The sequence below is a fragment of the Cornus florida genome, unplaced genomic scaffold, assembly GCF_030987335.1.
Source record: "Cornus florida cultivar Cherokee Brave unplaced genomic scaffold, ASM3098733v1 CherokeeBrave_3.0.0_Hap2_Chr11, whole genome shotgun sequence".
Taxonomy (NCBI): Eukaryota; Viridiplantae; Streptophyta; class Magnoliopsida; order Cornales; family Cornaceae; genus Cornus; species Cornus florida.
The window spans coordinates 130,248,690-130,320,778 of NW_026775581.1; the positions used below are offsets into that span (position 1 = coordinate 130,248,690).

Consider the following 72,089-nt stretch of genomic DNA (forward strand, 5'->3'; position numbering starts at 1 on the left):
GTAAAGTAAAATTACCATTTTAGACAAGAACACATGTCTTTCAACTCTGATTGGTTAGGTGGCCTAATAAAAAAATAAAAAAAAAAACATGTGTACAAAAATTTATGTAATATTAAAAAAAATTGGAGAAGACCCGTTTAACTAACCCAACTGATTAAAAAAGGCGGAATAGGAAGAGAAATGGGCAAGTTAGGGTTTTTAACTTTACTTTATCTCAATTTTGATCAAAAAGTGATTCTTATTTACATAATAATAAAAAATAAAAAAACATGTGTACAAAAATTTATGTAATACTAAAAAAAAATTGGAGAAGACCTATTTAACTAATCCAATTGATTAAAAAAGCGAAATAGGAAGAGAAAGGGGCAAGTTAGGGTTTTCAACTTTACTTTCTCTCAATTTTGATCAAAAAGTGATCACAATGACTTATTTACATTTTTTTTTTTAAATTTATGGATTGAAATATACATTTTGAAAAAAGATGAACTATTTGTACATAAAACCTATATTATAAGGGTTTTCTTTTGCTGTTAACCCTACTATGGGTCGACAATTAGATGATTTGGTGTATAATAATTATTTTCGGGGTGTATCATTGCTCAATTAAAAATTTATATGTTTTTTATTTTTTTTTATCAAAAATAATAATAAATAAATAAATAAGTTGAAGTGACTGCCACGCCACGTGCTAGCATATGCTGAAGACAATGTTGCTTAATAATAAATTTATTATGTATACAGCTATACATAATAATATATTTATATATATGTATATATATATATATATGATGTGTGCATATATCGGGATCACTCTCTAAAACTCCTCCACAAAGTCGCGCACTCTTTCATCTCTGTCTTGCTCTTGAGAGCAAATAATCAAATGGCGCATTCCAAAGCTCAGAGAAGCGTCCTCTTAATCTGCGGCGATTTCATGGAAGACTATGAGGCAATTTTCCAATCCCAATCCCTATCTGTAACCCTCTCTCTATATATCTCTATATCTATATCAATATTGATGTTATGAAGATGTTGTTTTATCATTGGGATGCAGGTAATGGTTCCGTTTCAAGCATTGCAGGCATACGGTGTGTCTGTTGATGCAGTTTGCCCTGGAAAGAAAGCCGGAGACATTTGTCGCACCGCTATTCATCAGGGTTCTCCTCATCAGGTGAGTCTCTCTCTACATCTACATCTATCTTTATATATAATTATATATACATACAAACATATGTGTGTGTTTATTTATGTGGATGTAAGTTGGCTTAGGTAAAATCACTTTGAAATTTAGTTAAAAGTATGCATACTCATATTCTGCAATTCCGATTACATCTATGTTGAGGATTATATATTGTTTCTTATCATTTTCTTGTTTGAAGGTCTTTTTGACTAATGAAATGAAATAAATTTTAAAACCCTTATCATGATAAATCCTACAACTTAAATTTAGAATATTGGTTTGAATTGATTTACTTTCTTGAGTCTCTTCTACTTTTGCAATTGAATTTTTGGACCTAAACACTGATCAGACTTCGATTTCAGTTGATTTTAGTTATTTGTTTATTTCAACTCTCAATTAGAAAATTTTATATCGTTATGAACATGGGCTTGTCATAAAAATAAATGTACCAGGTTTTTAATTTAGCTTCTGTTAGAATTTGAAGTTCTGGTCCTTCAAGGTTAGATAAACTCACATATATTTTCATAATTTGAAGTGAATGATGGTCTAGATGGCTTACCATTTTGCATTAGCTATGCGGGTATCACAGATGATACCAATGCTAGTTATTCTTCTATTTCCTAATGTTTTGTCATAGCCATCAGGTTTGCTGTCCGAATACCGGATTAGGAGAAGAGTGTTAACAAATTTTGAAGAGAAACCATATGGAGTTGAAAGCTACAGCTATCCAAGTAGACTAGATTTTAGCACAGAAGTATGTTGTAGTACTTGCTCATTATGTTTTCTCATTTTTTAATGGTTACAGACCTATTCTGAATCGCGGGGTCACAACTTCACACTCAATGCAACATTTGATGAGATTGAAGCTAGCAAATATGATGGGTTAGTAATACCCGGAGGACGAGCTCCAGAATATCTTGCCATGGACATTTCTGTTTTAGAATTGGTGAACAAATTTTCCAAATCTGGAAAGCCAATCGCCTCAATTTGCCATGGACAACTGATCCTGGCAGCTGCAGATTCAGTTAAAGGTAGGAAGTGCACGGCATACCCAACTTTGAAGCCTGTGCTCATTGCTGCAGGTGCGCATTGGGTAGAAGCAGAAACCATGGCAGCATGCACTGTTGATGGAAATCTCATAACTGGGGCTACGTACGAAGGACATCCTGAGTTTATTCGGCTTTTTATAAAAGCACTAGGAGGCAAAATAACTGGTTCAGATAAACGGATTCTATTTATCTGTGGGGTAAGTTATACTCTTCTTGGTTGGTTTCAATGAAGAAAGTGTAGTCTTAAGGAACAATAAGGTGAAAGTGAAACATCTGAATTTTGTGTCTCTTTCCTCTATATTTCTCAGAGAGTTAAATCATAACTCATAGATATGGTAGTATAGAATTCATATGAACAAACAATATGTGAGTAAATTTGGTTATTTAAATACTTTTGCAGTTCTGATTTAGGTTTGATATTATTTCTATCTAAGTTGAAAGTGAAACATCTGAATTTTGTGTCTCTTTCCTCTATGTTTCTCAGAGAGTTTAAACATAACTCATAGATATGGTAGTATAGAATTCATATGAACAAACAATATGTGAGTAAATTTGATTATATAAATACTTTTGTAGTTCTGATTTAGGTTTGATATTATTTCTTAGTTGAAATTCAAAATGAGTCCCTAAAAGTTTATACTTTCTCATGTTTATTACCAGTTATATTTTTTTTTTCAATTTTTTTCCCCAAAGGTATTACCAAAAAGTTCATTTGGTATTCAATTGTTTAAGTCAGGAAAGCTTACTAGTAACAACTAAAATCCTGAAAATTTTGACTTCAGAATGTTAAATTTTTCTAAATTAGTAAAAATAAATAAATAAATTCAAAATCCATTTAAAAAAATTTTATTTCTTCAAACAAAGTTTGCCTTTTCTATCCTCTAATGTCTAATGATGCATTTCTTTCTATGAAGTGATAAATATGTTGTCTTAAAACTTCTAGATAGTACTTACCCATAGAAGAAGGCATTATAATTAATTGTTGGTAGTGCAAGAAAATATATCAATATTTCTTATTTAAAGAGTCCAATATTTCTTATCAGATTATTCTGTTTACTGCTACTGTAGTATAAGATATACTGCCACTTTTACAATGTTTTCATTACTTCAAGCCGGGAGATTTTATCAAAATCAAAAAGCTACTTGGGTTGGGATAAATAGTTTTGTAAATGAGGATTCTGAAAAAATTTCAGAATCCCCCTTTAGTTATAGATTGGACAATTGGGACAATTTGGCTGTAGTCCATCTCTCTTGGCCAAGGAGCCAAAGTGGACAGGCTTATAACAATTGTTAGATAAAGAAGAGGCAAATGTGTTTTTTTATAACTGGAAATGGAGTTAGTCCATTTTACTCTGCAGTGAGGGTATACCCCCACTTATTATCTTGCAACTCTATTTCTTTTTCTTGATACAAGAACACCAGAAAAGGAAATTGTGTTTTGATGTCCATACATGGGCAGAGAATCTGCTAATTTGGCTGCTCTTATATATATGGCTTCCAAACTCTTGCTCAACCTCTCAGATTCAACTCTTGCCCGACTTATCAAATTGAATGGGGCTTGTTGGTGATTATTTGTATATGTAGGGATCTCTCTCTGCTCAAGTAGGTTATGGACACCTTAGTTGCTCCAAAAAAAAAAAAAAAAGAAGTTAATTATATAGGAAATTTTAAAACCTAATAGTATAGAAACTTGGTATGCTACAAGCTACTTCTCAATCTAATTTGAGAAGTTTGTCATTCATTCCACTCATATTCAATGGCAAGCTTGGTTTGCAATTTTTGCTCAACGTTATGAGGCACCATTGCTGCTTTTGTGTTTGTGTAGGATTACATGGAAGACTATGAGGTAATGGTTCCTTTTCAGTCCCTTCAAGCTCTTGAATGCCATGTTGATGCTGTTTGCCCCAAGAAGGGGGCAGGCGATAAGTGCGCAACAGCTGTCCATGATTTTGAAGGTGACCAGACTTACACTGAGAAACCAGGCCATGACTTCACCCTTACAGCAAATTTTGAAGGCTTAGATGCTTCAAGCTATGATGCTCTTGTGATACCCGGGGGCCGAGCTCCTGAATACCTGGCACTGGATGGAAAAGTCATTCAATTGGTGAAGGAATTCATGGATGCCCAAAAGCCTGTAGCATCCATCTGCCATGGACAACAGATTTTGTCTGCTGCTGGTGTTATCAAGGTAAATTATTAATATCCTGTTGTTAGTGCATGAAATTTTATTTTGGTATATTCTCTTATTGCAGGGTACATATATCTATTTTGATAACGACTACATATACACCTATGCTTCATTCGGGACTTGATAATGACGTTTGACTGAATATAATATGAAGTGGCAGTCAGTTGTCTTTTTGATGAATTTTGAGACACTCCTACGAGTTTACTTGCTACGTTGGAAGTCCAATGTAACTGGGACTTCTGTATATGTGCATTTTATATAATTTTAGTGAGGACTTGGCCTTGACCAAAGTTGGTGAGTTCTCTAAGGACTCTTGCAAGGAGAGTATGTAGATGAAAAACTCAATGGCCAATCTGTTCCACTACTTTTTGTATTCATGGAAGATAATATACTTAAAAATAAACACCTATTTTGTTGTTTTACTCCTCCTCGTATGCATTATATTATGTTACTTTTTGATCCCCTTCCACCCCCCACCCCCCCTCCTCCTCCTCCTCCTCCTCCTCCTCCTCCTCTCTTTCTTTCTTTCATTTTTATTTTTTTTACAGAAATGTTTGAAGGAATTTTATAAGTAATGTTCTTAAAATCATTTGGCTATGATATTTTGCATTAAAATCAATGATTTTGGACCCCATTTTGTGGTAGAATTCTACCATTTCATGTTCACGTTATCTACATTCATGTGTAGGAGGCCATGCATTTCGGCTGAAGCAAAATCTACTCTCTTCCTTTGAATAACATAAATATGGTGGATATCTACTTTTTAAAATATGGTTGGAGTCGCAAACATAAAAAGTGCTATAGCAATGGTGATGTGAAATCTTAATGTTGTACTAACATGATGTCAGTGCTGGTCCGTTGCGTAGCCAGTGTGCTGTTACCATGGTTCTAATTTTTATTTTTTGAATTATGTTATAGGGTAAGAAATGTACTGCCTACCCTGCTGTGAAACTCAATGTGATTTTATCTGGGGCAACGTGGATAGAACCTGAACCAATAAGTCGTTGCTTCACGGATGGGAATCTGGTGACTGGAGCAGCTTGGCCAGGTCACCCTGAGTTCATCTCTCAGTTTATGGGGCTGCTTGGTGTCCGGGTATCGTTCTAGTTGTTTATCATGTTTTTCAACTTGCATTGTACGTATCTGCTGAGTTACGTAGAGCACATGTTTAAATGGCTTTCTGTATGCGCACCTTTGAGAAAAATTATGGCAATCTATGTTGTGTTTTTTGTATGATGATTTCATGCTGTTGAAGGAATAATATTATCACACTGGGTTATGCAGCACTGATATAGTGCTTGTTTAGGAACTGGTCATGGTACTGATTAAGTTGGGTATGCGTGTGTAACTAATAATTATAGTATGGACAGCTTCCTTATATCATGGTTTTTCATGAAGCTTCTTTTTACGATGTTTTCTTATAATCAGTGTTTCAAGAGTTACGAATAAAAAAATAATTAAAAATTAAAAATGTGGAGAAATATGTTAGAATAAAAAAATAATTAAAAATTAGTATGGTTAAAACAGAATATAAGAAATGCAAATTTTAAAAAGGGTTATTGGTTATATTTAAAATTGAATAATTATTTAAAATAATTAATTTTGCTATTTAGTATCAATAAGATGTAGAGATACATAAATGATGTAACTTAGTAGAATTGGACCAGCTTTGACAAAATGAGCTTAAGGGGCATTTTATGCTATAAAAGACTACTAAATAAGTTAAAAGAAAAATTCTATAGAATTATTATTAAGTCAAACTATTTTATTTGGGTAAAGTGTTGGGTCTTGAGAAAAAAACAAGAACAATGTATTCCTGTAAGTTTGGACGGAGATATTAAGTTGATAGTCGGAGTGATGAGAAGAGATAGAGTTAGTAATGAACATATTTGAGAAAAAAAAAAAAAAAAAAAAAAAGACTTAAATAGCGTGAACATACTCATAATTTGCAATTATAGAAAGAGTGACCTAACTTGCAGTGGAATTGAAAAAAAAAAAAAAAAAAAAAAAAAAAATGATTTGAAAAAGTAAAATATAAGGAAAAAAAAAAAAAACCTGAGACTTAAATAGCGTGAACATTCTCATAATTTGCAATTATAGAAAGGGTGACCTAACTTGCAATGGAATTGAAAAAGTGAAATATAAGAAAAATAAATAAACAAGACTTAAATAGCGTGAACGTACTCATAATTTGCAATTATAGAAAGGGTGACTTAACTTGCAATGGAATTGAAAAGAAAATAATTTGAAAAAGTGAAAAGAAAATAATTTGAAATAGTGAAGTATAGTGACTTGTATATTTGTAATGGAAAGAATGAGAAAATACAAATTGATCTGACAAACATATTCATTTGAGATTGTAACAATAATGATAATGACGATGACATGCCCACCTAGTCTTATTTTATTTAAAAAGAAAAAAATCAATTTAGAAGTGTGTCATGAGTCATGACTCATGGGCACAAAGGCAAGTTTGAAATGGTAGTGAGGAAGTAACCATGGGGTTTCATTGCACATGTTAGTCATATTAATTTATGTATATAAAAATGAAAAATACACATCAAGACCAAACTTTCTTTGGCATGTAGTGTGGCTCACCAACCAATACTTAAAAGTGGAATTAATGTAGACAATCTCTTACAACTAAGGAGATTCCACATAGATTTTTCTTCACATTCCATGCAATATTTTTAATTTCAGTGGAATTCATAGGGTAAAACATTACCCTATGAATTCAAGGTCTAGTATTAAAATTTAAAACAGAGAAGGACATGCACTGGTGTCTTCTTTTGTTTCATTTATTTGTTTATTTAATTTGCATTTCATTCAAAAATTTGTGAAAAGAATGAATATGTTTCCATTGTTTAAATTAGTGCATAGGGAACACTATTTATTGTAGTCAACATTCTGTTTAAAAAGATAAAATAATTTTGTGTTTTTTTGAAAGGTTCAGAAGAGAAAATATTGCTTTAGTTAAGCCTTTGATATATATATATATATATATATATATATATATATATATATATATATATATATATATATATTTAAGAGTATTGCAATCAAGAGAGAACTCCCGTGCACTCTCCAAGTTTAATCATAGGATTGTAAGATCTATTAAATTATTTATTTGACTTTTTACAAATTATTTATTTAGCTTTTTATAATTATTTAAAAAAAAAAAAAAAAAAAAAAAAAAACTATCTCATTTTAATAGTTAAAATAGGGAGTAGTCCTTTTTAATGATGGTATAATAAACATATTTAATGGCTTTACTTTTTGGAAAGCTCCATTAACAACTTTAATTATATTTATGATCTTCATTCATTAACCTATTATTCGAAAACTATACCACACTCTAACAAAATATTACAAGCTACTTTTATTTTATTTTTTTGCTAATAATACTTCAACATTAATATTATATATAATATTTTTAAATATTAAAAATATAAAGTATAATATTATATTTGTTTTAGAATGTAAAAAGTATTTAAAGTATGGGAATAGTTCCTTTGACTTGTATATATATATATACTAGGAAAAGGCAACGTGCGATGCACGTAGTGAATATTTTGTAACTTATAAAATTTTTGTCTTCATATTGATTAATAAAAATTTATTTTATATTAATAAATAAATACTGAAATATTTTGAACTGGTGATAGAGTTTAAGTTTCGTAAATTAATAAATCCTTTTATGTTTTTATATTAATATTGAAATATGTATATTTTATTTTTTATTAAATAATAATTTTTTATTTTAATAGGAAAATAATTGAGTTTTGCAAAGTAACAAATTTTTTTAAGTAATTTGAATTTTATTAGATAATTTGAAATTTATAATAATTTTTAATTTACAATAGAAATTCAATTATATTAATTTTTAATTAAATTTTAAAATAGAAATTCAATTATACTAATTATACATTAGATTGAAATTGATATAAAAATTTATTATATGGAGTTTGTGGTTTTTGGAAGACCCTAGATTATATTTTATTTTCTTTAAATATGTAATTTGTGGTAGAATTTTATAGAAATTATTTTATTTTATTTAGATATATCTTTGTAAAATTAGATTTTCTTTTATTAAAAAAATCATAAAAAATAGATAAATACAAGGGTTAAATACTTATATGTGAAAGAGTTCTCTTTTTGTAATAATTAATAAATATTTTTTATATTAAAAAATAAATACTGAAATGTTCAAATTCTTTAACATTTATATTTTATTTATATGTATTATTATATTATTATATATTTTCTTTAAATATATCCTTGTCTAATGTGATAGAGTTATAGAAATTGTTTTATTTTCTTCAAATATATCCTTATTTAATTAGATTTTATTTTATTAGAAAACTCATAATAAATAGATAAATACAGCTTATATGTGATAAAGTTTTAAAGAAAATAAAATACTTAATTTGTGGTAAAGTTTTGATAATTTGTGTTAGAGTTGTATAAAAACTATTTAAATATATGTGGTAGAATTTTATATAAATTATTTATTTTCTTTAAATATATATATCCTTGTCTAATTAGATTTTTTTTTTAATTAAAAAAACTCATAATAAAAGATAATTTGTGGTAGAGTTTTAAAAAAATTATTTTATTTTTTATACCAATTATTAAATATTTTTTATATTAATAATTCTTGTCTAGTTATATTATATTTTATTAAAAAAATTCATAATAAATACATAAATAGGTAATTTTTATTAGAATTTTATATAAACTCTTTTAAAAAAATATTTTATTTTCTTTAAATATATCGTTGTCTAATTAAATTTCCTTCATAAAAAAACTCACAATAAATAAATAAAAACAAGTTATATGTCATTGAGTTTTAAAGAAAATAAAATAGATAATTTGTGGAAGAGTTTGATAGAAATTATTATATTTTCTGGAATTCTATTTATAATAAATAAATAAATAGGTAAGTTGTGTTGCAGTTTAATAGAAATTCTTTAAAAAACACTTTTTATATCAATTAATAAATATTTTTTTATATTAATAATTCTTGTCTAAATAGATTTCATTTTATTAAAAAACTTATAATAAATAGATAAATAGGTAATTTGTATTAGAGTTTTATAGAAACTCTTTTCAAACCTCTTTTTATATTAATTAATAAATATTTTTTTATCTTAACAATGCTTGTCTAATTAGATTTTCTTTTATTAAAAAAACTCATAATAAACAGATAAATAGGTAATTTGTGATATAGTTTTATAGAAACTCTTTTAAAAACTTTTTTTAGATCAATTAATAAATAATTATTTACATTAATAATACTTGTCTAATTAGATATCCTTTTATTAAAAAACAGTTGATAAATATATAAATAGAAAATTTGAGTTAAAATTTTATAGAAACTCTTTAAATATTACATCTTTGTCTATTGTGATAGAGTTTTTTTGAAAATAAAATTTGTGATTTGTGATAGAGTTTTATAAAAATTATTTTATTTTCTTTAAATATATCATTGTTTAATTAGATTTAATTTTATTAAGAAACTCATAATAAAAGTTAATTTGTGGTAGAGTTTTAGAAAAATTATTTTATTTTATATATCAATTAATAAATATTTTTTATATGAATAATTCTAGTCTAATTAGATTTTCTTTTATTAAAAAATTCATGATAATAAATAGATAAATAGACTAACTTAAATTTTATTAGATAGATTTTAGAGTTTGATTGACATTTTTTTTTTTTTCATAAAAACTCTTTATATATCAATTAATAAATATTTTTTTTATAAAAATAGATAGTTAAATACTGAAACTCTTTGCACATGTAATAATATTATAGATAAAAACTTTATTTATATCAATTAATAAATATTTTTTATATAAATAAATAAATACTTAAACACCTTGGCACAACTTCTGTATTTTACTCAAAAAATTAGGTTTTCTTTTTTAAAATAATTCATAATAATAAATAGGTTAATTTGAATTTTATTAGGTAGATTTTAGAGTTTAATAGAAGTTTTTTTCTATAAAAACTCCTTTCAAATCAATTAATAAATATTTTTTTTATATAAATAAATAAATACTGAAATACTGAAACTCTTTCCACATTTAATAAATATTTTTAAAATAAATAAATAAATACTGAAACTTTAGATTTACTTTTATTAAAAAATTCATAATAATAAATAGATAAATAGGTTAATTTGAATTTTATTAGGCAAATTTTAGAGTTTTATACAGTTTTTTTTTTCTTTTATTTATTTATTTTTTTTATAAAAATTCTTTTCATACCAGTTAATAAATATTTTTTATATAAATAAATAAATACTGAAACTCTTTGCACATTTAATATTTTATTTTATTTAAATATATCATTGTCTAATTAAATTTAATTTTATTAAGAAACTCATAATAAAAGTTCATTTGTAGTGGAGTTTTAGAAAAATTATTTTATTTTATATATCAATTAATAAGTATTTTTTATATTAATAATTCTTGTCTAATTCAATTTTCTTTTATTAAAAAATTCATAATAATAAATAGATAAATAGGTTAATTTAAATTTTATTAGATAGATTTTGGAGTTTGATAGATTTTTTTTTTTTTTAAATACTTTTCATATCAATTAATAAATATATTTTTTTATAAACAGATACTTAAATACTGAAACTCTTTGTACATTTAATAGTAGTATCGATAAAATCTTTTTTTATATTAATTAATAAATATTTTATTATATAATTAAATAAATACTGAAACACTTTGGTAGATCTTCTGTATTTCACTCTAAAAATTAGATTTTCTTTTATTAAAAAATTCTAATTTGTAATACGTGTTAAAGTATTATAGAAAATATTTTAAAACTCTTTTTACATGAATTAATAAATATTTTTATATTTTAATAATTCCTATCTAATTAGATTAGCTTTTATTAAAAAAAAAAAAACTCATAATAAAAGGTAATTTGTGGTAGAATTTTAGAAAGATTATTTTATTTTTTATATCACTTAAAGATATTTTTTATATTAATAATTTTTGTCTACTTAGATTTTATTTTATTAAAAAATTTATAATAAATAAATAGGTAGTTTGTGTTAGAGTTTAATATAAACTCTTTTATATCAATTAATAAATATTTTTTATTTTAATAATTATTGTCTAATTACATTTAGATTCATTAAAAAACTAATAATAAATAGATAAATAGGTAATTTGTGTTAGAATTTTTTAAAAACTCTTTCAGAACGTCTTTTTGTATCAGTTAATAAATAATTTTTTATATTAATAATATTTGTTTAATTAGGTTTCTTTTTATTAAAAAAATTCATAATAAATAGATAAACAGATAATTTGTGTTAGAGTTTTATAGAAACACTGTTGATAGAGTTTTATGGAAAATAAAATTGGCAATTTATAATAGAGTTTTATATAAATTATTATTATTTTTTTAAATATATACTTGTCTAATTAGATTTAATTTTATTAAGAAACTCATAGTAGAGTTATATAAAAATTATTTTCTTTTATATATCAATTAATAAATATTTTTTATTATTATGTAGATTTTAGTGTTTTATCATATTATTTAATAAATATTTTTTTACATAAATAAATAAATATTGAAACGCTTTACACATCTAATAATAGTATAGATAAGAACTCTTTTTATATCAATTTTACTCTGGAAATCAACTCTTTTTATATCAATTAATAAATATTTTTTTATATAAATAAATAAATACTGAAACTTTTTCGCAGAAGTTCTGTATTTTATTCTGGAATTCTAAATTTCTAGAATTCTCAATTTCTGTACCACTTCCTCCTTCCTTCATGCCTCTATTTATAGGCTTCTTCGATGAATAGGATAATGACATGTGTCCTTTTCTGATAATGACATAATCATAACTGGGCCGGGCCGGTTATATTGTGATAATTATTCATAAAAAATAACAAAAAATAAGAGTTTTATATAGGATATGATTGATTTTATTAGGTAATTTTTAGATTTTTATAAAAACTATAATTATTCATAAAAAAAAACTAAAAGTAAGAGTTTTATATAGAATATGATTGATTTTATTACGTAATTTTTGGATTTTTATAAAAACAATAATTATCCATAAAAAAAAAACTAAAAATAAGAGTTTTATATAGAGTGTGATTGGTTTTATTAGGTAAATTAGATTTTATTTTATTAAAAAACTTGTAATAAATAAATAAATAGGTAATTTGTGTTAAAGTTTAATATAAACTCTTTTAAAAACTCTTTTTATATTAATTAATAAATATTTTTTATTTTAATAATTTTTTTCTAATTATATTTACCTTTAGTAAAAAAACTAAAAAATAAATAGATAAATAAGTAATTTGTGTTTTAAAAACTCTTTAAAAAATCTCATTTTGTATCAGTTAATAAATAATTTTTTATATTAATAATACCTGTCTAATTAGGTTTCCTTTTATTAAAAAAACTCATGATAAATTGGTAATTTGTGTTAGAGTTTTATACAAATTATTTAAATATTTTTTTGTTGATAGCGTTTTATTGATAATAAAATAGGTAATTTGTAATAGAGTTTTATTAAAATTATTTTATTTTCTTTAAATATATACTTGTCTAATTAGTTTTAATTTTATTAAGATACTCATAATAAAAGCTGGTAGAGTTTTATAAAATTATTTTATTTTATATATCAATTAATAAATATTTTTTATCTTAATAAATCTTGTCTAATTAGATTTTCTTTTATTAAAAATGGATAATAATAAATAGATAAATAGGTTAATTTAAATTTTATTATGTAGATTTTTCTGTTTTATAATTTTGTTTTTTTTTTTTTTTTTTTTGTTTTAGTAAAAACTCTTTTCATATCATTTAATAAATATTTTTTTATATAAATAAAAAATGAAACTCTTTACACATCTAATAATAATATAGATAAAAACTCTTTTTATATCAATTAATAAATATTTTTTTATATAAATAAATAAATACTGAAAACTCTTGACAGTGCTTTTGTATTTTACTCTGAAATTCAACTCAATTAATAAATATTTTTTATATAAATAAATAAATACTGAAATACTGAAACTCTTTGGCAGAGCTTCTGTATTTTACTCTGAAATTCTGGATTTTTAGAATTCGCAATTTCTGTACCCCTTCCTCCTTCTTCCATGCATCTATTTATAGGCTTCTTGGATGAATAAGATGATGACATGTGTCCTTTTCTGATAATGACATAATCATAATTGGGCCGAGCAGGTTATATTGTGATAATTATCTATAAAAAATAACTAAAAATAAGCGTTTTATATAGAATGTGATTAATTTTATTATATAATTTTGAGAGTTTTATAGAAACTATAATTATCCATAAAAAATAACTAAAAATAAGAGTTTTATGTAGAATGTGATTGATTTTATTAGGTAATTTTTAAAGTCTTACAGAAACTATTTTTACAAAAACTATTTTTATATCAATTAATAAATATTTTCTTATGTAAATAAATATATACTAAAATACTGAAACACTAAAACACTTTGCACATTTAATAATAGTATATATATATATATATTTCTGATAATCAGGGTGTCCGGGCTTTGCCTCGACTAATCCACGAGACCCATGCAAGGTGTATTTATATTTTTTCTTCTAACACGTTATCTCATTCTTAAATCTATTAATACTAAAAATATATAATTACTAATTTTTATTTTTTTGGTAAAGGCACTGAATTACAATTTATAAATAAATTACTACTCATGTAAAATGTTCTTTAAAAATTCAACGAAAATAATTAAAATTCACTAAAATATCATCTTTATCAAATTATGCTATAAAAAAAATAAGTATGAATGTTTTGGGTTATATGTGCGAGTTAAAAATAATTAATTTTATTATATTACATCTATACAGATACGATTTCGTTACCCTATAACCCGCAATCACCGTGAAGGACAAAAATTAGCTCTAGTGCACCTCTCAATGGAGTCTGTCCAGTGACGATCCAACTGGTCAGATCAAATCCACATCATCTCACTTGCCTTGTCGCCAACTAAATGCCATCTCAACGCCTAGTCAACCACAACTAAATGCCATCTCAACGCCTAGTCAGCCACTTAAGTAACAAAGTTACTGACATACAATTTCTTTTACCGCATGTACAAATACTCCATATAATATATACTTATATGTTATATAATATATCATATACAAAATTATTTTATTACATTATACTTTACTTTTTCAGAAAAATCCGTCATACTTCACCTTTACCTTTTTCATAAAAACCTTTTGATTTCTTCTTCTTCTCCATCATTTTGCTTTGGTTCGTCTTTCTTCTTCTACCCCCCACCATCATTTTGCTCTAGTTCATCTTTTTTCTTCTACCCCCACTGTTATATATTTCCAATCTAAATCTTGTCAAAAGTTGTGAAGAGAAAGATTCACAAATTCTTTTAGTAGGGTATTATACATTTGAGAAACTTGAAATCTGAATGGCCACATCTTGTTTTCACTATATTGTTTGTATATATATATATATATATATATATATATGTATGTATGTATGTATGTATGTATATAATAATAATAAAAAAACAACTAATTTCTACCAGTGGCACAAGAGTAGAAAAAAACAATAAAGGAGGCATAATGAAGTTATATTATTTACTTGATATTCTTCATTTTATAACTTCAATTCCACTGTAAGTTGAAGTTATATCATTTTATTTATTATTAGTCACAAAATAATATATTTAGCAATGTAAAATTACATTAATATAATAATTGATATATAAATAGTAATAATATAAATGAAAAAATAATATTTTGAAATAGCTTCAATACAATTGAGAGTAAGAGATGTTTTTGTATAACTTAGCCTTTATATATATATATATACTAGGAAAAGGCACGTGCGATGCACATTATTAATATTTTGTAACTTATTTTATTATTTGATAAATTATTTTACTAAACAATTACCTATTTTACCTATTTTTTAGTTGTTTTAATAATGATTTGAAACTCTTTTATTTTAATTCTTTTATATTAATAAATAAATACTGAAATACTAAAAGAAAATAAAATAGTTAATTTGTGGTAGAGTTTTATAGACTATTATTATATTAATAATTCTTGTCTAATTAGATTTCCCTTTATTAAAAAAGTCATAATAAAAGGTAATTTGTGGTAAAGTTTTAGAAAAATTATTTAATTTTTTATATCAATTAATAAATATTTTTTATATTAATAATTATTATCTAATTAGAATTCATTTCATTAAAAACACATAATAAATAGATAAATAGGTAATTTGTGTTATAGTTTTATAAAAACTCTTTAAACACATCCTTATCTAATGTGGTATAGTTTTATTGAAAATAAAATAACTAATTTGTGTTTGAGTTTTATAAAAATTATTTTATTTTATTTAAATATATCTTTGTATTTTATTTTATTAAAAAACTCATAATAAAAGGTAATTTGAGGTACAGTTTTAGAGAAATTATTTTATTTTTTTTATCAATTTATAAATATTTTTTATATAAATAATTATTGTCTAATTAGATTTTCTTTTATTAAAAAACTAATAATAAAAAGATAAATAGGTAATTTGTGTTAGAGTTTTATAGAAATTATTTTAAAAAATTATTTTATTTTTTTTTAAATATATCCTTGTCAAATTATATTTTCTTTTATTAAAAAACTCATAATAAGTACATAAATACATGTTATATGTGATAAAGTTTTAAAGAAAATAAAATAGGTAATTTGTAGTAGAGTTTATAGAAATTAGTTTATTTTCTTTAAATGTGTTCATAATAAATAGGTTATTTCATAAATATTTTTTATATTTACTATGCTTGTCTAATTAGATTTTCTTTTATTAAAAAAATCATAATAGATGGATAAATAGGGAATTTGTGTTAGAGTTTTTTGGAAACTTGTTAAAAATTATTTTATTTTTTTAAAATATATATTGTTTGATTAGATTTTTTTTTTATAAAAAAACTCTTAATAATTAAATAAACACAGGTTACATATGATAGAGTTTTAAAGAAAATAAAATAGATAATTTGAGGTGAACTTTTGTAAAAATTATTATTTTTTCTTTAAATATATCCATAAGAAATATGTAAATACAGGTTATATGTGATAAAGTTTTATAGAAAATAACATACCTAATTTTTAGTAGAGTTTTATATAAATTATTATTATTTTTTAAATATGTTCTTGTTTAAGTAGATTTTATTTTATTAAAAAACTCGTAATAAATAGATAATGTCATAGAGTTTTATAGAAAATAATTTATGCATAATTTATAGAAATTTTTGTATTTTCTTTAAATATATTTTTGTCTAATTAGATTTTCTTTTACTAAAAAAACTCATAATAAATAGATAAATAGGTAAAATGTGATAGAGTTTTATTGAAACTATTTTTATATCAATTAATAAATATTTTTTATATTAATAATTATTTACTAGTTAGATTTTCTTTTATTAAAAACTCATAATAAAAGGTAATTTGTGTTAGAGTTTTAGTAAAATTATTTAATTTTGCATATTAAATAATAAATATTTTTTATATTATTATTTCTTGTCTAATTAGATTTTCTTTCATTAAAAAACAAATAATAAATAGATAATTTGTGTTAGAGTTTTATACAAACTCTTTAAATATATCATTGTATAATGTGATAGAGTTTATTGGAAATAAAATAGCTAATTTGTGGTACAGTTTTATACAAATTATTTTATTTCTTTAAATATATCCTAGTCTATTTAGATTTCCTTTTATTAAAAAATTTATAATAAAAGTTAATTTGTGGTAGAGTATTAGAGAAATTATATTATTTTTTATATCAATTAATAAATATTTTTTATATTAGTATTAGGGTTTTATAAAAAATAGGGTTTTATTTTATTTTTAATATCAATTAATAAATATTTTTTATATTAACAAATTAGATTTTCTTTTATTAAAACACTCATAATAAATAGATAAATAGGTAATTTGTTTTAAGAATTTTATGGAAACCCTTTTAAAAAATTATTTTATTTTCTTTAAATTTATCCTTGTCTAATTAGATTTTATTTTATTAAAAAAATCATAATAAATAGATAAATACAAGTCATATGTTATAAAGTTTTAAAGAAAATAAAATAGATAATTTGTGATGGAGGTTTATATAAATTATCTTATTTTCTTTAAATATATTCATAATAAATAGGTAAATACATGTCATATGTGATACCCTTCGATTCTAAAGCCACGGGTGATCAAGTCCGAGTACAGATCCGAGGGATATCAGACAATTAATATGTAAACAAGCAGGAATAAAAATTGAATTAAGATTAAAATAACAAAACGCTGAAAGAATTCTAAAATAAAAATCCTCAACTTAAAATAATAAAATTAATAACATTTAAATCCTTCAAATCTGTACAACTCGGGAATCCATCTAGTGGACCCCTAATAATTCCAACTGGTAAAACATTTATAGAATTAAAATCTAAAACCAAAATAAGAAAGAAAATCCTATGTAGTCGGAAGAGTGAGTGACTGTATCTGCATCACCATGATCAAACCCTAAGCCTGGTACTCACGAACACCTGAAAAATAAAGGTGGGTCAGGCCCACATGCAAGTTCCATCCTACTACAATCCGTACATAAACCCGATACGCAAATACATCCTATATAGCTCGGCAATAACTAAAATAGTCCATATATATATATAGACACACTATAGGATGCTCACTAGCCTATAACATAATTCAACTTGGGTAGAAGGTGACATAATAACACGCTTTCCAGCAGCCAAGTACCTAGACCTACCAGGGAACATCGGCTATATCCAGCTACCCAACCTTTGCGATATACGCACCCTAACCATGATCAGGAGACTCAAACTCGTATCACGGTACCATAAGTATATATATATAAATTCATTCCTAATGCAGAAAGATAAAACAGACATCCGTTATGTCATTCAACTGTTTTAATTGACAGGACATGTATCCATGTAGGAGTTAATTATTTTAGTTAATCCATTCCGTATGTATAAAAAGGGTAGGACTTAACTTTTTGATCTAATCCATCCCTGATATGTCACCGTCCCATACCGGTACATATAATGTAAATGATTCACAAATGATGCACATTCATTAGAACATCAAATATATCCAGAAACCAGCATAATAGAAATCAGATATTTTTAAGATCCTATCATGCATCCAGTATATGATTAGAATCATAAATCCTCCAAATAAACTGTTAAAGTACTGATAAACAATTTATATTATTCACATCCATACAGTTGATAAACAACAATTGAAATAGTTCATCAATTAACATCCATAGCACGGTATAATGATTGTCAGAAGTAAAACCTGAGCACATTATGCTAGCATTCCCAAACCATCCTTTTCCATACTAGTTCATTACTATAACAAAGGTTAGTAACTAACTTCTCCTTAATCCTTGACGGCGTGTAAATTAGTAACTACATCATACGACGTCTATTTAATCCTCCATCTTTAAACCTGTGCATGATATTATGACATGCAGAAGTCCAATCCGCACCGTAAATAAAACCCTAATGGTGTTTCATATTAGTCCATTTTAAATGGTTAAAGCACAACCGGCACGTAACACCTCCTCAACTTCTGATAGCATGTGACTTAGGATTTAAAGCTCAAGCTATCTATAACCAGATCCTAGACCAACCTTTCCGGCCTTCATTAAGTTGTATATATAATTGATACACCATCTCACACATAATTCCTTAGCAGTCCGTTTAAGTTCGCTAACATAAACTAGCAAATTAAACTCTCTTCCACAGCATGTTAATACAAAGTTTATATTTCATGAATCCTCCAAAGATTATTACACTATTATATATTAATTATTTTTAGAGGCTTATAGGTTAATTCTAATTATTTAGAACTCCCCTTCATTTTCCAGAAATTTCCTTTGGCCCCCTTAAGTCAGAAAGTCACTCGAAAACACCAGTAGGTGTTTTCCTTCAAGAGAGGCAGCTCCCCCATAATGGGAGTCGTATCTAAAGCACCTAGAGCCGGCTCTCTCTCCATGGGAGCCGGCTCCCTTCATTAGGGAGCCGGCTCTCTCCCTGAGAGCCTCCTCCCTCCTCCTCTGATCTTCCTCTCTGCTACCGGTGAACTCTAACCTTCAGTTCTGAATTTTTTTAAAGTTTCATGGTTCAATCAGAGTCTAAATAGCCCTAGGAACCCCTTATATTCAAGTGTAAACCAATTGACAAAAATCAAAACCAAACACAACATAGTTTATGCAAGAAACAGGTTTCAGTTTTTTAGACACAACAAAATTTACAGTCTGATAATCTGGTATCAAATTTCTGTTTTTAAGTTTCCAGTGTTAAATTATAGTCCAAACCATCCTAGAAACTCCTTGGATTCCTTACGAATTAATTTACAGAAGTTTAAAACCCTAATCAACATAGTTTTATACAAGAACCAATTTAAGTGTTTTAAACCATAAACAGATTACAGTCTGATACATTATGCGTCAACCATTAATTTTAAAAGTTGAATTAGTCCCTGGAGACTAAAAAAAATGCATAGAACACAAGTTTACAGGAAAGAGAGAATGAAACTTGCTTTTAGGTTTCGGTTTGAAACCTTACAACGCCGTCTATGGAGTTTTCGACGAACGTACGACTACCGGCAACCTTCATACTGCTCAGTTCTATCCCACAGTAACCCTACCTTCCTCCTTGACATGAACTTCAATCCATGGCTGGAAACCTCTCCCAATTTCCCTTCATATTTCCCTTCACCTCTCTGTTTCTCTATTTTCTACTATGTGAAAAAGATGTCTCACCAAAAAAACCCTTGCCGACCTATAATGTTCTATATATATATAGACCTATGGACAACCTTAATCCTAATCCAGTCTAACCATCTGTCGGCTAATCTAATTTCATAAATTAAAACCCTAAACTAAATAAGTCATACAAACATAATTTAACACACGACAGTTAACACCAATTAATCAGATAATTCAACAACTAAATTTAAAACAAATAAACAATTAAAAAAAATAATAATAATAAAACAATTACCTTAACACAAATAAACAATTAAAATAAACAATTAATTTAAAACACAAAAACAATTAATTTAAAACACAAAAACAATTAATTTAAATATTTAAAACAAACAACTCACACTTAATTAAAAAAAATGCAATTAAAATCAAAATTAAATTCTCATTTTATCCTTTTGAAAACTAGGGGTATTACATTACTCTATTTTCTTTAAATATATCCTTGTCTAATTAGATTTTCTTTTATTATAAAACTCATAATAAATAGATAATGTGATAGAGTTTTATAGAAAATAAAATTGCTAATTTGTGGTAAATTTTATAGAAATTATTTTATTTTCATTATAGAAATTTGTATTAAAAAATAAAAATAATAATAATTAATTATCACTGTCACAAACCAAAGTAAAGTTACCAAATCATCCACTTCTAAACATCAATTAGAAAGAGAAAAATAAAATAAAACAATTCATCTACTTCTAAACATCAATTAGAAAGAGAAAAATAAAAATAAAAATAAAATAAAAGAAAAAATAATAATAAAAATGCTTCTAAAAAAAAAAAGTAAAGAAAAAAATTAACAATTCAACCTTCTCAATACAACAAATTAAGAATAACAAATTTTGAACCATCCAAAGCATAATTACAAAGAGTAAAGTAAAAATAAAAACTAAAGAAAAAAGAAGAATGATACTTCTGGAAAAAAAAAAAAAAAAACAAAAATAATTAGAAAGAGAAAAATAAAATAAAACAATTCATGTACTTCTAAATGTCAATTAGAAAGAGAAAAATAAAAATAAAACAATAGAAAAAATAATAATAATGTTTCTAAAAAGAAAAAGTAAAGAAAAAAAATTAAGAATCCAACCTTCTCAATACAACAACTTCAGAATTACAAAATTTGAACCATCCAAAGTATAATTACAAAGAGTAAAATAAAAATAAAAACTAAAGAAAAAATAAGAATGATACTTCTGAAAAAGAAAAAAAAACAATAATAATTAGAAAGAGAAACATAAAATAAAACAATTCATCTACTTCTAAACACCAATTAGAAAGAGAAAAATAATAATAAAACAAAAGAAAAAAATAATAATAATGCTTCTAAAAAGAAAAAGTAAAGAAATAAATTAACAATCCAACCTTCTCAATACAACAAATTAAGAATAACAAATTTTGAACCATCCAAAGTATAATTACAAAGAGTAAAATAAAAATAAAAACTAAAGAAATAAGAAGAATGATACTTCTGAAAAAGAAAAAAAAAACAGTAATGACTCAATATAATAATAAATTAAGAATGAACCAAAAATAATAAAATAAAAAAATGAAGAAAAAAAATCAACCACTTCTAAACATCAATTAGAAAGAGAAAATAAAAATAAAACAAATCAACTACTTCTAAACATAAATATCAATTAGAAAGAGAAAAAAATAATAATAACATAATAATAATGTTTATAAAAAGAAAAAGTAAAGAAAAAACTTACGAGACCAATTATAAAGAGAAAAGAAAAAATATGCATGCCACAAGCCTGGTCTAATATATATATATATATATATATATATATATATATATATATATATAGGTTATATGTGATAGAGTTTTATAGAAAATAAAATAGGTAACTGAAATTTTATTAGGTAATTTGTGTTAGAGTTTTATTGAAACTCTTTTTATAAAAACACTTTTTATATTAGAGTTTTTATAGAAACTCCTTTTATAAAAACACTTTTTATATCAATTAATAAATATTTTTTTATATTAATAAATAAATACTGAAATACTAAAACACTTTACACATTTAATAATAGTATAGATATATATATAAATTGAAAGCAAATTATAAACAAATTTTTAAATAGTTTCAATATACAAAGTAATATTTTCTTTCTGGGTTGAATAATAGAATTCGAGTATTTTTTATGAGTGTGTGGATTAATTTCTTTCTTCCAAATATTTGCACTTACACAAATAAACATATTTTACAAATAACATCAGGAATTAAACGTAAATATGTTTCAAACCTAAATTATATGTAATATCTTAACTTACTTATAACATGTATCATATATTATTTTTATGTGAATTGTATCAATAAAAATATAAATTAAATTTAATATCAAACAAATATGTTTTAGAATGACATAACAATGTAAAATTTATGTGACTTGTTAAATTTATGGATTCTATGTCATTTTAAAACATATTTGTTTAATGTTGAATTTAATTTATATTTTTATTGATACAAGTCACATAAAAATTATATATGATACATGTTACAAGTAAGTTAAGATGCTACATATATTTTAGGTTTGAAACATATTATGTTAAATTAATGACGTTACTCATAAAATATGTTTATTTGCGTAGGTGCAAAGATTTGGAAGAAAGAAATTAATCAATAAACTTAACATATTTTACGTTATTATGTCATTCTAAAAGATATTTGTTTGATGTTGAATTCAATTCATGTTTTTACTGATACAAATTACATAAAAATAATATATGATACATGTTACCAGTAAGTTAAGATGTTAGATATAATTTAGGTTTGAAACATATTACGTTTAATTCCTGCTATTATTCGTCAAATATGTTTATTTGTGTAGGTACAAAAATTTAGAAAAAAGAAATTAATCCATAAACTTAACCTGTTTTACGTTGTTGTGTCATTCTAAAACATATTTGTTTGATGTTGAATTTAATTCCAGTTTTTATCGATACAAGTCGCATAAAAATAATATATGATACATGTTACAAATAAGTTGAGTTGTTACATATAATTTAGGTTTGAAATATATTATGTTAAATTAATGATGTTATTTGTAAAATATGTTTGTTTGTGTAAGTGCAAAAATTTGAAAGAAAAAAAAATTAATTCATAAATTTAATATGTTTTACATTGTTATATCATTCTAAAACATATTGGTTTGATCTTCAATTTAATTAATATTTTTATTGATACAAGTCACATAAAAATAATATATATAATGCATGCTATAAATAAGTTAAAATGTTACATATAATTTAGGTTTGAAACATATTATGTTTAATTTCTGATGTTATTCGTAGAATATGTTTATTTGTGTAGGTGCAAAGGTTGGGAAGAAAGAAATTAATCTATAAATTTAACATGTTTTACATTGTTATGTCATTCTAAAATATATTTGTTTGATATTGAATTTAATTCACGTTTTTATTGATACAAGTCACATAAAAATAATATATGATACATGTTACAAGTAAGCTAAGATGTTACTTATAATTTAAGTTTGAAACATATTACGTTAAATTAATGATGTTATTCATAAAATATATATTTTTGTATAGGTGCAAAGATTTGGAAGAAATAAATTAATTCATAAACTGACATTAAAAGAAAATGCCATTATTCATTTGAAATAGTAAAAATTCAAAAGGAAATGCCATTAAAAACTGATACAAATATAAAAAACATTAGCTTACAATATTGTAATCAATTAACACAAACAAAAAGACAACATTATATACAATATAATTGTATACTAATTATGTTTTTCGTTAGAGGAAAAGAGAAAGAAAAAAAAAAAGAACTTATGATGGTTGCTATGATGCATCAATCTTTCACTTATCAGGTTAATTATTGACCTTAATCTCCAAAACTCTCTCAACTGGTAGCCTGCAAATTGGGCAGCGTTTGGAAACTTAAAACCTCCTGCCTAATGACCCATGAAAATTTCAATATCACCATTTCTTATTATTCTCCTTGTGAAATTCTTTGACAAATACATAATTAAATAACACACATACAAAAAAAATAGAGGCGCAACTAGTATAAATCCATGTCTAATTTTTTGGAGTAATTTGAGTCTATTTTCAATGCAAACAAAATTTAAAGCTAAAAAATATTACAAATAATAAAATGAAATAAATGAGATAATGATGCAGGTATAAGAAAAAACATTAAATATTCAGCCAAAAAAAAAAAAAAAGCCTAACAAAATAGGCTCTACCAACAAGTTAAAAACAAGATATCAGTAATAGGTGGAATTAGTTTTGCAATATAAAAATAGATAAAAATTAATTTAAACATGCAACTTTGCCGAAAAATCTTCTTTGCTATGCTTATTTTCCGATTATTTATGTATTTTGCCGAAATGTTGCTCTATTTTTGCTTGTTTGAAACAATAGCTATCAACTTTTTTTTGGCTTGGATTTGAGAAATATTTGATTTTGAAAGTGACTTTCTAATTTGATGTTGAAGAAACAAATATATAACATACTTTTGGAGGGAAATGATTTTTTACTTTTGGGAAACTGAAATTTCAATCTTCTCTGTATATGGAGCCACTAAGTCAAATTACCTGGGATCCTCTGGACGAAGACATGGTCTCTGGATCCCATATGAATAAATTAATTAGTATATAGAAATAATGTACAAATAACATGTATATATAGTAAATACAATTTTATCAAAAGTGCCAAATCAGCACATTTACCCCTCACTGAAAGGATCCAGTGAGAAGTGCAAAGGAGGGGATTGTTTTCCCACCGTGAAAGCGATCCTTCAATATAATTATTGAGAATGTAGCCCCTACTAATTAAAGGTGCCCCTTAAAAGCTAAGAAAAGCTAGTGAATATCCCTTGGATCTTGATGCCGCCAAATACAAGCGGCCATATGGGTTGGCTGCATAACAAAAACAAGGGCCAATTATTGTTGACTGTTTCTCAGTAGTTGGGATATTCTGAAGCGATGAGTAGATATTTTCCATCACAAAAGTGTAGAGATGAGGTGGATTCCAACTCAATGCCCCAAGTAACTTTCCAAGAAAAAGTGTAGAGATTGAGATGGAATTCCAAGCCATCCCTAATCAGACTTTCCTTCAAAAAGGGTTGTCCAGTCATTTTCTTTTCTTCCCTACCATTTTTGTACAATTAGATTTGTTTACAACGCACCTTGTTTTTAATAGTTACAAGAAATTATGTTATGATATTATTTTTTAAATATTATTTTTTAAATTTGAATTCATATTATGTTTAATATTACTGAAAGTAGTTTGAAATAATTAATAATATATTAAATTTTTTTGGTCCAAATTTATATTACATTCGTGATATAGTGTATTTTGATATTAATTAAAAATATAACGATTAAAACATATCGCATGTTAAACTGTCCTAAAATATTAACATGAAAGTATTTCTAATTGTAAGTAAATTATATTGGGTATTACATAATTGATATTTCCAATGTAACTAATATTTTTCTTTATACAATGTTAGTTATTTAAAAATTAATACTCTCAAATTTTTATTATTTTTTATGATAATTTTCTTTAAACAGAATCAAAGCTCAAATACTCGTTAACTTAACAAGCTCTTTTATTTTCTTATAATATCTCTTGATGCAATTTGACTTTACTTTTGATACAATTTTAAATATAATATCTCTTTATTTCTTGTAAATATTCCATCTTAATAAAATTATCTTGCTTACAAAAAAAAAAAAAAAAAAAAAAAAAACACAATAGCACTTTTCTCATTATTTTTTATACAATTTTAACTATAATGTCTTTTTGTTTATTGTAAATATTCCATTTAAGAAAATTATATTGTTTATAAGAAAAAAAATAAATAAAAAGAAAATGTCAACTAAAAAAAATCAATATCTGTTCCGACCTATCACAAATTAGTTACCCGTTGGGAACTTGAGAGTTGAGACCGGCACGCCTCAAATTCATAAAAATTGTAAAAACCCAGTTATACCCCTGACCGAGAAATTCTACCTTTTAACGTCCCCAAATCGCCGCCTTTGGAATCGCCCTCTCATTAAAAACCACAGTTGGGTTGGGAAAAGGGTGATTCATATCTGGTTTAGATTTTTAGTGAGAGAGAGAGAGAGAGAGAGAGAAAAAAAAAAAAAAAAAAAAAAGGGAAGGAAAGAAGAGAGAGAAAGAGGGAGGACAGGAAGAATCGATCTATGCAATCGACGCACAACTCATCGATTGTTCTGAGTCGATTCATTGTTCACTACCACATTCCGCCAATTCATTACAAAATCATAAACATCACGGCTGATTATGAGCTGGTTTGATAAACTACGCTGCTCTTCAAATTTCAGCCGCTTCATTGCCGGCCTTCTCATCTTCCTTCTTTATCATTCTTTCCAATTAATTTCTAATTTCTTGATTCCTATACAACCGTAAACAATCAATCTTCGCTCTTTTCTCTTAAATTCAAACAATTTGTCCCAACTCATCATCATCGTCGTGAACTCATCATCATCATCGTGAATTCATCATCATCATTGTCGTCTTCGTTGATTCGTTTTTAAATGGAGATCAAAGATTCAATTTCCGATCATTTTCTTGATGGTTAGTGTGGATTCTTTTGCTATTAGATTGATACATGATTTTTACAGTGAATTGCTGTTTGCGTTTGAATTATAAATAGAATTGCTTATCTATTTGTTTTTGTTTATTAATTTATTATTTATTATTATTATTTCATTTTTTTTATGAATTAATTATTATTTTTTATGACATAAATATTATTGATTATCTATTTGTTGTTGTTATTATTGATTGATTAGTTTGTGACTAAATGACTTGAACGGTTTAATGCCGAATGATTTCTTGTAAGGTTGACCCCTGTGACACTGAGGATGGTAACTTAATTGAAAAAATACTAAGTATAAAACAGAGGTAAAGGTCAAGGGGTTTATACTTTCGAATTTGAATTGGGAACAATAATTTGCTGATCAAATCAAAATGAAAGCAATATCCATGCTTGCTGGGTGCATTTCTGAATTCTGGCTAAACACGTTGTAAACCTATGTGACACTGTCCTCGTGTTGTTGTTGTTTGTGTCAAGCACAGGTACTTCAAACGCATATAGAAGTGTTTATTTTCAAAAATCTCATTTTGTGATGTTAAGAAATAATTAATGTTGTTGGCCTTCATAGTAGGATGGCAGAAATTAATTATTGTTGTTATGAAGTCCTATCATTGTTCAGTTATTAAAATTATGTATAAACATGTAAAGTAGTTTTTATTGTTTTGGCTATTGTCTCATTGGTTTCTTCTGAAACTAATCCATCATTCATATGTATCGGTAAGTTTGAATGGTTAGTGTTTGTTTTTATATCATTTGTACTTTTTTAGTTTGTGTAATTTTTTCTTGAAGTGTAATCTGTCTGGTGCTTCTTATAATAAATTTATACCCATAAGAAAATTTGCTGCCCTTGCTGATTTGTATTTCTCTGATGACTAGGCACTTCTGCACCGCGCAGTAAAAAGAAACACAGCTCATCCCCTACTGTCATTGTGATTGGTGGTGGTATCTCGGGGATTGCTGCAGCACGTATTCTCCATAATGCATCTTTTAAGGTGCACATTTATCGGCATTTGACATCTTCCTTAAGCAATAACCTAAGCTTGTTTTTTGCTATTGGCGAAGGCTTACTGTTATAATTTTGTTCAGGTGATCTTGTTAGAGTCACGGGATAGAATTGGTGGTCGCATTCACACTGACTACTCGTTTGGTTGCCCAGTAGATATGGGAGCATCATGGTTAGTTCATACTTCTCCTGGATTTCTTTCTTATATGAGCAAGATTTGTATGCATTATTTGTTTTGGTGTATCGTGGAACTCTGTTTGCTTTACTTAACCAGTTACTCATCCATGTTAATTCTTGTTAATTACAATTTTGGGAATCATGCAATGTCTTTTATTCATGGTTTACTGGATAATCTAACTTGGACCTGAACTTAACCGTTCCATTTAATAGATGATATTGTTGTTGGAAGAACATTACCACTCTTCCTAAAATTTGTCATGTAATTTCTGGCTTCTTCCAACTCGGACTTGAACTTGAACTCCACGCTTTAATACATGATATTATTGTTGAAAGAACATTGTCACTTTTTTAGAATTTGGCATATAATTGCTGGCCTCCTGGAGAGTAGTATAGTCTCCCTATATTCCAAAGTTACATTATCCCCATTTCTGAAGTAGATTGTATTAGTATGATAGAAAGTAGAAATACCAAGTTGCATGTGTTAAGGGGAATTTCTTGGCAGGAGGTAAAAGTCCAGGCTGTCAAGTGTGATAATGCAGTTCGGCTATGAACGTATCCGCTTTACACAAATAATATTAAATGTTTGTTCTGTAACCCGTCTAAGAGTCTAACCTTCTCAGTCAGGCCTCGATTAACTAGTACCATACTAGTTAGTGTCATTTTAAGTTGCAGATATTGAATTTTATTTACTATTGAGCTGTATTATTATGATTTACTGCAAGGGTAAGTAATCTACTGATAAATCAATATACTAAGCTTGGATTTGGTGGATCCGTATTGTTGTCACTAATTTATTGCATTATACTAAAAGAGCAAATTGGCCTTTCAAATTCTGATGTGTTGAATTTTCTTCAGACTTCAACTGGTGGCATTGGAGTTACCTTCAATGCCTGTTCTGAAACTGGGTTATGGTCTGTTCAAAAGTTTATTTTTTAAACTCACATAATTGCAAAACTAATACCCTGTAAGATTTGTTCTTAATCCCAGCTGACTCCAGTCAGTTGGTGAGATTATCGGGACTCTATCAAGTAGTTAGTGGCTTGTTCATGAGTTACACCATGTTTAGTTACTCCCTGATTTTTTTTGTTTGTGTGGATGCATTTATGTATGTTATCATGGAAGCAGAACTTAAGTTATTCATTAATAAATACCTTATTAATTTCCATATTTGGACATTGTTCAGGTTGCATGGTGTTTGCAATGCGAATCCCTTGGCTCCGCTCATACGTTGTTTAGGTCTTTCATTATACCGTACTAGTGGTGACAACTCTGTGCTATATGACCACGACTTGGAAAGGTAATTACTAGCTCAACTTTTTTGTCTTTCTACAATGCATTTGGGCTCAAATACATTAAGAGGTTGGTTATGTACCAATTTGATTAATTAAACTCATGTTTTCAGTTCTAGAAAGAGATTGAGATCTCGTCATAGTTCCTTCTATATGGTGTCACTGCATTTGGCCGCTTTTTGGACCCTTTGACCTTAATCAGCTCGTTTCTTCTCCATGATGCAAGCCTTAAATTTTATTCTTGGACAGTTATTGGGTTGTACAGTGTTTCTCTGGCTTACCTGGATAAAATATGGTTGCACTGTACTAACTGCTGCAAATCAAGGCTAAATTTCTTCACATAAATTTTAAAGTATAATAGTTAATTTAAAAACATCTAAAAATAAAGCATTAGAATGGAATTTATATGATAAGGTTTGGGATATTATCTATCAATGTTCTAGCAGAACTATTCAGTGATCTGCATCAGTTTTCGTAAATCATAGCTGTTTTAGAATAGTACTCCAACGAAAATTTCCATATAATTACAGTTTCTTTTGTATTCAGTTAGAATTAATATCTTGATTATCTGGATTTGATCCTTTCAGTTATTCCCTTTTTGATATGGATGGCCGCCGAGTTCCTCAACAAATGGTTATTGAAGTTGGAGAAGCATTCGGGAGAATTCTCAAAGAGGTATGCTCTTTACTAGGGAAAAATCTTGCTAGAAATTTTTGTAATTATGCATTTTATGCAACACCGCTTGGCTGACTATTGATTTGTATATGGAAATCTATAGACGGAGAAAGTAAGGGATGAACATACAAACGACATGTCCATAATTCAGGCAATATCAATTGTGTTGGACAGACATCCAGAATTAAGGTATAAGAAATGAAGGAATTTTGGATAATGACTCTTTTTTCTTGCAATACACGATCTATACAAGTTATTAACAATTTTTTTAAGTTTATGTAGACAAGAAGGAATTGCCCAGGAAGTGCTACAATGGTACATCTGTAGAATGGAAGCTTGGTTTGCCGCAGATGCGGATATGATATCTCTGAAAAGTTGGGATCAGGCAAGTTAATATTTAATATTTTTTTTGTTATTGTTTAATTGTCTTAAACTGCTCCTCTTTTTTATGTGGGCTATAGCATCCGTTCATGTTTTCTGCCGTGTTAATATATTTCTTAGAGCACATTTTTATTATAGATTTTAAATAAATATGTCATCATATTTAAAATCTTAATTGCTACTGACCAGAAAGAAGCGTGAAATATATGAACTTAATATAAAAATTACTGTGAAATATAAAAGTTAAAGTTAATTTCTCTTTAAATATTTTATATTGGAAGGATACAATTTTCCTACTCGGTTCAAACTATCAAAATTGAAAAAAGAAAATTTCCTACTTGGTTCTGCCAAATTTATGTATATACACAATTGCCTCTTTCGGGAGATCATTGCTTGGTGCAATAGTAGAAGTTTTTGCTAGCAAGCCTAAAGTGCAAGTGTGAACCAAAAGTTAGTATCCCACTGCACGCACTCAACGTCCCACAAGTGTACTGGTTTTTTTTCATATATTTTCTTGTTACATATTCATATTTATTTATATGTTAACACAAATAACTTAAATGTGTTGGAATTTGAGGGAAGTTTATAAACTATTAGTTTGCTGGAAAGTGTGCATACATGTGAATAATTGGGGTTCTTGGGGTACATCAGATGGGGTGAAATTGATTTGTTTGTAATTATTTTCATCACATTAGTGCTTACGTGCTATGGGTTATTTTTTTGGTGTACAGGAGCATGTTCTTTCTGGTGGTCATGGACTTATGGTTGAAGGTTATTACCCTCTAATTAAGGCTCTTGCAGAAGATATTGATATACGCTTGAATCACCGGTATGGTTTCATAATTTCTGAACAACAGAAGTCGTGTGTCCCATTGTTTAATAATGCTACAAAAGCTACATGCTTGTGAATTTTTTTTGAGACAGGCGATTTCAGGATGTTGTAAGCAAGCAATACTGTATAGCATTGTGTGACCCAAAAAAATCAGTCGGATTTATATAAAGTAGCATGAAATTGAATAAAACGATATAATGGAAAGTTATTGAAAGAAGAATTCAGTAATCTACATCTGGCCTTTGATTTGGCTTTTAAAAGAAGAATTCAGCAAGGCACTAGGAAAACAACACTTATGGAGTTTTAAAGATATAATTACTTACAAAAGACATGTCAATTTATCTTTTCATTTTTTAATGTTGGTTAAAGAAAGCTTATAAATTATAGGTGGAGGATATTCTCTGATTGAAGCTATCTTCAACATACCCCAATTTCTGAATCTGTTTGTGGGGGTAAAAACCAATTCTAGGGGCTGTTTGGAAGTATCAAGAGGTGGTTCTGGTTTGGTCTTGCCCTATTTTATCATTTGATTTACAGAGGAGGCAAGAATTGCCAACATTGAGTCTAAGAACAGTGGTTATTATTATTATTTTGGCCTTATTTATGTGCAAATCAAGTGACTGTAAACACAAGCCATGTAAAACCAGTCCCTTGAGGCCCAAACAGACCTTAACATGTTGTAGTCATTGTTGTATCCTACCGGTCCTACCATTAGAGAGCCAACATAATGATGCTTTACAAGTGAAAGCTTTTGCAAAAGCTCTTGGTTTTTCCCCATTTCTAATTTCCTAGGGTATTTGATTTTCTGGTGTGGTCCTTGCACATACAAACACTGATTCGCTTGAGTTTGAATTTAATTAATGAAATGTAACTGTCTTGATGATTTCTTTCTACCCTCCATATTTGTAACTTGTTTTTTTCTACACTAAAATATAAACTTGACCAATGTAATTTTTTTTTATGCTGGAATGTTTTAGTTTTGTTCTTTTGTTGGACGAAAGTTAATTACTCTATTTATATGATTGAGGAAATTAAATTGTCTCATGGAGTTTGTTAGGTTTGATTTTAGTTTAATTCCTTCCCTTAATCTTTATTATTAGGGTTGCAAAGATATTTAACGGGTGTAATAAGGTGATGGTCAAGCTTGAGGATGGGAACCACTTTGTTGCAGATGCAGCCATTATTACTGTACCGCTTGGTGTTCTCAAAGCTAACTTAATTGAGTTTGAGCCGAAATTGCCGGAGTGGAAAAATACTGCAATTTCAGATATTGGTGTTGGCAATGAAAACAAGATTGCTTTACGATTTGATAATGTCTTTTGGCCAAATGTAGAACTATTAGGCATTGTCGGGCCCACGTCATATGCCTGTGGGTATTTTCTCAACCTCCACAAAGCAACAGGTCATCCTGTCCTTGTCTATATGGTTGCTGGAAGATTTGCTTATGACTATGAGAAGCTGTCTGATGAGGCTGCTGCAAATTTGGTAATGCTGCAACTCAAGAAAATGTTTCCTGATGCAACCGAGCCTGTAAGTTCATTAGCCTCATATATCTCTGACTTGAATCAATCTAATCAGCATTTGTTAATCTTTCCATGGTTGCTTCAAGTATGCAAAGATGCTTTGAACACCTGCATTATTGTTCATTCACTCACTCATTTATTCATTCATACAGGTACAGTATCTTGTATCACGTTGGGGAACAGACCCGAACTCCCTTGGATGTTATTCGTATGATGTGGTGGGAAAGTCCGAAGATCTGTATGATAGGCTTCGAGCCCCTCTGGGTAATCTCTTCTTCGGAGGTGAGGCTGTTAGTTTGGAGCACCAGGGTTCTGTACACGGGGCCTACTCAGCTGGAGTTATGGCTGCGGAAAATTGTAAGAGGCATCTCACGGAGAGAGTCGGTGGCTTGGAGAAGATCCAATTACTCTCTTTTAAAGGCGAAGCTCTTGACGCCACAGTTCCGCTCCAAATCTCAAGGATGTGAGATATCTCTACAAATGATGAAAGAAAGAAATACTAGTTGTGTGTTTCTATTCATTCAATCATACTGTTGATTTTTTCTTCCTTCATGGAAAATAAATTTATATTTGTCTGTTTAAAAACAAGAAAAACGTTATAAGAAAACAATTGTTTGTCAATGTTACTGAGGTAGTTTGTGTATTGTTGTTCTAAACGTTATATTGGTCGGTCCATAGGTTTAGAAGCCTAATCTGATCTTAGTTTGGTTTTTTAAAAGTTTTTGGTCAAATCAGTTCTCAAGAATTAAGAGAATACAAAATTTCGAAAGGAATACGAATGGACCCTTGTTTCAATCTCAGTGCTAATGTTTTGTTCTAATCATATGTATATCTATCTTATAATTGATTTTCTTTTTGGGCTTTAGTGCTCCCACTTCTTGAAAATGCGTATGGTTTTTTCGATTTAGCCCTATAAAACGCTCCGTCCCAAATATGGGCAATATACCCGTTTGATAACCTTTAGTGAACAAGGACTGATCTAGGAAAGTGTTCTCGATCATCATGCAATTGGGCTTATGTCAGAGAGCAAGAGACAAACTTCTTCAAGTCCAACAGCCCCAAACGAGTCGTTAATAACTTAATGTCTCTCTATGGCAAATGCCCACCTGATAAAAAAAAGAAAAAAAAAAAAAAAAAAAAATTATTTCCACACCAAAATAACTTTGGGATATGATTCTTTTAATTGTTTTTTTTTATAATTATTTTTTTACGTAACACTTAAATTATATTGTATCTAGGTAACATGTTTAGTGTGGAAAATAAATCATTACTCAATATATATGTTTCGAAATTTTAATCCAACATTTTATGGTAGTGAATTTTTAGTACTTCTCTTATTATATTGGTAGGAGTAAATTTTAAATTTATTCTTATTAAAAGATAAAAGAATATTCAGAAATTAGTGCACAAGTCAATGTCAAAATAATAGTTTTTAAATGTTATAAAAAATAGTACATATATATATATATATATATATATATATATATATATATTTCCTCTGCCCGAAATTCTTGGGGTGTTTGAGGAATCCAACTTTTTTTTTTTATATTGAATTTTTAATACTTTTTTAATTATATTAACAAGAGTAAATTTTTTTAAAAGATAAAGGAATACTCCGTAATTAATGCGCTTGCTTAATCAACTCAATGTCAAAAGAATAATTTGAAAATGTTATAGAAAAAATAGTTTATTCATTTTTGGAATTGGAATATATTTTGGAATATTCCACAGACATATATTTTGGACATCCCAAAATAAAAAGATAGACAAAAATTTTAAAGGGAGGAGTATATAGTATTGAGACTATGAAGTCTACCTCTTGACACTTACCATGAGCCCTCCAAATTAGCATATTTTGGCAAAAAAAAATATTAATAATGCACAAATTACATTGTTACACAACTAATATTAAAACGATCTCACTGCAAAACGTACCTCAAAATATTATAGAATAAAATTATATGGAGTGTTGGATCCACTAAGAGTTCAACGGGCCAGCTCCCTCACTAATTTTTTATTTATTTATAAAATTACTTATAAAATTTATAAAAATTTAAAAAATACTCCCACTCAATTCCTAACCATACTACTCGATTATATATTATTGTTGTTCGCCGCTCCTCCTTCTCTGAGTGGGTCACTGATTATATGAGATGGTGGGAAAGTTGATAGGTAATTTAGTAGAATAAAGTGTATAAAAATTTGGCTGTTTCGCTAAATGAATTTTAGTACCAAGTATGGAATTCGCACGCCTCAATATTTGTACATAATTACCACTAAAAGATGCAGTGACTAGTGTCCCGTGATTGTCCCTCATGTGTAAAATGTAAATATATATATATATGTATATATATATAGTGTGTATAATAAATAATAAATATATATATATATATATAGTGTGTGTATATTCACATGTATGTATTGACATTTGACGTCGGTGATAAAATCCAAAAGAAGCAGTTTCCGCAGCCTTCTTCGTTACTTTGAAGGCCTCGTAAGCGAAGTTTGCATTTACACAAAGCCAAAGACCCATTTGTCTTCTTCTTTCCCCCCCTTAATTACGTCTACACCCCTGGTAGTTGACAACTCTCTCTCTCGATCTTTGGGATAGCATTCCACAACGACGATAGCATTCCACGGCGACGATGGGTCACAACAATCTCAATGCAAAGCTCGTCAGTCCAATATACGATACATACATACATTCATTTATATATATATATATATATAATATATATACTCATGATTTTGATTATATTCTCTTTGAATTCCAATCCTTTTCTTTTTTTTCTTCAGGTTCTGCTCGGTGACATGGGAGCTGGTAAATCGAGCCTCGTCTTGCGTTTCGTCAAAGGCCAATTCCTCGAATTCCAGGTACTGATTGGTGTTGCAATTTCTTGTTCGACCATTTATTTTGACTTTTCTATTCTAGGGTTTGTTCATTACCTTTCTTGCTTTCTTCAATTTTTAATTTGTTTTTGTTGAATTAATTAATAATGATCATGAACGATGATGGTGATCATAGGAATCGACGATCGGAGCGGCGTTCTTTTCGCAGACGCTGGCGGTGAACGACGCCACCGTGAAGTTCGAGATCTGGGACACGGCTGGCCAAGAGAGGTACCATAGCTTGGCCCCCATGTACTACAGAGGCGCTGCTGCTGCTGTCATCGTCTATGACATTACTAGCACGGTTCGTTCAAACACTTCGCTTCTCATTATATCCACACACACACACACACACACACACACACATATATATATATGTTTGTATACATACATGTACATGTATTTGTGTATGTATATGTATAGTTAAGTGCCAAATAGTTAATGATAATGGTGATGGTTAAATAATTGGTTTATTTTTTATTCATGGTTTATTCAGTCTTATTCTGAACTGAAAGTAGAAGCAGTTTCTGATTTTCAGTGAACGCTTCAATGTTACAAACTATTGGTTATTTTGACTTGTATTATAATTTATATTTCCCGTCAGTGTATATTACTTGAAATGTGTAATATTCTTATTTTCCTTGGTTTTATTGATTGAATTTCTTTTCTTTTCTTTTTTATTTAGGATTCATTTACACGGGCTAAGAAGTGGGTGCAAGAACTTCAGAAGCAAGGTGTGTAGGGTTGATCACTCAAGCAAATTAGAAAATAGAATATGCATTTTTCTCCTTTCAATCTTTTGCTTCATCGCAAGATTTAGAGAAACAAAGAAATTGCTCTATAAATCCAAACAGAGGAATTTATTCTCGTAAAAAAAAAAAATTCTATCATACCGAGCCCAAGAACCATACAATTCATTATCTTATTTCTCTATGATGTTTCCTTTATTGAAGGATTTTTTCATTTTATGATGCATTCAACTTCTTCTATGTTTTTAACCGTATAGGAAAACTTCTGTGTGGATGAGTTTTTCTGAGTCACTTGTTCAATTTTGTGACCTTCTTGGGGTTGTTACAGGTAATCCTAACATGGTAGTAGCACTCGCTGGGAACAAAGCTGATTTGGAAGATAAGAGGAAAGTGACGGCTGAAGTAAGTCTGATGACATGATATTTTCTGTTATTTGGCATATGTGGAATTGGATGCATAGTTCAAGGATGATTAATATTGCTTTTCATATAAGACATATCTTCGCCATTGTTTCCTTTTAAAGATGTTCAGTGGCCACTGATTTTTGCCGTAAGCAGGTCCTGCCTCTATTGAGTATTGGAAGGACTTTCTTATTCACACCTTTATGAATTATTAAGATATTCTGTTACTTCTGATTGATATGTACATGATAACAATTTTTTAATCTGGAGGTTTGAATTAATTGGCTACAAAATGTTATATTGTTTGGAGTTGAGAGAATACCATGTTTCCAATCGCCATGTGATCCCTATTTGTTGTGTAAGCCACTCCAATTTCATCATTTTTGAGATTCTATTGAATCTTGAGGAGGAGTTGATGAACCGTCAAACCCCATTGGGTTTTTAGTCCGCCACGTTAAAAAAAGAGTATTACCCCGTGTATGGACTTATGTGGAGTGGTGGGAGGGGAGATTGGAGTTTAGACTAAGTGGGCCGACTCGAACCCATGTTCTCACGCTTGTTGGCTCGAGTTTTTACCATTGTGCCTAGCAATTATGCTTATTTGTTGGAAATTGTGGAGAAACACTCCTATTAGCGCTGATAAGGACAGCATTGTAAATTTAATAACAGGGCTTCCTACAATTGATTTTATGGTCGAGTTAGGTTAAGGAGAACTTGTTAAACTTCTAGATTTAGGACCAACTACATGTGGAGGAAAAATTGAAAGCTCCATATATCGAAAGGGGTTGAATTTGACTAGATTCTAATGCATTTTTATTGGAAATTCGGAGAAATTACTGGTGGAATTTTTAGACACAGGCTATTTAAGATTTGGTATTAGATAAATGGGATTTCTAAGAATATAGACTAGTTTTGAGGTTTTTCTAGGACTCTGAATGGTAACTCATGAATAGCCTGTTGGGCTGATTTTGGTTTTATGGGTGTTAGAGTTGGATGGTTTAGGCCGGTAATCTTGTGGACATTCTTAAGGGCAGTAACTGGTAAGGTAATAAATAGATCTGGTGTGTGTTTTTTTAAGGTTTAAAAGGTGTAGGTAACTAAAGGAGAATATAAAGAAGATTAAGAAGAATAAGCTCTAAAGACCACTCCTGCAATTTTGCTGGTATCACATTTATGGTTAAAAATGTGTCACACAATTCGTGAGGTGCACCATTTTTGTAACATTTCTGTAAAACTTGGTTTTCATGGGATTAAAAGCTTTTCAAGGATAGTATACATTTTTAGTTAAAACTAATTCTAAAAACATTCAAGTCCACTTAAAAATTTTGACTAATTGAACTTATATACTGAAGTCACAACACCTTGTCCCAACTATTTGGGGTCAACTATATAAATTTTGTTTGGCTATTTAGCTCTATCTAAAGCAAGAACTTTTAGTTAAACCCCACTTTATCACATCTTCCTTTACTATCTGAACTAATGTTAAAATTGGTCTTTCCTCTCTCTAGCATTATCCTTCATGTGGATCATGTCTCTCTTTCTCATTGATATAGTTAGGGCTGCAAATGAGCCTAGCCGAGCCGAGCCGAGCTTTAGGCTTTTTGGGCTCGGCTCGTTAAGGACAGAGAGATGCCCGGGCTCGGATGAGCTTAGCTAGGCCAAGCTTGAGCTCGGCTCGGTAATTTTTTGAGAAGCTCGAGCTCGTGACTATATATATATATAATGAATCAAGTATCCTATATAACATCAAATGGATTTCCTACAAAAAATATCGCCACCATCTCCGTCGCGTTCACCGATTAATTACCAATGTTTTGTAGTCATCATCATCTCCTTCCCCATATTCAAATTCCAGCCAGCAATCTCCCATCCATCAACAATATTATCAGCTTCAGATTGAGAGAGAGAGCTAACCTGGAGGTCACTGGTGGAGGCAAAGGACGGTGGGAGTTGCCGGTGGAGTTGAAGAACAGTGGGATTGGAAGGATTACCGAGGGCAGTGGCTCGTTGTTTGGCAAGCTTGCTTCTTGTGGCTGCGTGTTTTGGTTAGGGTTTTTTAAGTAACCCTTATCAAATTGATCCAAGGGCTGAGATGATGGACTACTTAAATAATTGGATTTTATTTTTTATTTGTAAGATGGGCTTCCCAAATACACGTACTAATTGTGCCAATAGATGTATAAATGAACTTGGGCTAAACTTATATATATATATATATATGGGCTAGGTTTTTACATATAATAATTTAAATATATTATATTTTATTTAAACGAGTCTGTTCACGAGCTCATGAGCTGAGCTTAGCATTGCACAAGCTCGGCTCGTTTACTATGTGAGCCTTAAAATTGAGCTCGAGCTCGGCTCGTATACTAAATGAACGAGCCCCGAGCCGAGTTTTTAAGGAGCCAAGCCCGAGCTGTTCATGAACAGCTCGGTTCATTTGTAGCCCTAGATATAGTAATCTTCACAAGGTTAAATCATTTCAGCTCGTTTCATTTGTAGCCCTAGGATATAGTTATCTTCACAAGGTTAAATCATTTTAGTTGATTTTTTCTCACTTTACCACCAGTGGATGCTACTTCATCCATTTCATGGATATAATCTAATTGAACTTTTCTCATCTTACCGCATCCATCTCAATATCAAGATTCCACAATGCTCACTTAATTTGAGATTTCCACAATGCTCGCTTAATGAACATGTTGTTTCTTAACCATCCAACATTTTATACCTTTTAAACTACTACAGTACTACTACATTACAGACCTACAAAAATTCTGATTTAACTATGACCATAGACAACTACTGCTTCGGTAATATAAAAATGAGCACAGACCAAAAAGTATACGACAACTGAACTATGAGAATGTAATTGCTGGTCAATTGGTATGACAATTTGATGGTCCATTTTAACATTTTTAAATGTATTAGAACTCTTTTTTAAATAGTTGTCTAACTCATTCAGCTTACTCAGTCGAGGTGTGTAGTATTTTTATGCAAAAATAGCAAAATACCTATATAAAACTTATTAGCAGCATAATAGGACATTCTTGTACTAAAACTCAACAAAGCAAGGCCCCCAAGTGGGCCTGGCGTTTAAAATTGAACCAACTTTCATTGCCTCTTAAAATTTTCTCTTTCTTGGGCTTCTTATAGATTGCAGTAGTGCTTTTGGAAAACATTGGCCTTAATCTTTAGGCTATGTTTGGATGGATGGAGTTGGAAGGAGAAGAAAGGGAAGGAGGTGGAGGAATAGACTATCTTGTGTTTGGTTTAAAAAATGGAGGGAGAGACTATCATGTTATTCTCTTTCGTTTTGTTCAATCTTACTAAACGGCTATTCCATGTGAGTAAAGAGCAGTAGTCTGCTATTGAATATGAACAATGAATGGTCCATGAATGATGCAAATATTGTGAATATTTAAGTATCGCTGCAATGGGTTTAATAGTAATTCATACTATTATCTCCTTTCTTTTCTCTCTTTCACCTTTTCCAAACATGAGTTGAGGTTATTGCTATCCTTTCCTTTTCCTCTTTAGTTTTTCCAGACACAATAAAGTATGAACTATCTTCTCCTCTCTTCTCTTCTCCTTTCTCTTATAACTAATGCTAACCTCTCCTTTCTTTTCCCTCCTACTTTTCCAAACACTGTTTAGGAAGGAGTGGGGATGTCCTTTCATGCACACTTTAATAGAGTAAAAAATTTTAAATCTGAGGGATAAGTGAATGTTTGACTGAACAATGGTCACTTTTGGGGTGGTTTTATAACTTTTGTTGCAGAAGCTTAAACACGCACCCCTCCAAGGAATTGAATATTAATTGTCTTTGCACAAAATGTAGAACCTTTTGGTGGTTTGTATTATGTTTAATATATGAAATGGAAATCAGAGTATTATTTCTATGAAACCAGAGGATATTGTGATATTGTTTTTTTGACTTTTAATAGTCATTGCTACCTGACTTGCTTTATATCTGAATGGTTATGTTGCAAATTTTATTCACTGCAATTTTTTTTTGAGAATCCTGTTAAGTGAATTTCTCCAAGTGGCAACAAACATCCATGTATGGTCATATATTCAATTTAATCCTCTTTCTAAGATTTGTCCTTTGTTTGAGATATATAATGAATGTTTGTATACTAAAACTTTTTGCAGGAGGCACGTTTATATGCTGAAGAAAATGGTCTTTTTTTCTTGGAGACGTCTGCCAAAACTGCTGTTAATGTCAATGATGTTTTCTATGAAATAGGTGAGTTTCTAAATTTTCTTTTTGCTGCGAAAACTGCTGTTAATTCAATGATACGTTTCATGAAAGGCTTCTGTGTTTTTTCATCTTATTTTATCCTTAATCTGCTTTTGTTGTTGCCATGATAGTGGAATTGACGTCATTTTTGTTTTTTTTGGTGCAAACAGCAAAGAGATTGCCCAGAGCTCAGCCTGCTCAAAATCCAGCCGGGATGGTTCTTGTGGACAGACCAGCGGAAGGAACCCGGGCTGCAACATGCTGTTCTTAAGTATTGTCTTTGTCCCAATCTGTGAATCAATCTCTTATCCATGGCTTTCTTAATGAATTTATTATTTTTTGCTTGCTTGTGGCGCTGTAATGTAAGTGACTTTGAAAATGATCAACTGGAAGTGTTGAATATATATATATATATATATATATACACGCACACGAAGAATAATAACCAAACTAATCGGAGAATGGTGTTGAGGGTCTCCATTAAAATTTGGCCTAAAAATTACAACTAGTAAAATAATAAGGTTGAAGAAAACATGATCCTTAAATTGAGATGAGAGTATTCAAATGTAAGTTGGTGATATATCTTCTCCCAATTACGAAGTCTTAGATGAAGCCTGTTAATGGGGTGGATACAGGTGTAACGAGTTTGATCTTTGCTGGTGGGCGACTGCCTTATCTTTCGGTGAAACACACTTTTGGTACTCTTATTATTAACTGAAATTCTTCTAATTTCAAATGTAAGGCAATGATTGGGTGCCTTCAAACGCAAACATCACTGGCTACATGGAAATCGGTCCAGCAGAGATGATATATATTATTATTGCACCTGAAATAATATCTACTAATGCACCTGGAACTATGTTATAGACTTAGTAAGCGCAACCCAACAAAAAAGCCCAAAATCTTAAGTTTTGATCCAATCCATGTTTTGTAGAAGCCCACCTACTGTGTGGGGACTTCCTGCCTCCTTTTGATCTTGACCAGTCCAGTTGAAGAGAGGACAGATGAAGGGCAGTCCCTACTGACTCCTCGAAACCAACTACTATAACAATCAGTCGCTAACATCAAACCGGTCACTCAATTCACTCTTCACAAGGCAATCCACATACCCAGTGGATGAAAATGAAACCTCCCGCCCTAGCGTCCACAACTTGAGCTCCATGTAAGCATACTAAATTTTTTGTGCACGAGTGTATTCATGTGTGCTGAAAGTATTGACAGTGATTTCATGTCTATGGATGTTTTAGGTGTTAAATGATTAAATCTATTAACATGAGTGTGTTCATGTATGCCGAAACTATTGACCTACTAGTACTACCACATTTTTCATCAAGAAAAGGTTAACATTGTTAAACATGGAGTAGTGGAGTTGTGAGGACTATCTTAGAAGAAAACAAAAGCTGGTAACTGAACCAACCAAAACCTCAAAATTGACCATCTACTCATTACGGTCCACAGAGAATTAAAAGCCCCAACTGCAAAACCGAGTAAGAATGGGTCAGTCACTGAGTCGTGTGATTCACGAGTTGGTCCAGTCATGGCATGGCATGGGTCACGTTGCCTTGGAGTCCATTCTCACGTTGTCTCTTTCCCACAACCTACTTTCATGTTTTATTTCAGCCTTAACTAATTTAATAATAATATTCACAAGGAATCAATTTCATCAATTAATTACTAATTTTATTTCTCAACAATTAATAATTTTATTCTCAATGTCACTCAACTAAACATATTAAATCTATATACAACTACAAATCCATGCTTCAGGTTTTAATGGATTATGGTGTTAATAAATTGACTTTTTTTCCCTTCTGTTTCAAATCAGATTAAACATAAAATTTATATATTAATTGTGAAAAATGTTGAAATTATTGTCGAAAAGATCTATTTTGTTTGTTTTTGTAATGCATTGTTAGTTTCTTAAGAGTATTGATTGTGGTTGTTATATTTGTGGACGACTAACCTTATGAGAAGTCAAGTCATGTCGTTAAAAACAGCGTAACTTTGAGTTTTTATATCGTCCATACATTACCTTTCAATATATATATATATATATATACACATCTATGTGTGAAAAACTATATATATATACATCTATGTGGTCAATACACAGTACATACACTAAAAAGTATAAACGTGTCAACTATGGTATAAATAGTATCAGGAAAAAAAGAAAAAAAGATTCTAGTATAGTATCATAGCCAAAAAAAAAGGGTCTTTCACTCGAATTCTTTAATCTTCTCTGAGATGAAAAAGAATATTATGTTATCACAAGCCTCTGTAATTCTTTTAATTTTTAAATCAATTAATTACTCTTTCCGTTCTATCGTATCTTAAAAAAAAAAAAAAAAAAACTTATTCCATTTGAAATGTGAAAGTTTTCAAAATTTTCCAAATTGATAATATATATATATATATATATATATATATATATAGTTAAACTGCAAAACTCCACTCAACTTTCAGGATCAAATATTACCCACCTCAACTTTCAGTATTGCACATAACCCCCTTTAAAGTATTAAGAAATACTTCTTCTTTTTTGCACGAAATACTATGTCAACGTTCGAATTTTCAAAATTAAATAATGCATTAAATGCATATTTTCTAAAATATTTAGGAAAACAGAGATGTCTAGTAATATGATAGGAAGTGGTATTTAACTGCTGTATATGGTATTAATTTGAGCAAATATATATATATATATATATGGTATTATTATATGAGTTGATTTAGTATTATTCTTTATTAAAGTAGACAACTGTAGGTAACTAGTATACGGTATTAAAATATAATATAAGTTAGAATGTTATTCTATGTTAAAGCAGACAAAAACAAAGAGAATTGTGAATGTGCAGCCTTTTCAAATCAGTTAATAATGGCCCCACTCCACTGCATGTGATTTATTTATGTGTCTTCCCCACATGATATACGTAGTATGTGTATATATATATATATATATATATATATTGCTATATCTATAGTCGGAACTAGTTTAAAGATATTGAAGGACATTGGTTAAGAATGAACCAAATTTCGGACCTAGTTTGTTGCATTTTCATCTTCTCGTGTTAATGGTTGTTTGGTGCAGAACTCAATTAAATTGACTAGAAAGACTTTCCTGCTTATTAATTAATTATATCTTAGGAAAAAAAAAACAAAAAAGGGGAAAAGTGATTTATTTAATGAATCGCATTTAATCAGTTGATAATAATAAGAGTATTAAAGTATTTTTTTAATTTAATTATTTAACAGCATTGCATACTTGGTTGTATATTTATGTTGAATGCTACACTGACTCCATCTAATTCATGCAGAGAGAGAGAAGGAGCGAGAACGAACTCAAATGCGGGAGTACGAAAACGATAAAATTCAAATTACACGAACTCACGAAAACAAAAGCAAATGAAATATAAGAACAACACTGGATCAAAAATAATTATGTAACTTAGCCCCCGTATATTCCATTCATGAGATGGCATCAAAAGAATACAAATACGTACTTCCAATTAGTTAGTAGGGATTTTCTTTTTCCTTTTCTCTTGTTTTCAACATGGCTCACCAACTTGGGTATGTTTTGGTATTAATTTAACACTCTTGGGCTAGGTGCATGACTAGGTCAAGATGCAGATTCAACAACTAACTTTTCGATTTTTGATATATAATTCTTGAGCTTCCCCACCTTTTTTTTTTTTATTTATTAATTTTCTAATTTTTTGATATATATATATATTTTTGAGTTTTGTACCCACCCATGATCGTTTTATTTAATTATTTTTTTACAACAATCAAATAAATCTAATTAATTTTAAACATGTGTGGATTGATATCTTGATGCACATCGTGATAAGTCATCTTTTGAACATCTATTCTTTTTAAATTTTTCAAAAACAAATTGTACATTTTAACTAGATGAACAAAAAGTACATTTGTTTGATGTATTATTATCAATGACAGTTCAACTACCACAACTTGTGACAGCATAAGTAACTCATGGTAACACATTGTATCATTACTACTTGTGCCAATTTCTATTTTAGACATGAAGGACGTCCCTAAAAACTAAGCACATAGTAGTATATCATTAGGTTAATCCTAGCTTATTACATAATATTAATTATCCTCTTCTTAAAGAACCATTTGAATTAATTAGAAAAAAATCATATTGATTCAACATAATCAATATTATTGCTAGATTTAATTCATTCGATGATAAGTATATACTTCTAAAAAATAATAAAAAGACATAGTGATATATGTGAAGCTGTGTTTTCTGCAAAACTGTCATAATACTGTCGTCCTATGCATTTTTCTTTAATTGTTTAATTCTGAATAAATTAATAATTATGTGCATTATAATTTATTACCATTGAAATGTCATCTAAAAAAATCAATATTATTGTGTTGTGTTTTTAGTTATTGTTATATCTATAATCCTTGTGTGTATATTGTGTGTGAATAGCAGAAATCAAGACGAAATCAATATTATTGGTAGAATTAATGTCTTCGTACACAAAATCATTGGAGCATTGGATGATAACCCATTACCTTAAGGATTACTAATTCTCAACATATATAGGTTCTGTACAGAGTCTTACTATGATTATTAATTAATTAATATATATATATATATATATAATCTCAAGTAGTTCAAAGACGAGACAAAGCAAGGATATGGTGTTCATGAGGTAGTTGATCCTTGTTTCTAGCTGGTTGTTTCCTGTTGACTTGAGTTGACTTCTTGCTACTTTGATTCTCTGCCACCACCACCAGACTCTTGGCTTGTGCCCTCAGTTGGTACTTTTGAATTTTGCCCGTTGAAGTCTTGGGTAGCTCCTCCAAGAACTTCACCACCTTTGGCACCATGTACCCCGGCAAGTTTTTCCGGCAATGCGCAATGATATCATCTTCATTCACACCACCACCGGAGCTATTCTTCACAACAAAAGCGCAGGGGGTCTCCCCCCACCGGGGATGCGGCATTGCCACCACCGCCGCCTCCAGCACCCCGGGGTGCCTATAAAGCACAGACTCCAACTCCACGCTGCTTATATTTTCACCACCTGATATGATCACATCCTTAGACCTGTCCTTGATCTCCAAGTACCCATCTGGGTGGATCACCCCGACGTCTCCGGTCACGAACCACCCGTCACGGAACGCTTTCGCGGTGGCCTTTTCGTCCTTAAAGTACCCTTTCATGATGCTGCTACCTCGTAGCATGATTTCTCCCATTGACTTTCCGTCGCGCGGCACGCTTGCCATTGTTTCCGAATCCTTGACATCAACATCAGCCAGTGTCAGTATGCTGACACCCTGCCGCTCCTTTAGTTTTGCCTGATCCTGGCGCGGCAGGGCGTTCCACTTGGTTTGCCACTCACACACTAATGCCGGGCCCGTGGCCTCCGTGAGGCCATAAGCATGGACAACATGGAATCCAAGATGCTCGATTTTTTCGAGAAGAGATGCCGGAGGTGGCGCTCCTCCGGTGAGCACTTGCACCGGGGTGGCAATATGGTGGCGCTCGTGTGGCTTGGCCTCCAGTAGGATGTTGAAAACAATAGGCGCACAGCACATGTGTGTCACGTTGTGCATCGTAATGCTCGCGTACATTTCTTGGGCAGTGGTGTTGCGTATGCACACGTTGGTCCCACCGCGGGCGGCCACTCCCCACGTGAATGTCCACCCGTTGCAATGGAACATGGGGAGTGACCATAGGTACACAGGTTCACTCCCCATTTCCCAACCCAGAATCAGACTCAACGTGCTCAGGTAAGCCCCTCTGTGGCTGTACACAACCCCCTTCGGCTCCGACGTAGTCCCGGACGTGTAATTCAAGGCAATCGGGTCCCACTCGTCCTCGATCTCGTTGGGGATGTACCCGGGATCACCATTATGGACCAGCTGCTCGTATTCCAGCTCGCCTAGCCGGACACCGGTGGGCGTGTCAATGTCGTCGACGACTACGACCAGTGGCATGGATGATTTTGGGTCGGCCATTAGTAACCGGAGGGCTTCGCTGGCTAAAGGAACGTACTGGTGGTCGATGAAGAAAACCTTAGCTTCGGAATGTCGGAGAATGGTGGCTATGTTCTTAGCATCGAGTCTGGTGTTGATTGTGTTGAGGACTGCACCTGCCATTGGCACTGCAAAATGCATCTCATACAATGCTGGGATGTTAGGAGCAAGCACAGATACCTGTATAATCAAACCAAAACCATCCATGTATATAAGTACGAGCTCATGTCTAATAAAGAGTTAATGGAGATAGTTAAGTAATTTATGATTTGTAATACTAACCACATCGTTCTTGAGGACGTTTAGGGATCGGAGAGAGGAAGCAAGGCGGCAGCAACGGTCGTGAGTTTGGCGCCACGTGAAGCGGACTCTGGCGTATATGACAGAGGTACGGTTGGCATAAACCATAGAGGCTCTCTTCAAGAAGGTGAGGGGAGTGAGAGGTACATAATTTGCTTGGCATTTTGGTAATTTATCCATGATGAGGAGATATTATATGTTTAGAGAGAGAGAGAGAGAGAGAGTTGTGTGATGAATGAGAGTGTGACGGAAAGGGTGATATATTTATAAGGGAAGTTTGAGTGTGGGAATAGGAAGGCAATGGGAAATGAGGAATGGGGCCCAAGTTTATTGTTAAATAATTAGGCAAGAAGGGAAAGGGAAGGGACCATTGTGTGGAAGTCAAAGGAAGAAGTTTTTTTTTTTGAAGAGAGAGAGAGAGAGAGAGAGGGGGGGGGGGGGGGGGGTGGGGGGTGTGGGGGTGGTTTGAACATAGACTGTTGACTTGAAATAGGAGTGGCATTGGCATGGTGTTCACACTATATATGTTGGGCTGCTTGACTTCGATCACTTCATGGAAACAACAAAGATGGGTGGTTATAGACCACAACACAACATTACTGGTAAGTGCATGAAAAGAACAGGACCTTACAAGTTCAAAAGTCTTTCACAATAACACTGGGATTTAACATGAAAATTTTCAAGGAATAATTTTACTTACATTTAGGGACAACTCACAAAATTATGCCAGAGGACCGGGTTTTAACAACATGTAGATAAAAAAACAATGAAATTACGGAGTGGAGGTAATAGTACTGTTTTTCTGTAATTTCAATGGGGCAATATTGAAATTTAATAGTTATGTAATCCAAAAAAAGGAAAAAATATGTAAATTGTTTAAATAATTGAGACCGACCTTATAATTTTAAAAACAACACTCACCTTTGAAATGTGTTAAATAATTATTATACTTATTATATTTTCATTGATTTAACATATGGACAAAATAATATTTTAAGTGCCTTCTTATGAGAGGTCAATGTTATATTTGAAACTCACCAAATTTAAAAACTGTTAAATTTTAATTAATATTTAACGATGATTTAAAAGTGTAATGGCATTATAGTTAAATTCCATCAGTTTTAAACCTTATATCAATTTACTCAATATAGACACCCATTATGAATTCTAAAATTTCTTACATTAAACCCCATAAGCGCTAAACATTCCTCCATTCCCAAAGATATGAAGTTAAACCCTAAATTTTCAAATCTTAGACTCTGAAATTTTGAAACTTTTAATAATTATTTTATTAGAAAAAAATAAAATTTCAATATATTTAGAAATTTATTTTATCCATACAAAGATGCTAATAACATATATATTTGATATATTGTATGCATAAGTACTTATTGACATAAATAAACAATTTATGGACTAAACTCGAGCTTGAATATATATATGTTTGATTGATCAATTAGTCCTAGGAGTGGCCACAGATCGGATTAGGCAATCCTAATTCAATTCGTTCCCAAAGGATTGAAAATATCTTAATGATGGAATCCACGGATTGTGATTTTTTCTAAATTTTTCAATATTATTTATTTATTAACTGTAGTCCAATAAATAAAATTTCAATTTATCTACATTAATTCATATATTTAAATGATCATTAAATATCGCGGATCTGATCGGATTGAATTTTAACAATCTAATCCGTGAGTTGCGAATTTAATTTTTAAAAATCCGTCACCGATCTATGATATAGCAATCTGATTCAATTTGTACGAATTGAATCGAATTTACAAATTTATGAATTATTAGTCCACCCTGCCCAAACTCAAATGAATATGACTTGAAGGTGAACAAGAGCCTCGAAGTATATATTTGTCTTGATGCATTGTTGATGGTTCACCTTTGGCTGATCAATGTTGGCCAGCGATCCATGACAGCAACCTTAACACCATCATTCTACCTGCTTATTTAATGAATGGGTTCAGTCCAGACATGACGATACCAACCAACATAATCAAATTATATCATCTTAGCCTTTTAAAGTAGTGGTGGAAGATTCAAGTTCCGTATCAACTACAAATAAATGGATGTGATTTCTCATCACCACAAAATAAAATAAAAACACTGACATGTTATGAAATTAATTGAAATTTAATAAAAAGGGTTAGTAGATGAGAATGCTGGTCTTAATTAATAAGATCAGAAGTGTGACTTCTAAGTCATAATGGAACAACTTTATCATTACGTCAAGATTCATCGTATAATTAAAATTTATATATTATTAGGATCATTTCTAATATAAATACAAATTTTATACTATTAGGATCATTTTTAACATAAATATTATCGATATTACATGTCAAGTTAAACAGGTCATCTAAAACTCTAACATGACACGTCAATTAAACGAATTGACAAATTAAAATATAGACTCAAACTCAATCTTCTTTATTTCGTATCGTGTTCAAATTGTGTTTGTGTAACATGTGGAGGGTAGCGGCTCCTAATTTTGTTTATAAATATTAGTTAGCCTAACAACATGAAATGGTGAAGCTCAACAAGCACCTAATGTCACTCCTACACATTGTTCTAACTTCTAACACTTTGGGGACGATATGGTAGTTATAATGTTGTTAACTACTCTGGCAAGCATATGGGCATTGGGCCACACTTGTACAATCTTTTGTGGACAAACAACTGTTGCATCGTTAAAAATTGACTGGCCAAGCATGCCATAACACACACAGTATGCTTTGTGTGGTGGATGATTCTTTATTTGACCCTTCATGTTATGCGTTTTCACATTCACATTTGAATCCATCCAATTTGGTTTTATTCTCTGTAACTAACTATGTTTTGGATTGTAGTTTCATGACAATAATACATAATGTCTTATCGAAAAAAGAAAAAAGAAAAAAAAAATTCCTTATTAAAAAGACAATTATACACAATGATGAGCCTCATATTGCCCCCATCTCTTATACCTCACAAAATAGAAAGTGAGAGTTCCAGTTCCAATTCTGAACAAATCGGTTTTTAAATATTATGTACTACAATCGTGACGGACCTAGAGATTTGTATGAGAGGGGACGGCTATGAACAATAGTATTGTATGGTGGGGTATTATTAGAAATTGAGTAGAGATATATTTAAAATTTTCACAAAAAAAGTAAAGATATTTTTTTAATTTTCATAAAATCTATAAGTAATTTGGTAAATAAAAAACAATGCCCTCCATGGGTCCATGCTGGACTACAATACTTCTCATGTCACGGAAGGAGAGAAAATATTAGATGGTTTATGAGGTCTATGCAATTAAATATGTTAACTTTTTCTTTTTTTTCGTGGAAGACGCCACGAAGTAAAATGGGACTTTTCTACATTTTGTTTAATACCCTAATAGTACAAGGGTAGAAGAGTTCAATGGAAAATTTGACGGTTTAAAAAAAGTTTGAACTTTACATTTAAAGGAGATGTGGAAAATAGGCATAGAAAGGGATCAAAGTGCTTTATATATATATATGTATATATATATTAAAGAACTGTAACTGCATATAGAATACATTTTAATGAGTGAAAAAAGAAGGCAACGCAGAGGGACATCTGTCATAGGTGGGGGCACATGTAGGATAAGAAATTGATTGTACTTTTAATCCAAGAAATGATTTGATTCAAATTTTAATTTTTGGAATAGAAGTTATAACTAAATCTAAATTTAGATTTTACCCAAATAATAATAATAATAATAATAATAAATAAAATAAAAATAAAAATAAAAACAACAACAATTACTACTACTAAGTACAGATGGATTAGATATTGATATTATTTTAGAGATATATTAGACTGTCCTAGAGTTGAACCTTCTACAGAGAAAATATTACTAGGTTACTCAATTTTGTAATTCTGATTTACATACATTAATCTGTTACTTTGCCCCTACATAATCAAAAAAACTTAAAAATAGTGATATTTAATTCGAAGAGTTATAACGAATTGTATAACCAAATAGTTTTGATTAATTATTTATACAAAATACAAACAAGTGGAGTGTCTCACTCCTTTATTTTTAACATAAATAACTAATTAAAAATAAAAGGTTTCGTAAATAGTCGGTGTAAAAATTATTTTCCAAAACTTAATATTAATTCAAAAAGTTTTTTTGGATTTAAAGTCAGAATTTTCATGCTTTACAAGGGAAATAGAAAGCAAATAAATTATTCTTAAACAATGTATAAAATTAGAAAAGAGCAAAAGTTTGAGAAGAATGTGATAAATAGAAAAAAGAGACAAAACTTTAAGATTGGGAGGGAAGGGAAGTAATCTACTCAAGCAGTCTGAACAAATATACCAAGTGTCTGTTTTGGATTATTTCTTTACCGTTAAAAAATTGCACGCGTTTACGTGAATTCAGAATAGTACGACATCTTGGATTCAAAATTATTACATTTTTTCTAATTTTAAATTCAAATACTCGAGTCGGCCCAACATAGCATGGTCATCTTCTGTTTACATTAACAACCTAATTTTTCATTAGGAGAAGAAAGAAAGTGATAATGAAGTGCATGGTGGGACCCGTTTGTGAAAACTTTGCTGGAGCCTCCCTCAATCCGCCAATTAGAGAATCTGTTGAAAGAATTAAAAGTGCCTAAAAGTCTAAAGCCCAAAGACCAATTTGACCCAATGGAGCCTTTCTCAAACACAATGAATGAGAAACGATGGCTGCCTCACTGAGCAGCCATTTTGGTCAATCACGAGACCTCCTCCTTTCCATGTGAATTACAGATTTTAAATTTCATGATCAAAATTTTGCAAGGAAAAAAAGGTTGTGGCCCTCCTTCAACTGTCTTCTAAAGTTGTGGGGTTAGACTGGTACAACAATAATTCATCAATATATATACATCATATATATATATACACATATACACAGGTTTATATATACAGTATCATGATTCGTTGTATTATTCGATACGTGACTCTTTTTCAAGTTCGATTCGTTGTATTATTCGATACACGACCCTTTTTCAAGTTCGATACACATCGTGTATCGAATCAGTTCACACTGACTTTATTCGAGTCAGTTACAATGCCACCGCAACTAATACCGCGACCATGACCGATATTACTGTTAGATATAAAAGAGAGAGTATTCTATATTGTATATTGATGTGTGAGATATTACATAAATGTCCTATATATAGAAAAATATTTGGGGATAGGTAAGTGATGAACAAGTAACCTATATACACTAATATGGTAGGTGTACTCATATATACTAATTTGTAATATGCAATAAATCTAGATGGTACTTAAATGGGTAAACTTGTAATTTAACAATTGCAAACCATGATATACGCACATCATGGTTATCAAAATCGCGATTCTAAGTCGTAGAATAGCACGATTCTATGACTCAGAACTCAAAATCGAGTCAAATCGCAGCAAAATCACTCAATTGGTAGAATCGGGGGTAGAATCGTCTGTAGAATCATGTAGAATCGTCATATATACTAATTTGTAATATGCAATAAATCTAGATGGTACTTAAATGGGTAAACTTGTAATTTAACAATTGCAAACCATGATATACGCACATCATGGTTATCAAAATCGCGATTCTAAGTCGTAGAATAGCACGATTCTATGACTCAGAATTCAAAATCGAGTCAAATCGCAGCAAAATCGCTCAATTGGTAGAATCGGGGGTAGAATCGTTTGTAGAATCATGTAGAATCGTACGATTCTACATGATTCTACCAATTCTACCAAAATGGGTATTTTGGACAAGTCTTTATAGTATTTGGTCTTTGGGCCTTTATTCTATTAGTTGTTCAACTTGTTTGGCCAGACTTGGCCCAAATATTGTTAGAAAGTTATAAATTATAAAATACAAAACCCTATTACTCTATTGACTTTATTATAGAAATTTAGAAACGGGAAGTCACAGAGGAGGAGGCGGCAGTGCAGAGGCTCAGAGAAAGCAGATCAGATTCATAGTTATTTTAATACAATATATTATTTTATTACTTTTCCTTTTTTAGCTAAGCATTTTTCTTCACTAAAAAAATAACAAGTAAAAAGTGTTTTTTTTTTTTTTTTTTTTCAATATATAAAATTGCTTCTTATCGCTACCTTATTTTATTTTGTTCTACATTTTTTTTTTTTTTTTCCTTTTTCCTTTTCTTTTATTGCTTAGGTCTCAACTCTCAAGTGCCATAGGTCACCTATTGCTTATATATATATATAATATATATATATAGATAATACACTGATACACAAACAATTAACTGAAGTTACTAATTCATTCTATTCAACCTCAAATCGGATTCCATTTGCAACACATCCACTCAAAGTTTGAGGAAAAGAATAATAAATTCACTTTGACAAATAGATCTATCTAATGAATATTATGACTCATAATTAAAATTTAATTTAATTAAAGCTTGGAGTTAAAGAATGATTTATGGAATGAAATTATTGCATACATGCTATCAATCATTTAATAGCCATTGAAAAGTAGCCAATGCCGTCCCAATTCAACCTTTTTTGAGGTTTTTTATTTTTTATTTATCTATATATTTTTTGCTTCAATAATAATAAAATGTTTCATAATAGAAATGTGAATGAGGTTTTTTATTTTTTATTTATCTATATAATTTTTTTAAGTATAATTTTAATTGTGCACAATTTGGGGGAGGGTAAAAAAATTTGGGGGAAGTCGTTTTATTTATTCACGGAACAAAAAAATATTTCTTAAATGTCAAATTTTATTCCTTGATAGGCTTAGATATATTTAGTTGTGTGTTTTGGCCTTATTTTTGTTATATTTTACACATTTTATTGTTTAAGAAGTTAATTTCAATTATTTTTTCACAATTTGAAAGAATTTTACGATTCACGATCCGATTTTACGATTCCGATTCTATGTAAATCAAAACGATTCTACTTAGAATCCCGATTTTAAGAACGCACATAAATTGTATATATATATATATGCACATTGATGAGAGTACTATGATGAAATACGTGGTCCACGTACCATCAATGTGCATTCATATACGAAGGTACTATGATGAAATACGTGAGGGTACTATGATGAAATACGTGAGGGTACGTGGAACATGTTTATATACTGAAAAATGACACGAAACTTTCAAGGGCACTCAATCATATATCCATCTATGAAAGAGGTGACATCATACATGAATCATGTATGGTACCCATACGATTCAAATGCTGGCATACATTGTGAACCAAAGTTTGTACTTGCCAACTTTCTTTTTTCTCTCTCTATTTTTTGTGTGTTTGTTTTTGGCAACTTACCATAACTGAACCAAACTTGTGTGCGTATATATATCAATTTTATACCAGTAGCCAATACAACAAACTTGTCGACTCTGTTTTTACGAAAATAAGGCTGATAATGATGATGACAAAATAAAAATATATATATGGTAGAAATAATAATAATTTTTTTAATGTTTTACTAGTATACAAATAATTATGTATAAGATAATAAACCCATAATTATAGCAATTATTTTATTTCTAATATTTACATAGTTGTAATTTAATATTATATCCGAGGTTGTTACAGGGCAACGTGAAACATAAGAAGGTGTTGGTAGTTGTTAATATATGGGCCTGAAAAGCTGGACGCGCTGGTCTCAGCATGATATTTCCTGGTCCTGGCCCAGGCCCATTTGGATCACAATAATTAATATATAAAGCAAAAGGTTTCCCTGCCAAAAAATTAATAAATAAATAAAGCTTTTAGTCCTCATTGAAGAACTTTTTTTTTTTTTTTTTTTTTTTAATATTTCAAAGTCTGGCCAATGAAAACTACTTATTTTCTTTGGTTTAGAAAATAGATAACTTGTTTTGACTGAGGATTATTTTTTCTATGAAAAGAAATAAATATACATATTAGATGAGAAATAAAACATGTTTGACTTTTACTACGTATGTTTTAGGTCAAAACTAGTCATTTCAACAAACGAAAAACGAAAAAATATGGCATATTGTATGAAAGAGATAGACCGAGTAAGGAAAAGAACAATGACAAAAATTAATAATTAAATTGTTGTGTAATGAAAGAATAAACAAGAAGTTAATTCATTTCTCTCATCGAAAAATAATGTTTTCAATAGAAAATTAGGTGATTGAAGAGGTCTCATTTTTCAAGTCAACTATACCAACAAAACATACACGGAGTACTAAATTTTGTTTGAAACCGAGTGACACTTGTTTAATGGGCTTTTGGTCATTATGTTACCCAACCGTGGGATAAATAATTTATTATTATTATTTTTCAACTTCTCTTTTGTCAATGAAAATCCTTTTCAAGTTCACAATGCTGATCTATTTCACAAAAACTTCTAACATATTCTATTTCGACTCCTCTAATAAATATGGAGACTTTGTGCCAAGTTATAATAAAAAATTTTAAAATAATAATTAAAAAAAAACAGCAAATATGGAGACGCCATAAAAGAATTACAACTGTATTATTATTATTATTATTATTATTTTATTTTTCCGTAATAAAAGTCCAAGCACATTGAGGTTTCTTATTTTTACTAATAAGAAAGTAAAAATAAAGAAAAACATATGCCAATTTTAGCTATGCTGCCTACGCCAGCAACCATCACCTTATTTCCAACCAAAGATTTAAGTAAATTTAATTATAAAATAAAAATAAAGAAAAACTTGCATGTCAAATTAGGACTAAATTGTTCTCATGGTTGAACCATTTTGAGAAGATAATTTATTGATTATATCAGTACAATAAGAAATGCAATCACCAAATGTTTTTTTGTAGCTAAGCCTCCACTCAACTGCTAATTTCCATCTATCCAGTGATCTTCTTGTCTTACTAGATAAATTTAACTTGACACCACTTTCTCCATTCGGCACACCATTGACTTCTAAGAAAGCACAAGCCTCACCTCCAGATGCTGAGAGGACGTCGCTGAGCTCCATGGGAGTACAAGAATGTTGCAGTTTGTCAATTTTGTGGAGCAATAAATAGTCCTCCTCGACCGATGTCTGGAAATTCTTCAAGATAACGTGGCAGTTCTTCGCTATCCGTCCCATCACAATTACCTCATTTTCTGGTGATAGTTGAGATCCTGAATAAGCAAGGTGTCCAACAGACCTCCGCTGGCTTGGAGGGGTTGCCCATAACCGGATTGCAGAGAGTAGGGCAAAGGATGGTTTCCCATTTTGGTGAATATATAGCAACTCCTTGGGCCATGAACACGAAGAGTAGATCTCGGGTTCTAGAGGAATGAAAACCTTGTCATTTGGATTTTCATTTAAAAGAAAGCCATAGTGTTCGAGAAGCTCCAAATTTGTATATGTCCCATAGCTTAGAAGAACCTGCAGACAAGATCGTATTACTATTCCTTCTTGCCACATCCAAGAAGAAACCTAAGGAAATAAAAAATGCAAAATGTTGGGCCCATATGTCTGAACAAATCAGTTTTACAAAAACTGGGAAAAAACAACTCCAACCATATTGCTGTCCTTCGATTTAAAGAACGTTGAATGAACTGTTAAGAGTGGTAATTTCTAGGGCCGTATTACTAACAAATATTGGTTCAGATCAGCAATGCTGTTCTCTTGAGTTTTGCTGTTGTTTTTGTTTGGAGCCTGTGCCTCTACCAATAAATGAACTGCAAAAAGACTATAAAAAGCAGCAATACTGCGGTTACTACCTAAATATAATGCAGTGTGTTCTAATAGGAAACCCGGGTGATTAGTCATACCTGCTCTCCTTTTTTATAATTTCTTCTAGCGTAGAAGCAATATGCAGTGACATCTTCCTCATACCCACCATCTGTTAACCTCTGCAAATTGGCATCAAACTTCTCTGCATCTATTTTCTGTGTGGCATCTTCTTTCTGTAAAGAGCATACGTGCAAGCAAGAGGCATTTCTGAAACTCCTTGAATCTTCAGAGTTAGAAAGCTCCTCCCCGGGTGCAGAATAATTAAAAAAGTCACCCACAGGGCATAAGCACCCAGCATTGTCCCATGGTATATGCAATGTGCGGGAAGATATCTTCAACCAGAATTATGTTGAAATTTTCAGATTATAAAAATATAAAAAGCAATGTATAGAATGAACTATGCTAATGGATAGCATTAACAGCATATATAAAGGACGCCCAAGGAAACAAACAAGACTTGAATGCAGAATACAATCAGTATAACAAAAGAACTACAGGAAAACTCTTGAGTGGTCGTTTAAGTTAATCTAAAGCATTAACTCTCACAGTGATCCCTTGATAAAGCCCAAGGTTTACTCATTAATGGCTGGTTGTCTAAAAAATGAGTATCAACACACTGCTGGAACAAATATTTTTGTGTGCATTAGTTCTTACACAAAGCACTAAAAATGTACTTACAGTTGCAGAAGCCCAAAGCCATGCTTTAAAAGTTCGGAGTTGAGGCTTGAGCTTAAGTTCTTTCATAAGGGAAGTAGCTTCTTTCCAGTCCAATTCAGCCTTCAGTCTAGCTTTTTCTGCAGCCCAGATGGCATCATCCACCTATCATTCATCCTAAATACTTCAACCTCAACTAACAAAGCTTTTTCCCAACTAATTGATAGAAGTATCTAAAATAATTTATAATGAAGTAATATCTATAATAATTTCCTAACCCTTGATATTAACGGAAGAGAAAATTGACATTTTCAAGAAGAAAAAAAAAATCCAAATTTTGGGAACCAAACTTGCAAAGCTTGCGTCTCAAATCGATCAAAACTCGCTAGTGTTTCATAACTTCGTGGCAACTGCATTAGGTAAGGGTTCCACCAAGAATTCTTTCCCTTGCCCATTTCATTTAACAACAAAACAACCAATATCTGCATTAGAAAAACAAAATTAATCAGACAGGGTAAAGTGTTAAATATTCAATCAAGAAAACCACGTAAAATAACATGGATGAGTTAGCACTCCATTTGCTTCCAGAGAAAAATATTTGACATTTAACACCTAGCCTTCACCCAACTATTTAGGGCCATTACATAAATTCTATTCTGTTGTTACGCAAAGCCACACACTACTGTTTATTTACAAATTTTAGCTCAATGGACAGTTAATTTCCCTACCCTTAAAATTACCTCAATACAAAGATAATGTCTTTCTTCCTCGTCAAAGGCAGCGCTTAGAAATATTCGTCAACATTACATGGACTCCATAAAAATGCATGAAATACCCGTGTCGAATATACAATGCTCTCAACAGACAGTTGATTTAAAATAATAACAACCACCAAAGCCTTTTTCCAACTATTTGGGATCCGGTTACATGAATCCTATGTTTCCATTCCACTCTGTCCAAGGCCATAACCTCGATCAAACCGCATGTTACCATCATTTCTTACTAACTCTACCCACGTTAAATTTTGTCTTCCCCTTCCCCTAGTATTAGCAACAATGTGGACTATGTCACATTTCCTAATTGGCACAATTAAATGTCTTCCTAGCACGTGTCCAAACCATTTTTATAGATTTTCTCTCATTTTATGTCCTATTGTGTTATTCCAACCATCTCATCTCACGAATCTGATCATTTCTTACATCATTTACACTCACTTAATGTACATATTGTTTCCTAGCTGCCCAAACATTTTGTCCCATAAGCAGACAATTGATTTTTAAAAGTTACATATTATAGAAGAGATACAGTGAGAGAATTCATGTGGAGGACCCCATTCTTATGGTATTAAAGCAAGGATGATGATACGGTACATATGCCTAAACAATTTGTAACGATCCACTCCACCACATGGTATGATATTGTTCGCTTTGGGTCCGAGCCCGCACGGTTTTGCTCTTGGATTTTCCCCAAAAGGCCTCTACCATTTGGAGAAAACATCACCACATATAAGCATTTCACCTTTCCTTTACCTAGACGATGTGGGATTGTGCACCTGTAACTCGTCCAGTGTGGTAGTCAGTGTCTCTTGCACCCGCCCACAAGGTCGCCACAATCACCCTCCCTTGGGGCCCAACGTCCTCGTTGGGCATACTTCTGGATGGGTCAGGTTCTGATACCATTTGTAACAACCCACTCTACCACATGGTATGATATTGTCCGCTTTGGGCCCAAGTCCGCACGGTTTTACTTTTGGACTTTACCCCAAAAAGCTTCATACCAATTGAAGATAACACCACCACAAATTAGCAATTCACCTTTTCCTTACCGAGGCGATATAGGATTGTGCACCTATACCTTGCCCGGTTTGGTAGTCTGCCAGTGCCTCGCACCCACCCACAAGGTCGCCACAATCCCCCCCCGGGGGAAGGCCCAACGCCCTCGTTGGGCACACTTCTGGCTCGGTCAAGCTCTGATACCATTTGTAACGACTCTCACCCTAACGAGACACAATATTGTCCACTTTTGGCTCCCCCGGACTAGAGACTTCCCAGGGGGTTACCCATCTTGGTACTACTCCAGGTTAAGCACGCTTAACTCTGGAGTTTTGGCATGTTTACGGCCATCACGGCTTTGAAACGCGTTGTGTCATAAAAGGGTGTTGAATTTACATATAGTACTTACCATTTCCACACTCAGACAATGTGGGATTGTGCACCTATATCTCCCCCAGTGTGGTAGCCTACTAGTGCCACCTGCACAAACTCACACACACCCGCCCACAAGGTTGCTACAATCACCCCCTCCCCCTTTGGGGCCCAACGTCCTCGTTGGCCACACTTTTTATTGGGTTAGGCTCTGATACCATTTGTAACGACCTACTCCACCACATGGTATGATATTGTCCGCTTTAAGCACGAACCCGCACGGTTTTTCTCTTGAGCTTTACCCCAAAAGGCCTCATACCATTTTGAGATAACACCACCACATATGAGCACTTCACATTTCCATTACCCAGGCAATATGAGATTACGCACCCATAGTTCATCCAGTGTGATAGCCTGCCAGTGCCTTTTGCACCCGCCCACAAGGTTGCCACACAATTTGTCCCATATGCAGTTTATAAACATGCCATATTTGCTAACTGTTATCATCTTGATAATAGTGGGATTACATAGAATGTTCATTTTCGACGTTCATTTCAGGATTGGGAGTTGGAAGAGGTGAGCATTTTCTTGAATCAATTGTATCAGCAAGAAGGAATTGGCAGGGGTTTTGACAATTTGATTTGGATTCCCTCCTCTCACGGGCGTTTTGCAGTAAGGTCCTTGTTTTTATGTTTGTTTAATTTTGCATCCTATAATTTTCCTTGGAAGACTATTTGGTGCTCCATGGTTCCTACTAGGGTGGCATTCTTTGTATGTACTGTTGTTTGGGGAAAGATTCTGACGATCAATAATCTGAGGAAAAGGGAAAATTTTCTTGTTAATTGGTGCTGTTTATGTAAGCAGGATGGGGAGTCAGTTGATCATTTCCTATTGCATTGCTCTATAGCGTACGATTGTTGGAATCTCATTCTTAGCTTATTTGGCATGTATTGGGTAATGCCACATTCTACTAAGGAGCTAATTCATACTTGGAGAGGTTGTCGTGTGAGTAGGAGCATTCTTATTTATTGGAGATCTGTACCACATTGTATTTGGTGGTGTATCTGGAAGGAGCGAAATAGTAGAATGTTTGAAGGGAAGGAGTTGTCTACAGCGACACTAAAACTTTTTATTATTCGCTCTCTTTTTTGTTATGTGAACAGAAGTTCGTGTTCCTCTTCTGTTGATTTAATTTCTTTTTTGGATTCTTTGGGGCCTTAAACTACGGTTCCTTTGTCTACGGGACGCGTTCCCCTATTGAACGCCCTTTTTAATTTATTATTACTTATCAAAAAAAAAAAATTGTCCCATACGCAGAGAGATGATTTTAAAAAAATTAATATTATAGGAGAGAGATGGTAAAAGAGTATTCAAGTGACCGACCCTATTCTTATGGTATTAAAGCAAGAATGACAATATGGTATAGTTATGTGTACAACAATATACAATTACCAATTATTTCCATAATCAGTTTTATTAAATGTTGGACACTCTATATTACACAAAAACATCATTTTACTTTAGAAAATAGAACAAAATATATTAAATAAATGAGTTTTTAGCTATGTTCCCCTATCCTCAGATCAGGGATTTGATAATCCGATGCTAGATAGCCACACCTAACACATTACCCTAGTCCGTGTAAAATAAGCATTTGTTGAAACTGGATTAACCATTTTTGTCGGATTTCTCTCAGTTTTTTCCAATTGGTGCTATTTTTGCGCCTCATAAATACATTTGTTTATCAAATTATCCTCCTTTTTCATACAACACATCACACATCCATCTTAATACTCACATTTCAACCTCACTTAATATAGAACATTTTATTTCTTAATTTCCCAGCATACTTTGCTTTTGAGCATGGCTAATCTGAAAGTTGTTTTGTAGAACATTTTCATCCAGCTTTATAGGTATACACTGCTCATATAATATGCCAGAACCACTCCTTCGCTCACACCATCCTACTCTGGTTTTATTAGTAACATCATCTTCAATCGTGTTCCCCATAATTATCAAATCTTTTGTATCGTTTGGTCTTATATTTTCTCTACTTCCCCATTTATATTCCTAATTATGCTAAAATTATAATTCTCATAAATAAAGTTTTAATCCTATTTAATTTAAACCTACTTGATTGTAAGACTTCTCTCCAAATTTATATTTAGCTTCATATCCCTATTTACTTTCATCAATTAGAAAAACACCACCAACCAATCATACACCACAAAATCTCACATAAAATATGACTAATTATATCACCCATAAATAAATCAAAACCCATAATTGATTCCAAATTTTACAAGCTCAACTTTTTTTTCTCATTAACCAAATGTAACACAAAAAAAAATCGTTTTATATAAAGAAAGAACACCTGAGTAGAGGAAAGAAAAGGGTGTTTATTGACAGCAAGAGATAGGGTCTGATCTTCCAGTAGGCTATCACTCGTCATTAAGGCCGATTTGGGAACTCTAAGAATCAATTCGCCTTTTCTAAGATCACGAGCAGCAGCTAAACCCCGTCTGCAACATTCACACACATATATATACTTACATAAATACAAATATATAAGGATATATGAAAAGTTGAGAACACGAATAAAGAGGAGAGAGAAAATTTGGAATACAGTACCCGCCTGCGTCAGGAAAATGTGAGACGCAGAGGGATTGTCCCAGACGTGAATTTGAACGTGGTTGCTTTGGTGGAGAGTCTGATACTCCGAGCTCACAAGCCCATCTCAGGAACCTCTCTAGCCCTTCTTGTTCTTGCTCCATCTCTCTCTCTCTCTCTCTCTCTCTCTCTCTTCGATGCTTTCAGAGTTACATTAGGGGTTTCCTGTAGGACATACTGGACTGGGCTTAATATCAGCCCAACATTTTGGGTTGGGTTCAAATCAACCCAAAGGTCCCAATTTTTTCAGTTTTCTTGTATGAGTTGACAAAATGGTAGGAGGCAGGGTGGAATGAAAACATTAGAAATGAGATGATATAACGGGACGAATGACTTATAATATACTAGTAAAAGAAATAATTTATGTAACAACTCTCGTTAACATCAGATTTAACTTTAAATATATTGTCAAGAATGAATGTGCGTGTTGATTTCTTATTCGAAAAAATAATTCGATAATTTTATCATTTTCCTTTTATATCATGAGGATGAAAATAATTTTGTCAATGCATGCATATTAAAAAAACTTATAACTTAAAATAATCATATTAAATTTATATAATAATCATTAAATTTCAATCTTTCAATTTGATTGGATTAAATTTCAATCTTTCAATTTGATTGGAGTCTTATTTGATTGGTTATAACACTTGAGAGATTTGGCTATGATTGACTAAACAACTCGACTTAGAGGATCGACAGTGCATCTGTATTTGACTCCACACTCCATGCTCCACTGGTGGGGATTCAGGTATTGCGTGACACAATAAGAAAGTGTGGATCTTGTGTTCAATTATGCTTTAAAAATAAAAAGTAATGGTGTGATGGTGTATAAAATAATTATTATATGTATTTATTTAAGTTTTATTATATATATATTTTTTATATTATATTGTATCAATTGATTAATTTTAAAAGAGTTATAATTTAATTAATTAAAAAAAAGTTATTTAATTTGCATAAGTATTTAATTAAAAAAATTAGGAAAAGATGCGTACTTTTTTACTTATCAATATAATTGATTTATTTTTTGCATAATGATTTAATTAATTTTTATAATAATATAAATATTACATTTTATTCGATTACACTAAATTTAAACATCTTCATTAGCAAATTGATTTCACAAATATTCTATTAGATGTCTTTTGAAATCAGCATTGTCTGCTCTATTGTGAATCCTGAGAGTAACATAATCCTCTTTAAGCAAGAGTAGATTTTTTGAAAATGACAAATGATGAAGGATAATAAATAAAAATAAAAAAAAAAAAAATTCAGATGATGCTGCAACAATGGCAATCGAGGATCGACAAAATGAAATTATGGCGCGTTGGGTGATTAATTATATTATCTTTTTTTTTTTCATTTTTTTTTTTTTTAACATGTGGGAAAGTATTAATGTGTTTTTCCTTTTCTTCCATGAATTGTATTGTTTTCTTTTATTTATAGGAAGTTATGCAATGTATTTTCTTTAGGGTAATTTGAACTTAAATCCTCCCAAGTTTGCAATAAAGACATGTAGATAAAATTTAGGGAGAGTGTGAATGTGATCCAATCACCCCTAGGTTTGCAAACTTAAACAATACCACCCCAAATCATGATAAAAGTACATAATTTCCTTTTGACTTTTGAACTAATCCCTTTTAATAATTAAACTATAATATTAACATTTATGGTAAAGTACACCAAAAAAAAAAATCCTAAACTATGTTTGAATTTACAAATAACCCTCCTAAACAATCACATCTTGTTGCAAAATGGCTAAATGCTTAGAGTATATTTCATTAAATGACCACAATGCCCTTTCTTATTGAATTACACTTAATCTATTTTTCTTGTTGAAAAAAATTATGAAAAAAATTCATACTAATTTGATAAACATATTTTGTATTAAATTTGCATAAATTTACCTTTAATTTTTTTAATTATTTATTTAAATACAAAATTTAAGTAGAAAATTTTCAAACAATTTAATAAATTTCTTAATTTTTCATGAATAAATTACATGACAAATAAGGTATTTTTATTTAAGTAATTTATTAATTTTTCATCAATATATTGTATGAAAATGAAGATATTTTCTACAGTAAAAAAGTTTAAACTGTGTATAATAAGTTTTATTATAAATAATAAAATTTTAGCAATAAGTTAATCATTTTAGAAAATAGTATTTACAATTTTTTTTTTCATTTATATAATAGATTGATATTAATAATAAAATTAAGGTAAATAGTATCATTAATATTTAGATAAGAGAAAAGATAATAAAAATAATTTAATAAAAATAAAAAATTAATAAGAAAGGGTAAAATAATCTTTTGCGATGAATTTGTCCTTAATTGCAACAAAACAATAGTTCAGGAGGGCAGTTTTTAGTTCAAGGGGGGTTATTTGCAAAAGAGCAATAGCTTTTTACTCTAACATTTATAATCTTTTTAATTAACCCTCAGCGAAAAAAATAAAAAACAAAAGTCAAACTTCACTATCACCCACCGTCCACAATCACCTCCAAAAAATCTGTCTCTGTTAAACTACCCCCAAATCTAGTATCAGCATCGACGTCGTTGACGAATACAGAATCGCTTTCGCCGTTAGATATTGTATCATCCTTCTCGTCAAAGTCTCTCCATCGTGTTGTCGGATAAATCTAGTCTAGGATCATGAAATTTGTTCTGGTAGGAGCCTCAACATCGCATCATCACAAAAATGTAACCTAGGATCATGAAATATATTCTTTTTCTCTTCGAAGCCTCAACATCGCGTAGCCGTCGGGAATTTCTTTAGCCGTCACCGTTGTCTGGTCCGGTAGTCGTCACTAACATTAGAAAATCACGGTTCAATCACAAGCTTTGGTTTGGTGGTCTTAGCGTCAGTATGGTGGTGGCGGTGGTGTTGAAGTCTGTATATATATATACATATATACATATATATATATATATATGTATATATGTATATATATATATATGGCATTGGCGGCCACAATGGTAGATTTTGGCCTCTTTTTTTTTTTTTTCCCCCTTCTTAAGGGTCATTTTGGTCAATAAAAAAGGACTTATAAAGGTTAATATTGTAATTTAATGATTTAAATGAATCAATTCAGAAGTCAAAGAGAAATTATGTACTCTTATCATGGTTGAGGATGTTGTTGTTCAAGTTTGCAAACTTGAGGGGGAGATTGGATCACACTCTCCCAAAGTTGTATCTATCTGTCTTTATTGCAAACCTAAAAGGGGTATGAGTGCAAATTACCCTTTTATTTATATGTGTAATATCATTTTTTTTTTTTTTGTAAATTTCTCAAAACATATAATCAAAGTAAACAATTATAGCTGTTAGTAATATAGTTTTTTAGGAATATAACCGCTGGAAAAAAAACAAACAATTAAAGAATTCAAAAAAAATTATTTTATTTTTTTAATAAATAAAATTTTAAAAATAATAAAATTGTAACGACCCAAACCCGGAGGCTCGAACCTTTAGCTGGGTCCTTACTCGAACCCGACGTTATCTACGTCAAACACATCATTTCTAGTGTCAAACATCATCATAATGATCATCATTGAGTTTTCATAAGGCTCAAAACAATTCCCCACGAGTTGAGAGAAGAATAACAAGAAAGAAGAACAAAACAACCAAAACAAGCGCACTCCGGTCGACCGAAATGAGAGATCCCGAGAGTGTGAAGATGGTTCGGTCGACCAAACCCCATTTCGGTGGACCGAAACAGGAGATCCTGAGAGCACCTATCTAGTTCGGTCGACCGATACACCATTTCGATCTACCGAAGTGGCTCCCTCGAGCCCTGAAGCTGGAATTTGACATACTGCCTTATGAAGATGAAAGGGGATCTGAAATGGAGACTTTACAATGATTCCAACTCGAATTAAATCACTAGATATGAGTTACTTAACGATCATGGACTAGAGTACTAACACGTGATCAAGTAAAACATCATTGAAATCAGTTACTTGATTTTTTAAACTTAAGCTTTACATCATGAACAATTTACATCAAAATAGAGCTATGGCTCATAGTTAAATTTCCAAGGCTTTACTAAACACTATCATTATACATTGAAGTGCTAATTTACAAAATGAAGGCCCAAGTCTATAAAAGGTGTTAAAACACATTCCAAGTTTCCTTATCATGCTTGTTAAGGGATGGCCTCCGCCACTTCCTCCCCGAGACTTAAAAAATGTTAAATATGATGGGGTGAGCAATTTGTTTAGTAGGTGGTACCTAAGACACACATCTTGTGTCCCCATGAATCCAAACAAAGAATAGAATAATAGGGATCGGGATCACAATATGTCGGGAATGTACAACCTCATATCAAATCTTAACATAAATGATATAATGCAATGAAATGCAATGCATGCTGATGTCACTCCCCCTTTTCACATTCAAATCCTTCCATTCATTCACTTTTTAAATTGTTAATGTAACCCCCTTTGGTACCCCCTCAGCGTCGAGAGAAGGATTGGCTACTATCTCTGACCGTTGGTACCCCCGCAGTGTCATTTGGGGCCCAGATAGCTCAACCATGCTAAAGCAATCTCCTTAGTTCCCTCTAGGTTACATTAACCTACCGGCCTTTTGGTGACTCCGCGGCGACCGAGTTTTCTAAAAACTAATTCATCAAAACATTTTCCCAAAATTCCCCTTTTTCATTTCAAAACGATTTCTCCCATTTCAAAATTCCCTTTTGGGCATGGATGCATCAATGCCATATACGTGTTCATAATCCCATAACTAGTTCGAATTTAATCAACAAGGCATAATTCACAAGGATTTCCAAGGAGATCACAACATGCTTTTATACAACAAAAATCTAGCATGATGAACATATAAAAAAAAATCAACACTTAGGCATGCTCTTCACATAGCTCATTTAATACCCATAATTACACAATTAACATATATATATACACAACAACCAACAATTCACTAAACTCTAAGCAATTTAGTCATGCTAAACAATAATTTAAGAGGAGTTAACTCACTAAAGCACAAGATTGCATGGATTAAAAACCCCTACCTTTAAATTGAGCAAAATCCTTGAAATGGATCTCTAAATTCGAATGCACAAGGAAGCACTAAAACTGAAATTGTTGGTACTAACGCGTAGAGCTCGTCGTAGGCTTCGTTTTGCCGCAAACGGCTTCCAAAAACCCCAAGTAATGAAGAAGTAATCAGGCTTCAAAGATTTAAAGTAAAGAAAAAAGAAAAAAAAAAAGTTTAAGAGAATGAGAGAGAAACTAGCGGGGAGAGAGAAAAATGAGAGACCAAAAATGGTCTCTAGCCACATATATAGGGGTGGCCACGGATCGGATTGGATCGAATTAAGCATCATTCCTAATCCGATCCACTCACAACAGATTGGAGAATGTTGAATCTGCCACCAATCCGTTAGTCCATGGATCGGATCCGTGAAATGACGGATCGGATTGGATCCAACCTGCGGACTAAATTTTCTAAATTAGTTTATTTTTAATTTTTTACCAATTTCATATCCAATTACAGAAGTGTAAAATAGAACATAGATTAACCCAATTTAAATGCATAATAACAAGAATAATCAAACTGTAAAATATTGCACAACCAAGAGGATAGTAGTTATCCAAATTATCCGAAAAAAAAGTAGGACTATGCCAATATTACATAACATTAGCAGTGAAGTGAAATAAAAAAAGGGATAACAGATCCATATGCCAAATATTACATAACCAAAGGTTCAAAAGTAGCAGTGAAGTGAAAAAAAAAATAGAAAAAAAAGAGAGGAAGTAGCAGACTAGCAGTGCAGTGAAAAAAAAGGGGTAACAGAACAATCTCCATGAATCTCCTCAAATCGTAGACTATAAGTAAATACTTACCAAAAAAAAATAAAAAATAAAAAACGTCAAGTATGTGGCACACGGATTGCCACGGATAGAGTTGCTATATATTAATATTATATTATTATATATATATATATATATATATATATTTTACGGATTACCCACGGATTGCCACGGATCGGATAGGATTTTTGACAGCCTAATCCGTGATCCGATCCATGGACTACGGATTCAATAATCTGCCACCGATCCGTGGGTTTGGTAATCCGATCCAACGGATCGGATCGGGTTCGCGGATTGACGAATTTTTTGCCCACCCCTACAGATATATGCACTAGTAGTAGGTCCCGCCACCTCTTTTTATTTTCTCTTTTTCTTTATACTTACATTTACACCTCATACACATATAAATGCACATTTAACATGCGATCACTTAATAAAATAAAGGCTAATTTCTAAAAGCCCCCCTCTTGTTTATCGAAACTATCTACTAACCCCCTCGAGTATTAAAAAAACCCCTAATATAACAGAAACTATAAAATTGCCCCCATTCTATCACAGAACCGTTAAGTTACTGTGAAATGTCAAGAATACCCTTACTATTATTTTAAAATGAAAATGTGAATTTTGAATTGGCAAATATACCCCCATATAAAACGATGTAATATTGTGTTGTTTATGCCTCTTTGTGATACGACGTCGTGTAGGGGTTGGGTTGTATGCCCTAAATCAATTTTTATGCCTCCATCTATGTTCTGTGTTTGTGTGCGTGTTAAGTGTTGAAGAAAGCAAGTGTAAGTCTTGATGAAAGCGACTGTTGATGAAAGCAAGTGTTGATGAAATCGAGTGTCTGAGTGTTGATAAAATCGAGTGTCTGAGTGTTGATGAAATCCAATGTCTGAGTGTTTATGAAAGCCAGTGTCGAGTGTTTATGAAAGTGAGTGTTGTGTGTGTCTTTTTTCTGTAATAGCTCAGTGGTCGAAGATCTTAGTGGATTCCAACTGGTTCGTATCACTTTTGTTCGACACAATGGTGCTAGGTATGGACAAACTTTTACCTATTGTCGTTGCTTTGTAGTTGGGGTTTTATATTGTTTTCTTTTCAATGTGGGTCCTTAATGTTCAGTAGGTATAATTCGATATTTGGTGGACAAACTTTTACCAATGTCGTTGCTTTGTCGTTGCTTTATAATAAAAATTAGGGTTTGTTTATAGGGCTGTGGTCCTAGTGATCAAAAATTAGGGTTCGTTTATTGTTCAAACAATTTTTTCATAATTTAAGGTTTAGGGATTTATTGTTGAAATTAATAGTAAATACTATATTTTTTTGGGAAGAATTTTTAGGGTTTTATAATCTTTCCTTTTCAATGTGGGTCCTTATTGTTGGGTGGGAGTATTGATATTAGGGTTTAATGATTTTGTAGTACTTAGAGTATTGTTGGTCCTAGTGATCATTAAATTAAGTAATATAGGGTGGTGGTCCCAGTGATGTTTGACAATACTTGTTTAAAATTACTGTAACTGTGTCAGAATTATTTTTTTAGTTATCTTATGTTTGGTATTGTTTTTTTGAAATTGATTGTTTTAGGTTTTAATCCTGCTTTTCAAAAGTTATACACACTGGAAATGCATTATGGTGGTCAGTTTGGTAGTACAGAACTAAGTCCACATGTTGGTGGGTTTGTTGAGATATATGAGGGCATAAACTGTGATCTCATATCAATGATAGAACTTACATACATGATAGGTCTGATTGGTTGTCCTACTACAACAAGTAAACTATTCTACATGTCTTACATTGATGGGAGTTTAAAAGAGTTAAGGATTGACAGGGATGTCACTGACATGTTCGAATACAACTAAATGTTCTCCCTAATTAAAATATATGTGGTGTCAATTATTGAAGAAGGAAATGCAAAATGTGAGAATAATGGAGATAGATCAGTAGAGGTGCCTGTAATACCCCTAGTTTTCAAAAGGAATAAAATGGGAATTTAAATTTGTTTTTATGTGCATTTTAATTAATTGTTTTTTTGTTTTCTGTGCATTTAATTATTTATTGACTTGAAATTTGGTATGTGTTTTGAGTGATTTATTTTATATTTATTTATTTGTTTTCCTGTATTTGTTTTAAGTATAATTAATTAGTTGGTTATTTAATACAGATATAATTATTATGAACGTGATTGTTTTGGGCACTTGTTTAATACTAGGTTTGGGTGATATTTAAGTTAGGGTTTAATTTGTAGATATATAAGTGGTAGCCGACATAATGAGTGGTGGAATTAGGATTAGGGTTTGATAGAGCCTATATATATAGAACAATTTATGTCTGCAAGGGTTTGAGAAAACCCTATTCACGTTATATCTGGAGAGATGAAAACAGAGGTTCTGGAATTTGTTTTGAGAATAAACAGATGGGGGGATTTGAGAGATGAAGTAAGGGAATTGCTCGTGGTGAGCCAAGAAGTAACAGAGGTAAAAGGCAATGACCAGAGGAGGAAGGGAAGGTCTTGAGTTTGCCGGAATTTGCAGACGGAGGTTGAAAGGTTTCAAACCGAAACATAAAGGCAAGTTTCAGACTATCTCTTTCCTCTAAACTTGTGTTCTGTGCATTCTTTATAGTCTCCAGGGTTAATTCAACTTTAAAACTAATGGTTGATGCATGTGTAACAGATTGTAATTTGTTGTGTTTAAAGAACTGGAATCGGTTTTCTGCATACTGTGTTTGTGTATGAATTGAGACTTTTGTAAATTAATTTATAGTGGAAGATGAAGAGTTTCTAGGACTTTAAGAACTTAGACAGAACGCTAGGAATGTAATTAAACTTTAAAACGATTATTTATGCATAATGAACCAAGCTGAAATCTGTTTTTACGTTTTTGTGTTTCTGAAATTGTTCTTTGCTTCAACTGCTGCGACAAGGATTTAAGCTTCTGTAAATCAAATCCTAAGGGGATGTGAGGAGGTTCTAGGATTGTGTGGATGTAAATTGAACTTTAGGAAGTTTAAAAATCTATATCAAAGGTGGGACGGATGGCTGGAATGGCACCGGAACCGAAGACGAAGGTCAGAGACGAAGGAGCAGGCTCTCAAGGAGAGAGAGCCGGCTCCCTAAGTGAGGGAGCCGGCTCCCAAGCAAGTAGAGCCGGCTCTCCATGAGGGAGAGCCGGCTCTGGAAGATAAAGAGCCGGCTCCCATGGGGGGGAGCCGGCTCCTTTAAACAAATACCCCTTCGGGGGTATTTTCGGCATTTTTCTGCCTTTGGGGCCTTAAACGAAATTTCTGAAAAATAAAGGGGGTTCTAAATACTTAAAAATTTACCTATTGGAACCTTTAAACAGTTGGTTTATGCTAGGGTTTAATTCTAAGGGGCATCATGAACATAAACATTATTAATGTGTATGCTGTCCGGAAGAAAGGAAGGGAGATGGAAAGGCTAGTTGTTTACGCTAATTCAATGAACTGATATAACGGATGTTGTTGGAATTTTATAGCAATGATATCTAGGATATATATGAGTTTCAAGAGGGTTGGTTGGGTTGTGGTTGTGGTTGACATGCAATTTTAAATATATATAGTTGCATGCTGTAAGGAGTGGAGGAAGTTCTAACTACTGGGTTGTTTTCACCAGTTAAATGGGCTAGTATATTGTACCATTGGGGACTTATATGAGGTACAGTTTGACTTCTCTATGTTATACTAT

General features: G+C 30.8%; 5 protein-coding genes across 7 annotated transcripts; 3 read left to right on the forward strand and 2 right to left on the reverse strand.

Moving 5' to 3' along the window:
- The first annotated feature begins 794 nt into the window (after nt 1–794).
- Nucleotides 795–5,822, forward strand: LOC132282468 (protein DJ-1 homolog D). Its single transcript, XM_059784157.1, has 5 exons — nt 795–946; nt 1,052–1,168; nt 1,983–2,423; nt 4,052–4,414; nt 5,333–5,822. Exons 1-5 carry the CDS (start codon nt 881–883, stop codon nt 5,519–5,521), a joined length of 1,176 nt encoding a protein of 391 aa, XP_059640140.1. The 5' UTR covers nt 795–880; the 3' UTR covers nt 5,522–5,822.
- Nucleotides 5,823–26,297: 20,475 nt separating this feature from the next.
- On the forward strand, nt 26,298–33,396 carry LOC132283569 (probable polyamine oxidase 4). Of its 2 annotated transcripts, none has more exons than XM_059785541.1 (10): nt 26,298–26,848; nt 27,747–27,862; nt 27,957–28,045; nt 29,237–29,350; nt 29,930–30,017; nt 30,121–30,206; nt 30,291–30,402; nt 31,130–31,227; nt 32,331–32,760; nt 32,906–33,396. In XM_059785541.1, the coding sequence occupies exons 1-10, from the start codon at nt 26,809–26,811 to the stop codon at nt 33,218–33,220; spliced, it is 1,488 nt and encodes a 495-aa protein (XP_059641524.1). In that variant the 5' UTR covers nt 26,298–26,808; the 3' UTR covers nt 33,221–33,396. The 2 variants fall into 2 exon arrangements, with proteins under 2 accessions (XP_059641524.1, XP_059641525.1); XM_059785542.1 differs by having other exon boundaries at nt 26,300–26,848; nt 30,300–30,402.
- Nucleotides 33,397–35,202: 1,806 nt separating this feature from the next.
- On the forward strand, nt 35,203–41,437 carry LOC132284990 (ras-related protein RHN1). The gene is made up of 7 exons (XM_059787140.1): nt 35,203–35,428; nt 35,550–35,627; nt 35,779–35,946; nt 36,328–36,376; nt 36,720–36,793; nt 40,948–41,041; nt 41,206–41,437. The coding sequence occupies exons 1-7, from the start codon at nt 35,399–35,401 to the stop codon at nt 41,304–41,306; spliced, it is 594 nt and encodes a 197-aa protein (XP_059643123.1). The 5' UTR covers nt 35,203–35,398; the 3' UTR covers nt 41,307–41,437.
- A 4,066-nt stretch (nt 41,438–45,503) lies between these two features.
- LOC132284237 (trans-cinnamate:CoA ligase, peroxisomal-like) lies at nt 45,504–47,596 on the reverse strand. Its single transcript, XM_059786321.1, has 2 exons — nt 47,336–47,596; nt 45,504–47,233 (listed from the first exon to the last, which is right to left on the reverse strand). The coding sequence occupies exons 1-2, from the start codon at nt 47,531–47,533 to the stop codon at nt 45,686–45,688; spliced, it is 1,746 nt and encodes a 581-aa protein (XP_059642304.1). The 5' UTR covers nt 47,534–47,596; the 3' UTR covers nt 45,504–45,685.
- Nucleotides 47,597–56,044: 8,448 nt separating this feature from the next.
- Nucleotides 56,045–62,688, reverse strand: LOC132284766 (protein SET DOMAIN GROUP 40). 2 transcript variants are annotated; one of them, XM_059786891.1, is made up of 6 exons: nt 62,508–62,688; nt 62,251–62,398; nt 58,083–58,214; nt 57,757–57,897; nt 57,117–57,410; nt 56,045–56,727 (listed from the first exon to the last, which is right to left on the reverse strand). In XM_059786891.1, the coding sequence occupies exons 1-6, from the start codon at nt 62,648–62,650 to the stop codon at nt 56,074–56,076; spliced, it is 1,512 nt and encodes a 503-aa protein (XP_059642874.1). In that variant the 5' UTR covers nt 62,651–62,688; the 3' UTR covers nt 56,045–56,073. The 2 variants fall into 2 exon arrangements, with proteins under 2 accessions (XP_059642874.1, XP_059642875.1); XM_059786892.1 differs by having other exon boundaries at nt 62,512–62,628.
- Between the last annotated feature and the right edge of the window lie 9,401 nt (nt 62,689–72,089).

Bases quoted from the DNA above. Each gene is read 5' to 3' on its own strand.
- LOC132282468 (XM_059784157.1), top strand. From the start codon at position 881: ATGGCGCATTCCAAAGCTCAGAGAAGCGTCCTCTTAATCTGCGGCGAT. The intron at 947-1,051 runs GCAATTTTCCAA...ATTGGGATGCAG, and splicing joins ATTTCATGGAAGACTATGAG to GTAATGGTTCCGTTTCAAGC. The intron at 2,424-4,051 runs GTAAGTTATACT...GTGTTTGTGTAG, and splicing joins GGATTCTATTTATCTGTGGG to GATTACATGGAAGACTATGA.
- LOC132283569 (XM_059785541.1), top strand. From the start codon at position 26,809: ATGGAGATCAAAGATTCAATTTCCGATCATTTTCTTGATG. The intron at 30,207-30,290 runs GTATAAGAAATG...AATTTTTTTAAG, and splicing joins GACAGACATCCAGAATTAAG to TTTATGTAGACAAGAAGGAA. The intron at 32,761-32,905 runs GTAAGTTCATTA...TCATTCATACAG, and splicing joins TTCCTGATGCAACCGAGCCT to GTACAGTATCTTGTATCACG.
- LOC132284990 (XM_059787140.1), top strand. From the start codon at position 35,399: ATGGGTCACAACAATCTCAATGCAAAGCTC. The intron at 36,377-36,719 runs GTGTGTAGGGTT...GGGTTGTTACAG, and splicing joins GCAAGAACTTCAGAAGCAAG to GTAATCCTAACATGGTAGTA. The intron at 41,042-41,205 runs GTGAGTTTCTAA...TGGTGCAAACAG, and splicing joins TGATGTTTTCTATGAAATAG to CAAAGAGATTGCCCAGAGCT.
- LOC132284237 (XM_059786321.1), bottom strand. From the start codon at position 47,533: ATGGATAAATTACCAAAATGCCAAGCAAATTATGTACCTCTCACTCCC. The intron at 47,234-47,335 runs GTTAGTATTACA...TTGATTATACAG, and splicing joins ACGTCCTCAAGAACGATGTG to GTATCTGTGCTTGCTCCTAA.
- LOC132284766 (XM_059786891.1), bottom strand. From the start codon at position 62,650: ATGGAGCAAGAACAAGAAGGGCTAGAGAGGTTCCTGAGATGGGCTTGT. The intron at 58,215-62,250 runs GTGTTCTTTCTT...TTTCTAATGCAG, and splicing joins CTTTTCTTTCCTCTACTCAG to ATATTGGTTGTTTTGTTGTT. The intron at 57,411-57,756 runs GTAAGTACATTT...TTCTGGTTGAAG, and splicing joins GGCTTTGGGCTTCTGCAACT to ATATCTTCCCGCACATTGCA.